The following is a 72,089-nucleotide window of genomic DNA, read 5'->3' on the forward strand; positions in this document are numbered from 1 at the left end:
ATTATTGTTAATTAATTAATGTAGTTACGTTTTTATAAAGATTCTTATAATACGTGTTTTAGTTAGGTTAGGTGATATAATGTTTTAAACACGATTAATTACAATATAATTAAAATTAATATGTTTAAATCTACACCATATTTCAAGCTAGAGCATAAAATTAGTAATGTACAAGAATAAGTTAGTAATTGATATTTATTACCATTAATATAATTAATCATATCAATTAAACGAACTTTGGTAACTGGTATGAATTGTCAATTCCCATACATCTAAAATAAGACCCAGTTACCAATAACATAAATAATTAAGCCTAGAATATAACTTTGTTTAGCTTTATAAAAAAATAATGTATACTAATTAAGCTTATATATTAAAATAATTTTTTACTAGAGACAGGATATGAAATTGAAAATTTTAATTGAGTCAACTAATTAAAAATAAATGTATAAACTAACTTCAAAGAATGTTTATTATACGGGATATGATACAATTAATTAAGCCTATGTATATACTATATTTCTTTATTAAAATGATGTTTACTAAAGAAAGGATAATTTACTTTATGATAAATCATTTAATAATTTTTTAATAGTTTTCTTAATTTACTTTATGATAGTCATTTATCAAAATTAACTATTTTCTATAATAAAAATGGTGAGACTAACTTTTCTAATATCATTATATATCTCAAAATTAAAAATCATTTGAATAACCGGATTAAATCACATTCAATTACCAAAACCACATATCATTCAATTTACCATAATTATGCAAAATCATCAGTTTATGAATTAATTGTAATTAAAATCTTTAATTATTCTCTATATAAATGGGAAAATGTGTTGACTTTTTTTTAAGAAATTAAGAGATTTAGTTTCACAACATTTGGTACCAAGCTTAATAACATATTTTCATATTTAATTTATTTATTTGTTTACTTAAATTTATATGATTGACTTTTGTATGAATTATTAAAAACTTTTTTGAGGCAGTTTTATGGTGATGACGCCCCATGTGGAGGTATAATGATTACGATGAATAATACTATTATACAATAGCAAGCTTCATTTACTACTAAATATTTAAGAACCACTAAAAATATTTTATTCACCTTTTGTATGCATTAAAAAATGAATACATTATTAGTATCTTACTAATGGAAAATAAGATATCAAAAGGCTATATAAACTATCATCTCATACTCAATCTCTAATCGGGTGTTAGGTAAAAACCTCAATTTATTTGGTGTTTGTTGTATAAGGTTTTTTTAATTTATTTATCAAAAGCTTTATAAACTATTTTTTTTATTATAATTACATATCAGGAGCTTGATAGTGGAATTTGAATACAAGGTAATTTCTTACTTTATATTCATCAATTGCGTAGTTAATTTAATCTTGACCTTTAAATTGATTAATTACTAATTAGTTATTGATGACCGTCGTTTTAGTCATTCAAAAACCCAATTAAACTAAATAATTAGAGTAAGTAGGGTATCGTATCAACGAGGAGCATGTGGTCAGTACTACAAAATTTGTTTGATTTTTATAATATAAATTTAACTAACTAAAGTGGATAAACGATGTCAAGCAAAATTTGAAAGGTTGATTTTAAAAACAATTTAAGGAAAACGCAACCTTCTCCGGGTTCAGGTTCTAGGTTTCACACAAAACTCGTTTGATTAATTGGACATCGCGTAGACATGATGTTGGAAATTAGTTAAAGTCGATATTGAGACGGGTTTTTGTCATCAAACCTATACAATTCAATTAATCAGTTTACTAGTATCAAGTCAACCCCCTTAAGTTACCCAACCCGCTTCTAGGTTTTGTCATCAACCGAACGCGGTTGTAAAGAAAGAACTCAAAACACCAAGAAACTGTTTAATTAACTAATACTTCAATTTGTTATAAATGTTTGTCATCACATAAACAAATCCAATACATAAATAAAACAAAGTTTAATGTTTAACTTAAACGAATTATTCACCCGGAGAAAGTTACAATGAGATTAGCTTCGCCTCATCATGATTTGTAATTTCTTGATCTGTGTGTCAAACTGCCAAAAAGGCAGTTGCTTTCTGTTTCCGTGCTCCAAAGATCAGCCGTCTCTCTCCCGTCCAAGTGTAAGACCTATTCGTGAAACTGCTTTTTAAACTCTCTCATGGCCCCCCAAAACACCTCTTTTGTTGAGTTCCTTATCATCTTAAAGTTAGATCAGTGGGCGTCCAATTGGTTGTATTTTTGAGCCCATGTCCTATATATTTTCTCCTGTGCATATGTAAAGAAAACAATACATGTTTTAAATCTAGATAATAAATATTTAAATATCCTTTGATTGTAATGCACATTTAAAAGACACGATATGTAACCTTATTTCTTTCTTTCTTTGGTTCATTTATTTATTTTGATGTCACAATTTATACGAGCTCATTAATATATCTTTTGCACATTTATATTTATTAGACCATTTTAGCTCGTTTACTCAACATTCTATAGAATATAAAAATCACTTAATGTAATTGCATTGTAACAAATATTTACACTAACAATGTAATATTATTAACAATTTATCACAGTCAAATACCCACTCATCAGTTATTTAATATTTCTTCCATGATGGTTTAGATACAACACTGCCCATTTTTTGGAATTCCAAAACAACATTAAGGTGCTTACAAATTGCATATATATTTATACTGAGGGCCAAATATCTTATTTACCTTATCATTACTATACAATTTAATATTTTCATTGTTAAATTTGAAACCTTTTTTACATTATAATAATTAGTAAGTCCTCCTAAGATAATACTGTTGTGGTTGATTTCATTTCGCAAAAATAAGATGGACAATATGTTAATGGCCAAGTGCATGGCTTTTCGGGAGGAAAATAAATAGATTGGTTGCATATGAACAAGATTTAGGTAAAGTCTATTAAACTCATTTCTAAAGAGTACTATAAAAAGAGAAAGTTCTGTTTCTCTAATATATTAAACTACTTCCCAACCAAGATCATTGTGCAATTTGATTTTTTATTATCAATATATCATATGTTGTAGATACTTGTCTTCATGGATATAAAGATAATTAATACAGATTAATAAATAAAACCAATATTTTAAGATTTATACATACTGTTGGGCTCAACGAGAACTATTAAATATTTAATAACCACTAAAAATTATTTTATTCATCTTTTATATGTATTAAAAAATGAATACGTTATTAGTATCTTACTAATGGAAAATAAAATACGTCACTATATCGAATGGTTGCCACATCCGGACTATTATTAGCAGCCATATGGATATGTAGTTAGGCATGTCAAATTGTGCAGGCTCGTGACATGATTTAGAACATGTTTGAGCTAATATGGGTTATTAACATCTTGAGTTCAAGTCACAACAAGTTCAAGTCAATATTAGAGTGTATACAATTTATGGCTCTATGAATCGCTAAACAAGTTATATAAGCTAATTGATATTTGTAACTGTTTAGTTATTAACTATTATAAAACCAATTTGTTCATTTTTATATTTATCAACAGCGAAATGCTACAAATTAAAGTATAAACCTTATATAAGGAAGTATTTAGGGAGCTGTAGATACTAAATTTATGATACTTTTGTTAAATAAATAGTTAAATTGTATAGAATTTTCTTCATATTTATTTAAAATTAGACTTCAAGTAGTTCTTCCTACACCTTGTAAAAGCACAAGGTACTTAAACTATCAAAAAAACACGAGGCTCACAGTTAGATGTCAATCCTTACATGTTGAAGAGATAAAATAATTTGTGAATTGACTATTGGATATAGGTGAAGGGAATGTTGGGGGGGGGGGGGGGGTTTCAAATGACGACATATGAATGTACAAATTCCGATGATCTTCTAATTAACAATTTATTATATCAAATATCTGATTTAATATACTCTGTCTATCCTTCGAATTTAGACAAGTTCTATTAACTTACTTTCGAGGGCGAGAAATATTGTCGTTTGAAATTAAATGTGTTTATTAGACGATTTCTATATTTCTACCCATGACGCCCACTAAATGGAGCTTATTTTATAAAGCTAAAAAAGCTAAGCTAGGCCAAACACCCCCTTAGACTAAGGGGTGTGGGGGGCTTTAGTGGGGGCTCTAGTGGGGGCTTTAAGAGCCAAGAACCAATAATATTATGACGTGTGGCAGAGAGAGAAACTAGATAAGGGGGGTGTTGGAGCCCTTGGCCCCTGGTGTGGAGGGGCTCCAGCAGGGGCTCCAGCGAATTTTTTTTTTATTTTTTTATAAATATATTCAAACAACGTATTAATAAAAAACTCATAAATTATTAAAAAAACACATTAATATCTAAAAAATAAAATAAAAATTAAAGTGCTAAAAAGAAACATTCTTCTTATTCTTCGGCTTGGTCTTCTTCGATCAACCTCTTTCGGATACGTTCCTTTTGCTTTTCCATTAGCATTTGATCGACCGGATTTAGGTTACTGAAGTCTCTAGAAAGAAAGTCCAAATCTCTCATTTGACTTTTTTCCTTTTTGTCATAAGAGACCACCTCCATGGTTTTGTTGAAAGCCGGATGATTCTTGCGGCTCCGAATAAAACATCGGTTGGTGCGGTGACGACCATAAATCGTCGTCGAGATAATCTGAATCAAGGTTTGGGAACCAATTTCCAGCCATTTTTTAAAAAAAAAAGTTGAGAAGATGAATTGATTTTGGGTGAAGGTTTGAAGTTTTGGTATAAAAATGGGTGAAATGGAGTATAATTATATAGGAAAAATATTTTTTTTTTGGTTTGTTTGGCTCCCCCAACGGTCCAAAAAACATAAAAAGATGTGCATCTCTCTCTTCTCCCGCTAACCGGCACACGCCTGCCTTGTTTTTCCCGCTAGCGCCCTGTTAGCGCCCCGCTAGCCCCCTGGTGGTGTGGTGTTAGCGCCTGGGGGCGCGAGGGGAGGGGCTCTAGCGCCCCGTTGAAGCCCCACACCCCTCAGTCTTACATACACATTTCAATTGACTGGCTGACTGACGGTGGCATGTGCTGGAAGCCATCGAAGTCCACCACGTTTTCTTCTTCATTACGACGTGAGTTCATTTCTTCTTACGTTCTTTGATTTTCGATTTCTATGATATATATTTTGCCCTAGTTTTAGAAAATTGATCGGTCAAATTATAATCCACGAGTTCTAGGGTTTTGATTTGTGAATTTTGATATCTTTGCTATTATAAAATGATATACTGGTGTATGTTGAATGCATATTAAATAAGTTAATGTAACATTTGATTTGTTTTGAAAGTGACAATGGTATCAAAACCAACAAGGAACTGGTTGGAGCTTCCACCAGACTTAATGGTGAATATACTCCACAGAATTGGTGTCGTTGACATACTCGAGAATGCCCAAAACGTGTGCACCGATTGGTTTGAAATCTGCAAGGACCCTGCCTTGTGGCGGGTCGTTTATATCGACATGTTATCATGTCAAAACGAATACGAGGAGGTATGTAAGAATGCTGTGGATAGAAGCCAAGGCCAACTGGTTGATTTAACCTTGATTGGCGGCTGTACACATGAGCTTCTTCAATATCATTGATAGGTACTGTTTTTATGCATATGTTTTACGTTTTTACATTCTTTTATGATAGTTAACGTTCATGTCGGGATTTATTTTTGTTAACAGATCAAGTCAGCTTAAACGTCTAGAAATCGCGTTTCATACATTTGAAAGGAAGGGAATCCGGAGTGAGGCTTTGATGAAAGTACCGTTGTTGGAGGAACTCGTTGTTGTCGGAACACGTGTTTCGAAAGAAGATATTGAAGTTGTTGGACGATATTGCCCTTTGCTGAAAACACTAAAACTGAGCCGAATATCTCCTACGTTTCGTGATGGGAACGGAGATAATGAGGTGGCCTTGGTGATTGGGAGGAACCTGCCTGAATTGGCTCACCTTAAGTTTGTTTCGAATTGCATGATTAACACGGGCTTGCAGGCCATTCTGGACGGTTGTTGTCAGCTTGAATCACTAGACTTGCGTGGGTGCATGCTACTTGATCTAAACGGGGACTTGGGGAAAAGATGTTCAAAACAGATTAAAGATCTAAAACTTCCTCATGATAAATTCATGTAGGCTTCTATATGGCGCAAGGTGATCAGTGTTCAGCTCCAGTTTTATGGTAAATTCTAAAGCAGTTTAATGATCTAAAGTTTTTAGTTTTTGGAGTAATTAATACTATAGTTGTTTGTTTTGGAGTTATATTGTTGTTTACTTTGGATATCCATTTTTGGTCAAGGCCAAACTGACTTGAATGGAGCATATTTGTATTATTGGTTTAATAGTAGACTTGAGTAGAAATGAGTATAATGAATATGTTTCAGTAAATGTGAATTTGGTTGTTTTTATTGGGTATTATTGTACAACAAACTGTATATATGCCTTACAATAAACCAATGTTGAAAAAGTAGGTCTACAAGGCCGAGTACTCTACGAGTACTCGCTACAAGGTATGGTGCCGAGGGGAGTTTCTTTAACTCCGCCTAGTTACTAAAAATTGGTCAAAGGTGGTCAACATTAGCCAGAATCACATCTGGTCGGTTAACTTTGGTCTATTTTGACTTAAAAAATACAACATAATTCGTATCTCTATAATATTAAAGAATGAATATCATTTTTTTTAATTAATAATTAACATTTTTTAGAATAATTTAGTGTTTAAAAATGTATTTCTCTTATTTATATTGATATTCATTTATTTTGTTATAAATATTAGTAAACTTATGATATTTGAAATATATATATTACCCAAAACTTAATTTTCTTTATATTTATCATGTCCGAGTACTCCTCGAGTACTCCGAGTACTCCCTCCAAGGGGGTCGGCCGCCTAGGGACCGCCTAGCGACTTTTGCAACATTGCAATAAACACACCATATCTGTAGGTATATCCATATCTAGAGGTATATAAGCTTGCAAGCTAATAGGGATGACAATTCTAGGTTATTATGACACTAAAATTCACACAACTTATTCGTTGCATAAGATTCAAATGTGACGGTCATTTTCATGTTAAACTTGTGAACATGTTTAGGGTTTGAGTGAAATGCACACGACCATTTTGTTAGGGATGGCAATGGGTCGGGTTTAGGTATTCCCAAACCCATACCCGGTTATGAAAGTCCATCCCAAACCCGTCGGGTTTTAATCGGGTAATACCCGTTAGGTTTCGGGTTTCCTATCGGGTTTTGATAAAAAACTCATCGAATATACCCGGCTCAAAACCCCTTAGGTTTCTACCGGGGTTTGACAAAATATAACTAATCGATTACAAAGATGGTTACCATAAAGATAAAATGTCACAAATAATTGACATAAATAAGTTTCAACATATAATATATTTGAGATATAGTATATAATAATATAATAAGCTATATCGGGGATATAATCGGGTAAATGGGTTTATGTTATCGGGTAATTGGGTCGGGTAATCGGGTATATTAGAAATCCCAAACCCGTGAAAATTTTCAGAAATAATCCCAAACCCGTCCAAACCTTAATGGATCGGGTATTACCCGTCCCATTAATGTCGGGTTTCGGGTTTTTCCATCGGGTTCGGGTTTCATTGCCATCCCTACATTTTGCTAGAGGCGAAAATATTGATTATATACGAAGAACTGAAGAAATAATTTGAGGAATATAACCTTACGCGACTGGATAATTAACCTAGTTAGTAAGGCAAATAGGATCGTTATCATTGTCGAATATATGACCAAACTAAATCATTCAAAGCTTACCAAGCATGTTTGAACTAACCAAAACTGAAATTTCTAAGCGTAAATGTCACACTGACTAACCCCTTAGTCGAGTTTATAAACAAGTTGAAGGATGAACCGAGACTCTAAAACTTAATAGGGTGAGTTTCTGAAATAACATAAACCTAAAATAAAATTTGCGGGTCTGAATTTGATATAAATGGGTTCATGTCAATTTTAGAGTGAACTTGCGAACATATTTAGCTAAATGGTCATCTTCATGTAAACATGATCAGTCTGCACTTTGCAGTTAGGGGGTGTTTGGGATTCCTTTTTTTTTCATTATAACTTTTCAATAAGTTAATAAGTTATAAAAATGTAACTTATTAACTTTTCCCTGACACATCAAAAGCGGTCCCAAACACCTTATTAATTTTCAAAAAGTTAATAAGTTATAAGTTGATGAAAATAAGGAATCCCAAACACCCCCCCTTAGCCCGCATAATCGTTCTATTATAAAGGTATTTTATGCCGATATATAAAGTTCATATGATAAAATGACAGATTATGTGATCAAAATGTAATAGTTTCTAACACATTTGTATACTAGTTACAAGGTTTATGTTCGTGTCAACCTACTAATATTTGTGTCATGTCGTGTTGGGTCGGGTTCATATGTCTGATAGGGTTTTTGTGTTTGTGTCATGTGTTGGGTTCATATGTCTACTCATGCGTAAGAGTTGTGAACCACAACCTAGCTCACACATACAAAGAAGATGGCATAAAAGAATGAAAATCTTTTGTAGCGTTGATAAAATAAAAACTTATGGGAAAGTACTATAACATAAAAAGAAAGGTCAAACTACTAAAACGAGACTTTGGCTATGGGGAGGTAATTTTATTGATCAATTATGATCTTGTCGAGTGGTTGTTTTCGTATTGTGTTTTTGAAAGAGAAGCATCCAAATTGAAGATTCTGAACTCCAAATGAAGAATACAGTGATCTACTGCTTACTGAGTGAATTCTACTTCAATTTCGGTTTGAGTCATACTTGCTTGTCATGTTCCACTCCAATTTGGTAAGTTTTTTAGGTTTCTTTTAGCTCATATGAGCTGAAACTCTAGATTCACTTAGATTTGATTAATCCTGGTTAATTTTTTATGATGTATATGCTATTTTTCATGATAATGATGTTGATGACTTAACATGTTTTTGAAACTTGTCAAGATGCTCAATTGAATTTGTACGTAGAATCTAGAGATTCAAAAATATATAACATCAATAAAAAAGAAGAGATGTGAATAACTTTAGGTTTTATTGCTTCTGATGAAATTGTTCGTATGGTGTATGCAATGAAATTCCTAAAAGCATTAACGAATACGAGTGATCATTACTAGGTATGCTATCCAACAAATACAACTAAACATACCATAAGATCAACATTTGTTAAGAGGTGCAAGGTTTGTCAACTACAAAGCCAACCTCTTACATGCTCCAGACTTGGAGCTCCCTACCCAGCATAACTAGTCTTCATGCATCACATCTTGATCTTGCCTCGTCCCTCACAACTTATTCATGAGTCACAACTTTAATCATACGTTACTACTTGCTAGTAAACAAAATATTTTGTGTATGCGTAATCCTTTAATTATAACCCAAAGCCTCATTGCCACATGTCTCACATTGTTACTAAACTTTGCTCCGTTATGTCTATATTTCATGAATTTCACTCTATCCTTTCTAGTACACCTACTAATGGTGTGACAACCTCGTTACCACATGTCTAAAACTTGGTTTGACACCCTTCATTCCCAGATTCTCGTTGTGTGCCATTCAACTTGCGGAAGCATATTAGTTGATTCACACACAAATCAATTTATATTTTTATAGTTTTTGTACTTAAGGTTGTATTATGTCTATCAAATTTGGTTTAATGATCTAAATTCTATGTACAAGAATCAGCTGAATGTGCTGCATGCCTTTAGTGATCTATCATTGATCTCTAAATCTCCTCAAACCTAGCCACATTAGCTACCAACCGCAGATCAACTTAAACCTCCTAGAGTAAGCATTCATTCATTCGGTTTAAGATCTTATCATGAACCCGGCGATTCATCATCTATACAATTTACCATAGAATGAAAGAAGAATAAGGCAAGAGAGTAACAAGCTATTATAATAAGTTAATAACAAAAGCTAACAACAGACTATGAGCATAACTCAAGCAAGAACAGTGTTCATAACCTTGGTAGCCATCCTTCAAAACTTGTGCACTTGTTTTTTCCCCTTTTCTTCCTGTCGCCCAAACCAATTGATCTCTTCGTTATCGTTCTTTGGTCTACTCAAACAAACCAGGCCATATGAACCATAGACCATGAACCGTGGTCTATCTAAGGACTCCATGCAGAGGCAGTAAGTAAACAAAGGTCTTTCCATCCAAGCTTGAGTGTGCCCTTATCCTCCACCAAGGTATAACCATTAGAAGGAAACATCCTTAACAAAAGTGTCGCTTGAGCCGCAGCATTTCCCGCCAAAGAAATACCCTTGAACCCGCATTGCTCCAACTTCTCCCTCCAATTATTAAACTTCACCTCCCCACTCCTCGACGGCCCCCCTATCGCCAGCACGTTCCTAATCTCCTTCGATAGCAACTGTTGTTCCACCACATGCCTTTCTTCACTCTCTTCTCCATAACTTGACCCCAACGAGTCAAACAACGCGGAGTAGTAGTGAATCGCCTCCACAAATCTTCCCAAAAACGACCCCGCATGGCTCAAGTCCTGCTCAACCACAGTCACCACTTTTGGAGCCAATCTGATAAACGATACATAAAATGAATGACTCGATTTACCGATCTTGAAATGACACATAATCACATATTCACATTATACACTAATATGTATAGAATATTTATGTGTATCAATTATATTGTAAATAAGTTATGATTCATAAAATAGGTCAAACTCAGTACCCCACATATATTGCAGGATAGTGAACAATAAACAAACATTTTGGCAATTATTTAATATGTGTTAGCGTATTAAGTTGTTAACCTAGATTAACATAGATAGTTTTTCTTATATGTTTTTGGCTTTCCTTTATTTATGCATTACTCTCTTCACCTTTCACAGATATTAAACTACAGATGTATTCTCATTATATAATTGTTAATATACAATGAAAAACTTAGTATATCATTGTTCATGAAATAATGCTTGCATTTCATGAAAAACTTAGTTGATGATATGATATATACCTTTGGAGGAACCATAAAGTATTAGTGTCGGATCCTGTGACATCATATAATGAATGTTGTAACCAATGAACCGCAACCGCTTCCCTCTTGCTAACCTTCAACTTCTCCGGGTTCAAGTTCCCAACCTTATCAGCTACAGCCGAGAACTCAAACGGGAGCCCAAGTTTATCTGCAAAATCCGACAAACGTTTCCCAGTCGCCTCGAGGGCATCTAACGAGTTGCCCAGCCCGGTGAGCCGCACAAACGGTGGCCCACCAGGTCGGGATGCCAATATGTGGAAAAAACCCGGCCATTGCAACCCTTGCATAATGTCTAAATCGATAATGTGGACGCGGTCTTCTCGCTCAAACGCTTCCTGTATCGCGTGGTTTGCTGTGAAATGTGAGAATTTGACGAACGGGCTTATCCCGTTGAAGATTTGGAAAGCGGATGTCATTTTTTTCAGGCCGTGGGTGATGGTTATGTTTGGAGGGAGTGTGGAGAATATTCCGAGGGAGGACGTCATTAGTCTGGCAGACATTGCTTCCGAGAAGTAGGCCGCAACGCGCTGGGCCGCAGTGCCGTAAGACGTTGAGAGCTCGGAGATTTCGAGTAACATCATGTTCGCTTCTTCAATATTGTTTGCGGAAACCGCTTTGGCGCATTGTAGGAGTAACGTGAGTAGGTGTAGACCTTCTTCGTCTCGCTTCTGTTGCCGAAGCTCTTCCCGTTGCTTCTCTCGTAACGCCATTGCAGCCGCTTGTGTCACCGTGTTTTGATCTGGTGGCGGAGGCGGTGGTTGTGATGGCGGAGAGTCGTGCTGTTGTAGAGGCCGAGATTGATTTTGTTGCTGAGAAGCTGAATCGGTTGAAGTAGACATAATTTCCGCAGCCGGAGGAGGTCCGGTGGCGGTGTAATTGTCACCGGGCCAATCCGGCGTAGGAAGCGGAAACATGCCTTCAACCACCTGTTTTCCTCTCACCGAAACCCTTGAAATGAAACCATCAGCAGTATCATGAACCGGTTCAAGATTCGGAGGGTTAGTTAACGAGCGAAGCCGGTATTCGAGTAGAGTTGCTAAATTAGGGTTACACGGATGAATAATATCCCTAACGTTTTGAATCAGGTGAGGTATCGAGACGTCAGTCGAGCTATGAATTAAGTCTTTTATGATGCTATCAATCCACGCCGTCGCCGTCATGGAGTCGTCGGCCGGCACGGCGGTTGTGGTGTTACTCCCACCGCCGGTTAAAAACGCCATTCCGGCGTTAGAACTCACGTTCGTGGTGCTGGTGTTAATATTAATATTACTGTCAGGAGGAAACAACGGAAGGCCGGAAAACACGCATAACGGTGGAGGATTGTTTTTGAGAGCTGAAGGAGTGTGAAAATCCATGTAGTTAGTTGAGCAGGTGGTGGTGGAAAATGTCATAGATGATGCTGACGGTAGCGTCATAGTGGAGTAGTTTGGTGGTTGTGGTGGGGGTGGTAATTCCACACCTATTTCCATACCACCACCACCACAACCACCACTTACATTGTGGGTTTCGGTGGGTGGGTGTGACACTCCACCGAAACCCACAATGTCCGGTGGCCGACGTACCATCCGGTGTTGCTGGTACTCTAGGCCACCGGTCTGTAGCTCCATATCGGAAGCCGTCCTCTTTCTCACCATTTTTATGAAACCGCTTTTAGGTGACTGAAGATAAGGCTATCTGGTTAACTGGTTATGTAATGTGGAGAGGAGAAAAGGGTACAAAAGATAACGGCCATGAGGAGTAGAACAGTGGGCATTGGGATTCTGCGAATAATAAGATAAAGTAGTGGTACGTACGGTGGTGTAAGGTGGTGGTTAGCCGGACAATGTGGTCGTTGTGTGTGTTTTTGGTGATATGTGTTTGTCGGGGTGGGTGTCTGGAAGTGTTTGACCTGTTCGTATTGGAGGATGTAGCGAGCTTTCCGATGACTCATCGATTCCTACACCGATCTCTTGTCCCAACTCATATCGAGCTTTTCATTATCTTTTCATTATTATCATCTTTACCTTTACAATCTACAAAGTAACTAGTTTTGTTAATTAAAAAAAAAAATAGTTTCCTACTTTCCTAGATGTACTAGATAGATTGTGAATCCACTTTTGAGATTGCAAAAACAGTGAATTCTCTTCATATTCTTAGTTTGTGTTCTAGTATACAGGTCCGTTTAAAAAGGACGGGTTCGGAGCTTGTTGGAATTTAGTTTGTAAAAAGCTCACTTGATAAGACTTGGATTGGAACTAAGCTGAGCTGGTCAAACCGGCTTGGCTTGGTTAGAAAACGAGCTTAGCTCAGGTCGGTTCCTAAAGACGCGGATAACTCGGTTCGGCTCGGATTATTCTACTTTTAAAACATTTTATTTTATATACATATAATATATTATCGAAATTTTAAAAATGGTTAGGCTAAATGCAGTTTACTCTTCTATAATTTCAGTTCATTTAACAATTTTATTTGACATGTTACCTCTCTCTAAATTATTTTATAGTCTCCTTTAAAATATTAAGTCATCAAAAATATAAAGTGTTTATTTTTATATAACGAAAATATTTTTAAATCTAAATACAAAAATTAATCATAAAAAACTTAAAAATATTTTCTTTAAAAATCATTTTTATTATATTTCTCTAACTAGTTTCTTCATTGTTGTATAAATATTTTTAAAGAATAATGGTATAATGCCTTTATAAAAACGATACAAAAGGTATGATATATTTTTACATATTTTTTCTAATAGATAAATTGTTAAAAATATTTTTCTTTAATTTATTTTGCTATGTATTTTGTATTAACTTGACCATGTTATAAAGTTATTTTGTAGTTGGTTGAAATTTATTTTAATTATTTATTAAAAAACAGAGCCAAGCCAAGCCATCTCCTTTTAAAATCGAGTAAAATCAATTCAAGCTCAGTTATCGGTTAATTCGTCAGTTAGAACCCGAAAAAATCTAAAATAACTATTGAGAGAGAGCACAATTAAAAAAAATTACTTGGTTTACATTTGGACCACGACATGGACCTTTGACCTCTTTAACTTTTTAATTCCCTCATATTTATCCTCTTATCTTTTGACTTTTAACTATACTTGAAAAATCAATATATATAGGGTTCTGTTAAATATACCAAAAAATATACCAAAGTCAAACACTTTTAAGAAAATTTACTTTAATTTAATATCACTGTCTTCACCTTTTTTTTAAATTGATGAATCCGAGGCAAAAAGATGAACATATAAGCACAGAAATGACACAAACCACACTCCAAATCATACAACAATTATTTAATTCAAATCTATATCAAAAACTGTCATCATATCAAATTTCAAAATAAAATAATAATAATAATAATAATAATAATAAAATTCGATTTAAATAATCCCATGATCCTAATTTTCACAATACCAATCCCACAGCCTAGCATAATCATCACAGATTTATACTTAATAACAAAATTAAAAACAAGCTTAATTTTAGTATAAATTAATAATAATTATACTACAGGACAAAAGTGAAAGTTAATATTATTATAGGGTAGTTTGGAATATTAAAAGGTAACTATGTTAGCAGTAAAAAGTGAAAGTTAAAATTATTATCGAACAGACTAATATAATTTATTATTGAAATATCGGTTCTAGTTTGAATTATTAAAATCCAATGACTTACGTCTCATCTCGGACGGCAAGGTTAAGTAGAGCGAGGAGAGCGGCGGCTTTGGCATCGAGAGAGGGGTACCGCAGCATGGAAACGAGGGATGGTATGGCTTCGGAAAACATACGACGGCATCGGTGGGATGTTTTGGTGAGGCGACGGATATCTTTAGCGGCTTGGATTTTGGAAAGAGGATCGTCGTGGGTGTCGGATTGGATGAGACGGAGGGTGGCGGTGATAGAGTTTGAGTATGAATATGAATCATCCATGTGGAGTGGAAGTAAATTAAGGATCACCGACGGAGAGAATGGAAGTGAAGTGATGGGTTTTAAAATAAAAGAGAAAGTGTGTGTGGAGGTAACGTGAGAAGAGGTGCCGTGGCGTTAAGCAACGTTTACTTTCAACGGCATTTTATTTTTTGGTTTTTTATGTTATGTAAAGCATTTATCTCTTCATTTTCATGTTATATGTTGTTATACATGATCAAAATGCATCCCAACTTTTTTTTATTAGCCGTCAACGGATGTTTTAAATGAGCTGTGAGGATAAATTTACCATGCTGGGATGTGCTTATCTCAGATAAGGCTAACGTCCGTGAATACTTGTTTGATGGCACGACAGTGCGATGAGATTAAATTCGTTCAATTCAATGATCTAACTAATAAACGTCACCTACTCGCATAGTCTCCTATTATAACCTGGTGCCGTCAAAACTAAATGATGGAACAGGAATCAAACTTTAGTTACAAAATTATAATAATACTGGATATGGTAAGTACTAAAAAAAATATATGTGATGTGTGTTTAAGTGTTTTAACAAACTCACTCTCTTCATCATAAGTACCTTGATCATCAAATCTATGAGATGGGTTAAATTCTTATATTCGTATACGCTTTTTAGACAAAATTCGCTTTGTAGCGGACTGCTTGTGAAAATAATCTTGTGAAAATAACGTTAAAAGTGGCGGAAGGTTAATCAGGCATCATGTGGTGGCGTTGATAGCCGAAAGACAAGGGCACATGCACCGATCAGCCGGTGTCCCGATGATTGAGTGTTATGTGCCTTATGTCCAAGGCTTGTTGCAAAACTACTATCGAGCCGGGGGTCTCACCGGAAGCAGCCTAAGGCTGTCTACATCTTACCCTCCTCAGACCCTACATTTTAGATATTGGTTGTTGTTTCTTGTCATAATTGTATCATACGTGTGAAGTAACAATTTGTCTTAATCATACGCGTCTAGAACTGTACAGCCAACTTTATCGTCCTGAAAGTGGGTTTGTGGATTTAAGTGATTAATTATTTTAGTGTTTTTACATTCATAATGAACTTGTATTTTCGTATTTATATATTTGAGTACTTTTTAGAAGACTAGTAATATTCATAATTGTATAATAAAATATTTAATATACTATTATTAATACTAGTATTGCAAAAAACTAATTACAATAGCCTTTAAAAAAACCTAATTAAAAGATAGATATTAGTAGTTTAAATAATTATTATATAATGATTAGTAGTTATATTTAAATAAAATAGAATAAAAATGATGATTGATATGATTAGTAGTTGATTGAATGATTAGTAGTAGATTAATAGGGTTGACTTGGTATACCAAATAAAAACTTTTGGTATATTTAAAGCCCCCCTATATATAATTAAAAACATACTCTAGAATGATAGATTTTAGAGAAAATTTCCAAAATAGCCCTTTATTAGAGAGAGAAAGTAAAAAATAGTCCTAAATTTTAATATATTTTCAAAATAATCCATCTAATTTAGACTGAGTAGACAAGATTTGAAAAAATCCTTCGGCCAATAAAATTTAGACAAGTGTCAAAATCCGACGAGATTTTTAAAAATATTGGGGGACCAATCCATATTTCCTATTAAAAGTTCTTAAAATTAAACAGTTTTGCCAGACGGTCTTTTAATGTTTCCTAACGGGTCCCCACAACTTCCAAAAACATGGGAAAATGTGTCTTTAAATTCAGTCTTTCAAGACGCATTTAGGGTGAATTTTTACCAATAAGATCATAAATTTATAAATATTGAGGGATCCCTCCATATTTTTTAACTAAAATTTATATTCCAAAGCGATCTTGCCGGACGGGTTATATAATTTTCTTATCTCGACCCTATATATTTTAAACTAATGGAAAAATGTGTCATTCAACTTTGTCTTTCAAGACACTTGAAAATTTTGAACTAAGGGGATCATATTTTTGAAAATATTGTGGTACCCGTCCATATTCTTCACAAAATCTTTATATTGAAAAGTTGTCTTGCCATACGAGATTTTTAAGTTTCTTATCTCGACCATATATATTTTGAAACATGAAAATATGTGCATAAAAAATTTGTCTTTTAAGACACGAATCTTTAAAATTTGTACGAAGGAGACGAGTATTTAGTATATTCTTACTTGTCCGTCCATATTTACATTATATTTATCTTCATCAATCCTCATTCATTCACATATTTTCATCAAATTCTAACTCTTCAAATCATGAAGTCTAAGAGGGGTGATCAAGTGGAGGTTATGGATGTGGGCCCCGGGTTCGTTGGATCCTATTATGACGGCAACATAATCTCGACGTTCGGAAACGAGTACATTGTTCAGTTCCGCACGTTGCTGGAAAAGACGGAATCTCATACTATATTGTCGGTATAGACGGAATATAAATAAATTTTGAAGGTCTAGACAAAATTTAAACACATAAGAAATAAACTACAAACTCGTCTTCTTGGTACAAATTCACCATAAATGCGTCTTGAAAGACTGAATTTGAAGGCACATTTTCCCATGTTTTTGGAAGTTGTGGGGACCCGTTAGGAAACATTAAAAGACCGTATAGCAAGACTGTTTAATTTCAAGAACTTTTAATAGGAAATATGGATTGGTCCCCCAATATTTTTAAAAATCTCGTCGGATTTTGACACTTGTCTAAATTTTATTGGCCGGAGGATTTTTTCAGATCTCGTCTACTTAGTCCAAATTAGATGGGCTATTTTGAAAATATGTTAAAATTTAGGGCTATTTTTTACTTTCTCTCTCTAATAAAGCGCTATTTTGAGAATTTTCCCTATATTTTATCCAACACCAACTATACTCACTAAATATCTTACTATAATTAGGTATAAACAAGTCTATGAGAGATTATTTTCGGTAAAACTTACAACTTTTAAACTATATCCGTACGTGTAAGTATAATTAAAGTACATAGTGTTAGTGGGGTAATATAAAAAGCAAAAAATAAATAAAAAATAGAAAAAAGAATGCTAAAATTTAAAAATAAAATTAGTGAGCTACTATTAACACAAAAATGGGGACAATGGTGAAACAATATAATAGAAGTAGAAGGTAGATTTAAAGGTCCCGTAACAATATAATAGAGTTTAACTTAAAGGAAGAAAGGAAATGAAATGGATGGAAAAAAGAAAAGTGGTGCGTTCCTGAGTATTTTTTGTTGGAAAGAAATGGAAGGAAATAATAATAAAATTGGTGTTTAAGAGATTCATTAAAGGAAAGAAATGAAAGAAAAAGGAAACATTTAAAGAGTAAAATGGATGGAAAGTGTTGCTTTCCAAATTGGAAGGAAAGTGAAGAGGAAAGAAAAACAAAAGAGTTGAATGGAATGGGGAAACTTTTCTCTCCTTTCATTTTCATTCTTCCGTTAAACGAACTCGGTTTACCCACTTAATTCTTTGACTAATTCTTTTGACTCTCTAAACTCCTATAAGTTCTCAAGTTTACCCACTGTGTCATTCCTAAGTGAGTTTGGATCTATCTCTACTATTCATTTTCCCTAGAAAATGATGGTTTATTCCTTTTCACATGTCCATATCAGCTTAATTTTTCGTCCCTTATGTTATCCAATATATGTTGCAAGCCAAATAGAAGAACTCAACTTAAAAGACTAGTCTGATGAGTGAGGGAACCCATTTGGCTTATAAAACCTACATCAATTGTCCATACAAACGATGTGAGACAAGTCCCATACCTTGCAATGGTTTCAGTCCATAACAATATACTAGCCACCGTCAATCTTTCCCACAAACCCCATTTATTGTCTAGTCCAACATTGTGTACCTACATATCCTCCTTAACAATTTCACCTGTGTTATAGCATACCCCCATGTGTCTTCTTGATGGGCTAGCACTTTCTCTTGATGACATAGTTGGCAGAATTATAACCCTATAAATTTCCCTTCTAATTTAGTTACGGACCTCATGTCGCACAATACCCATGTAGATGCTATCCACCTATTGTAGCCTAATTTAATTACGGGCCTCAAGTCGCTCAATACCCATGTAGCTAATCTCAAATACTTAAACTTGGTTGATTACGGAACCACTTGGCCTTATGTATATGGTAATCTAGATAGTACTCCGAAGAGAGGTGAAAGTGGATCTTTATACATCCTTGTTCTATACGTTCAAAGAGAAAAGTAGTGTAGAACAAACACTGTGATTGAAAAGCAAAACAGTTGTAGTAAAGTTTATTTATTAACATCCATCTTAACGGTAAATATGCTTGCTTATGCATGTGGTGACTATACTTATTTTTCTTTTATTTTTGACCGGCAATCTATCATTCTATCCTACTTCTGCTCCAAAACCACATGCACCCCATAAATATTGACTTTTGCACATGATGGAACCCAGAACCTTGCTATGGGGACTATAACACTAAAAAATGGCTTTAATGACATGCGCACAATGACACGCTCAATTTATGACGCATTATACCAGTCCTTAAAAAATGTCATAAATTTTATAAAATTGAAGATTTATGACACTCGTTTGTGTGTCGTTAAAAATGTCATAAATTGCAAAAAAAAAATAATCTGCTTGTCATCGTTCGGTCAAAATTAAAAACTTAAACCTCGCGCCAATATATGCGTGTCAAAAAACATTTGACTAGTTTGACCTATATAATAATAATAATAATAATAATAATAATAATAAAATTAATAGTACTGCAGAGCACAAACCATTAACATACACAGACACATCACCGGCCACCACCACCACGAACCAACGCGAGCCACCACCACGAAAGCCAGCCAGGAACGCCGGCCATCACCCCGAACGCCGGTTACCACCACGACGCCACCAGTCACGAACGCCGGCCACCACCACGATCTTCTGGCTGATTTTTTTTGAAGAATTGAAGCAAAAGTTTGAGTTTATTGAAGGAATTATTGAAGGATTTCATCTTCTTTGAGGTAGATTTCTTCAATTTTACCTTATTTTATAATTAATTGGCTAGGGTTTAATAACATAGTGTTAAGTTATTTCTGAAACACAATTTTTTTTTTGTTTTATAAATGTTGAATTCTGAAGCGTAATTGACAGTTCATATGAATTTTTCGTCTTAGGGGTACAATCGACAGTGAAATATCCTAATTCTGAAACATAATTGAACCATTATATAATAAACTGTTACTCTAAATGTTGAATTTTGAAACGTATATTATATTGTACTGAAGAAATATAGTATAAGGTTAGAGCTTAGAGATACAAAGCTTATTTACTTATCGAGCCCGAGCTAAATGAGATGCTCGTCGAGCCTTAACGAGCAATGTGTTTTAAAATTAATAAAAAATGTATATAAATTAATTACTAAATAATAAATGACACGAGCCCGAGCTTGAAAAAATAACCCATGAGTCGAGCTTGAGCTTTAGCAAAATAGCTCGAGCCTAGTCGAGCTAGCGCTTTATTAACAATTCTTGTACCAACAGCATGATGATAATAATAATAATAATACAACGACTTAACTAAATAAAATAATAATACAACTACTTAGATATAAATTTTGATTTTGTTTTCTGTTATGGTGTCAATATAGAAACAAATGGGCATCGATAAATAAGGCTCGGATCATTTTAAGCTATATATAGACCCGATATCGGGTAGCTAGCTAGCGGCTTGGCTCGTCTTGTTAGCACCCCTGCTTTTTAGCAGTTTGATTTCATTCGATTTCGATTTGAGCATGTTATGAGATCTAGTATTTGGTAATTTGATGGTAATTTTGATTATTCAGTTGTATTCACTTGGTGACTTATTTTGGTACACAAAAGTTTTGTTGTTTAATAGAAAATGTGCTTGAAATCCGATATGAAAATGGTAGGTGAATTACTCAATTTTACTAAAATTTTGTTATTAAGTCTGATAATTTTATGATCAAGAACTCAGAAACTGGAGGTTTAGGAGACGTGTGTGGCTCTTTTCCAATTGCACTTGCAGCACGTGGGCATCGTGTGACGGTTGTTACACCCAGATATTTGTGTGGCGGGCCTGCAGATAGGAAGTTTGATAGTGCGGTTGATCTTGGTTGTCGGATTAAGGTTTCTTGTTCTGGCAGGGTCCAGGAGGTTGTGTTCTTTCATCAAAACTTGGTCAATTTTGGTTTCTGTTAATCTTATTATGGTGTTTTCAGGTATTTGTGGACCATCCTTCTTTCCACCGTCCTGGAAACCCATACGGTGATGCTTATGGTGCATTTGGAGATAACCATGTACTAATTTAGAAATTTGTACTTTACTAATCATATGTTTTTCAATAAAAAAAATTAACATTATTACGTTTTTGGAGCAGTTTCGGTTCACCTTACTTTGTCACGCAGCATGTGAAGCTCCTCTAGTCTTCCTTTATGAGGGTATACTTATGGTCAAAAATGTTTGTTTCTTGCCAATGATTGGCGTGCTGGTCTTGTCCCAGTGTATGTCCTTAATTTTTTCAAAAATGTGTGTTTTTTGCTATAATAACCCAAATCAACCCTTTCATAAACATATTGTGTCATGCAGATTGAATGCAAGATAGCTCTTCAAAGAGAATTAGGTCTACCAGTTCGGCCCGACTGCCCATTGGTAACATACTGCACAACTAATTGTCACTTTTCTTCTTTTGTCGTAAAATGCTATAATTGACCAAGTCACTTAACAGATAGGATTTATTGGGAGGTTGGACTACGAGAAAGGTATTGACATAATTCTCTCGGGTGCTCCTGATTTGCTGCAAGATGATGTTCAATTTGTAAGTAAATTAACTCAAATTGTAGCACTTGTTTAGGAATTGGATCAAACACTCGACCGTCATATGAATAAAGATTAAAATATATTTCAGATAATGCTCGGATCTGGAGAAAAACAATATGAAAACTGGATGAGAGCCACTGAAGCAACGCTTAAAGATAAGTTTCGTGGATGGGTCGGGTTCAATGTTCCCATATCTCAACTACAAGGTGAGAACTTAATATGTTTGGTATTTTTGACAGCATGTTATAAGCCTAAATTCTGAACTTTGATTAAGTCTCATATTTTTTGTTTAATTTTTAACTTAGGTTGGGGGAGGCAAACACAAATACACGGAGACAGATTTCGATGCGGTTCAAGAAGATTGGTCGGCGTATACAACACAGTTTATATTTCGTTAGTGATATGTATTATACTAAATATTAACCGATACTTTTGTTAACTTAGGGATTATATGTAATCTTTTGATGTAGGATGCTTATTTTGGAAATGTAATGCATGCTTTGTTACTATATTTTAAATTATTAATTATGCAAAAATAATAATAATAATAATAATTAAAAGTTATAAGATGACATGCATGCATGAGTGTCGTTAATTGCTGTCGTAAACACCAGTATTGAAAGCGTGTCATAAATGCATGTAAAAAACGTGTGTCATAAATGCGTGTCATTAAATATGACACACAAAAAGCGTGTCATACCCATTTATGACAGGGGCTTCAATGACACACATTTGCGTGTCATAAGGGTCCTTTAATGACACGAAATGCATGTCATTGAAGGCATTTTTTCTAGTAGTGTAACATATAAAATTACCACATTTACAAGATTTATAAAATCAAACTTCTTACCAATCCTTGATGCGTCTTCTCCATCTTCATCCTACACAAACTTATGACTTTCCTTAGGACTAGTTGTGTCAAAACTTTTAAATAAAACAATCATACAATATTATTCTTCATATTATATTATATTATTATATAAATACAAAACTGTATCTAAGAAAACAAAATTTCATTACATTATATGTCATTATATATGGAGTAAAAAATATAAATGGTTAACCAGTGGAGGTGTGAAAGTATGAAACTGAAGAGGGATGGCGGTAGAATGAAGAACGGAGATGGTGCCACCGTGGGAAGTAGACACAAGAGTGGAGATCGGTGAGAGAGATGAGTAAAAGAATGTATGAGAGATAGCATAAATGTTTGTATAATTTGTATATTTATATTATAGAAGCAAGATCAAATAAATTTTATTCTTAACATTAAAACGGTGAGAACCAATTTGTTGTTATGATTAGGTTTATTTTTATAGGTGTTTGCTGCTATTTTTTGTTCGTATTTGCTAATTTTCGATTATGAGACGTTATAAGTATTTGCTTATTTATATTTTGTTGTTATTATTATATGTTTTCTTTTGCTGTAATATGCATTTGTTGGTATATGTTGTTATTATTTTGTTCTTGATTTTGATTATTTTGTTGTAGTTTTTAGGTTCCTTTCTTTGTTATTATAATTCATTGTTTATGTAGATTGGTATTGTAGTTGGTATAGTTTATTACGTTCGCATTTTTAAATAAATTAGCATTATTTCCTACGTAACTTTGTTCCCTTTTTTCTAGACGATGCTTTAGAGATCGGTAGTTGTGAAGAAGCTTTAAGCCTAAACTTAAAAGGCTATTACAACAACATATAGAAAGTGAGATTTTAACAAACACGCTTTTTTAATACTGTATTATGATTTAAAGACCTATTACCGAGCATGTCTTCACTTCCTCCAGAGCAAACAAAAGTGGGAAACCGAGTGAGAAATGATCCGTTCCCTACCCCTATAAATCTAGCCTGAATAAGGTGTTACCCGCATTCCAAACAATGCCCAAACAATGCACTGATCACATCAGGAGAAATGCTAACGACCTGCTTCCAAGGCTTAGAGTTGATAATTTCGTGAAAATAGACTGGCAAGACCTTGAAGAATGATGTAAAGACCAAATAATATTCCACCATAACCCGTCTTTTTTGCCATTAAACCGCCACCACCATATGGCCTACATGGCGAGGATTGTATCTTCCAACGAACCAAAACCCATTCTTCCACATTTACTAGGTAACCTTCCTTCAAGCCACCTAATTGATCTTAGCTTTCTCCTCCAATCCACCCTAGAAGAAGGCTCGTCTAAGCATATCCAGTTTTCTAAAACCCCAACTGACAAATAAAAATAATAAGTCGATAAGGCGTTTAAAACAAATTTTACAAATAAAAATAATAAGTCGATAAGGCGTTTAAAACAAATTCAATTATTGTTATCTGGCTTCTCAATGGTAACGTTTTAGCTTCCCAAACAGACAACCACTATCTAAAAGGTCAATAACTGGATCCCACGATATGATTAAGTTCATATTGCCCAAACGGTTAGTCCCAAATAAGTAAAAGGAAGATCACCTTCTAAATATTGTAGTATCGCCACAATCAGCCTCCTTTTTCGAATTAACCACACACGTACTAAATAAACAGATTTTCGATATGTTTATATTTGGCCCCAAAACAAAATAAAATTATCACAAAATCCGTAGTCAATCTAATGTTTTGAGGCGTAGTGTCCTAGAAATACCACGTCATTCGCGTACAAAAAGTGAGATGCCGTTGGCCCGTCCGATCAGCATTGTAACCCTCGGCTAATATTGTTGCCAAAGGCATCTCGTTATACATGAGAGAGCTTCCATTGCTATGATGAACAATAACGGGGAGAACGCATCACCCTGACCAAGACCCCGACAACAATTAAACTCCCGAGTCGGTAATAGGCCAGACCTGACACCAAAATTCTCAATAATCAATTCCGTCAAAGTGGCGGGAAATTCATTCGCTCCAAAATCAAGCCCAATAAATTCTAATTTAAAGAGTCAAAGGCTTTATCTATGTCATCATCATCATCGTACTCAGTATATCCCACCAATAGCCAAGCTATGGTAGGGTCTGAGGAGGGTAAGATGTAGACAGCCTTACCCCTACCCCATAGGGATAGAGAGGCTGCTTTCGATGAGACCCCCGGCTCGATAGTAGTTTTGTGTCAAGCCTTGGATATAAGGCACATAGCACTCAATCATCGGGACACCGGCTGATTGGTGCATGTACCATTGTCTTTCGGCTATCAACGCCACCACATGATGCCTGATTAACCTTCTGCCACTTTTAACGTTATTTTCACGAGTTTAGTAAAATAACGTTAAAATTAGTGCAATTTTACTTTTACCCACCCGAGGGTTTGAAAATTAAACTATGTCAACTTTGAAAATTAAACTCTTCTTTGAAAATTAGTGCAAAGGCTTTATCTATGTCAACTTTGAAAATTAAACTCTTCTTCATTGATCTCCTTAACCAAAACACGATTTCATTTAGGGTCATAGGCTCCCTAAGAATGATACGTTTTGCTAGAAGTGTGCATTATTCATCGGAGATTAAATCGCAAATAACTCTTTTAAGCCTATTAATCAATACCTTTGACACCACCTTATATATGCATCCAATGAAAGTCATGGGGGCGAAAGGACGACACGACACGCAGCCACAACTACACAAACGTATATTTTCATATATCAATCAAATATCGTGTAAACAATAACTAAACTTATGAATATGAATAAAAGTATAAAACTTAATTAAATGGGAGGTTAAAAATTTAACTAAAAACAAAAAATGAGGTGAAGATTAAAGAGGAGTTTTTCCTCAAAAGAGCGTTGATGGAAAAACTATTTACTAAAATGGTGTTCATTGAGAAATATTTACCAAAATGGTGTTGTTGGCTAGTTTTTTATTTCTCACCCCTACTCTTATTGGATAGCTAAGATGGACCTATGTCATGTCTTTATTTTCTTTTTATTTAAAAAATATAGTGTTAATATCAATCTAAAATATATAACATTTTTACAAATTATAAGTATGCGTTGCTCCTTTTTTTCTTTTTAAATTTATACTGCATCTTTATATATAAAATAAAACCTAATATAGTTTACTACAAAGGGTGTTTTATCATTTCATTATATAAACTTCACTCTTTTCTAAAATGTTATAGTTTAATCGAATTATGAAACATCATTATTTTAACATACGTATAACTTTTTCTTAAATCAAAAGTACATATTTTGGTAATAAACTTTTTTAAATAAATTATTTATTTTATTTGTTCTTTTTTCCAAAATAGTTTTTATTTTCTTAAATCATAAAAAATATTAAAGGCTGATTTTTTTAAATATTTGTTTTATTAAAAATAAAAGTTTTTTAAATATTTCAATGCTCAATGGGGATGAGTTCTTAATAAAATCGATGAATTGGAAAAAAATGTTATACATATATAAAAATTTGAAACTCATGATTTGGTTTATGAATCTTTAAATACATGTTTATTTGTTTGTTTTTTTCCAAAATAACTTATATTTCTTATAAATCTTAAAAAATATTAAAACTAGTTTTTTTAAATATAGGCCTTATTAAATTATTAAACAATTCAGTGCTCAAACAGGAAATTTTTTAAATACATATTTGTCTTCTTTTCTGCAAAATAGTTTTTCTTTTAGCTCTTAAAGTAATAAAAATAGTCGCTTCTTAATTTTTTTTAAATATAGATTTCATTAGTAATATATGTTTATTAAAAATTTCAGTGCTTGACCGGATAATTTTTTCAACTAGCTTGTAAAATGGAGTATTAATTTTAGATTAATATTTACACATTATTTTTTAAATAAAAAAAAAATAAGGACATGACATTGGTCCATCTTAGTTATCCAATAATAGTAGGAGTGAGAAACAAAAAGCTAGCCAACAACACCATTTTAGTAAATATTTATCAATGGACACTATTTTGATAAATACGAAAAAAATCTATTAAAGAGGAGCAGGTGGGGTTCAAACTTTGAAGAATAGTGGGGTTTGGTAGGAACAGGATAGCTTAGGTCCATGTTCCAATAACAAATGCTAGTGTTTGACATTTTGTTTTCAACGTGCATCAATCAACTCACCTTTTTTCACTTCTTTAGTGTTTGTACTTTCTCAGTAACACCTTTTGACTATTTGCTTTCCACACTTCAATAACATTATAATAAGATTTTTAACTTTAAATTAACCAATTTCATTATACACTTATCAGCTTTTAATAATTCATAACTTTGATAAATTAATTGAAATTAATCCTCAATTAAAAAATATTTGCATATAATCCTAACTATGAATGAACTTTTTTTTTCAGCAACCTCACAATAATTGAAAATTAAGTCCGCTAGTTTTCTAATGACGTAACCCTCCCGAGGCCCTCTTAAATCCGAACCTAATCTTGGTCATAAACCCATGTTCTAGCTTCCATCATCACTTAATTTGCTTTTATGATTTTTTTGTTGAGGTAATAAAAAATGTAACTCTCATTCCCTACTTGCATGTGAAAAAAAATACTAGGAACTCGAGTCGTTCACCTCTCTTCGAAGTACTATATCACATAAAAGTGCAACATTGGTCAACAACACCACTAGCCCAAATTCTACATCCGGTAGTCAAGACTACACATGCTTAATCGGTCATGTTAAGTTAAACCAAGGCATTACCCACCAGTTTTAACATTAATAAATACAATTACAAAAACAAAAACGAGAATAGGCTCGCGAATTTTTGTCCTAATTTGGAGTAGCATATGTAATGGCAAATAATTGATTTTATCAAACTCAATTTGTGCTCGATTTGCTTCGACTTGTGCTCGTCGGAAACGGTTCAAACGTCGCCGGAGCCAAATCGATTTACATTGTTGGAGGATTTTTTTTTGAAGAAGATGATGGAGGGAAATGGAGAAGAGAGAGGCCAGAAGAGAGAAAAATTATGTTAAAGAAAATAACAAAAAAAATCTTTAAAAATAATTAGAAAGGATTTCTTAAAATTTGGCTGGGCAAGACGGGATTACCAAAAATTTAGACGAAACCGATGAGATTCAAATTGTTTTGAATCTGGTCGGATTAGGGCTGTTCACGAGCCGAACCGAATCGAGCGAAGGTTTACTCGTTGCTTGGCTCGTTTACAAACCGAACCGAACGGCTGAAATTCGAACAGAGCGAAAACCGAAACGAGCCAAAATCGAATCGAGCATTTTTCGATCGAACATCAAGCGATTTCAAGCATTATTTATTTATTTTTCATTTTAAAATTTTCAATAAGAAACAAATTTGAAGGTTGTAAATAATATATTTTATAAATAAATTAGTAGTTTTTAGATAAACGTGTAATAAATTGTAATTTTTTATAAAAAATAAGTTTGAAATGCGATATGATGATCATTTAAATAGACTTATAGTATTCTAAAAACTTGAAGCGAACAAATAAAACTATAAAATTGACGGAATATGAAAAATTTAAAGGAGTAAAAATAATTGTAAGCTTATATTTATGTGTTTTGTCTATATATTTATATATTTATTCATATATAATTATATATAAGATAAATAAAAAATATTCGAGCTGAACCGAACCGAGCAGACCTTTGCTTGTTGCTTGGCTCGTTTACAAACCGAACCGAGCAGAGCGGTTCGTTTTCAATTGAGCGAAAAAACGAGCGAGCATTTTCTGAACGAACAACGAGCGGTTTGGACGGCCCTAGTTCGGATCAAATCACAATCTAAGATCCCATACGAGATTTGAAAGTTTTTTTTTTCAGATTTAAATAAAATATTGAGTTATTTTGAGTTTTTCTCACTATTTTAGGAATGAGAGGAAGAAAGGGCTAAACTTTAAAGTTGTGGAAGAAAGCGTACAGAAATTTTAGAGTTTAGTGTGCACAGCAGTACGTGATTGGGAGGGGGGCCGGGTGCTGGCGTGTAAAAGTTAAATATCTTTTTGTTTTCTTTTGCCAGTCTTGCTACTCATGTCACAATCTCACTTCTTTTCCCATTTCCAATAGCATGTATAAAATAATTGATTAAACCAATAAAACCGGATTCTTTTATTAATTTTAAAATGTTAATTTTATACGTTTGAACCGGTTTTGAGGATGATGCGGCATTTTCAGGCACCGATTTGATTTGTTAGTGTCGATATAGAATCAATATCTTATTGAGTTTTTTATATCGGTATGAATTATAATACTGGTAATTTCAAAATTTTGCTTTCAATACTGGTGCCGATCCGAACATTTCAATACCAGTATTGAACATTTTGGTGTCGGTACTGAGAATTTGTGAAAAACGATATGGGTATTTTCGATATCAGTATCCGCTCGTCCCTATTTGAGACTGTTTTGCCTTACTCGGTTTTTCGGAGAGTCCAGTTTAAGAATTATACTTTTGTTTTTATTAAACAGTTAAAATCCCCAATGATTTACATTGTTTGACCGAGTTAAAGTTTTAGAACCATCCACTAATGCTTTGTTCCTGAGTTTCATTTAAGCAAGAAATGGAGGAAAGGGATGCACAAGAATTAGACAATAACGAATTTGCATAACGAATTTATGGAAGAATGAATATGATCGATCTGTATTGAAACGATTATTTACAATAGTCAACGCCTATGTTTATAGGCCCCCAAAATCTTGTTCCAACCGCCCCGAATTATTGCTATTACAACGCAACACGTCGTTTTATTATTTACTAATTACAACATTAGCCCAAACTATCAACTAATTACAGTGTAAGAACTGACTATGCTAACAAAGATTCTAACGGAGTTTAACAATTCCTTAACAAACTAGTGAGATTGGAATTAATTACAACATAAATGTCGTTTTGTTATGTTTGAACTCCGTACAATAAATCTAATTATAACCTAACAAAGTAAAAATAGTATTGTAAAAAATGTAGTTATTTTGTTATGACATCTTTTTTTGTTTTTCACCTAGCAAGAGCTGATGTTATGATGTTGAGCCTAGTTATGGGGAAATGAGTAACCAAATCCCACATTTTCAGTTTGTCATCTCCAAAAATCATTCACCCCAATTTGGATCGTGAAGCTTGGAGCGTGTGGGTTTCTTTTTAGATGGATGGACTGGATCATCAAGTTATATTCTTCGAGCAAACAGATGATCCATTTGCCAAAGTGATATTTGAGTATTCAAGCCATTGTTGTTAAAAAACATTTTTTTAGAACAACAGTTTTCAGTTTTCGTCATTATCGTTTATTCAAAATTGTTGTGTTAGTCTAAAAGTTTTAAAATTTATTATTTTCGTCTCTATAGTTTCATTTTCATTGCACTTTTCGTTCATCTTGTTAATATATTTTGGGCTGAAATCGCAGAATTTAACAAACCCATGGACGAAAACTGCAACGAAAATGAATCTCTAGGGACAGAAATATCAAATTTTAAGTTTTATGGACTGAAATAACAAATATGAACAAACCACATAAAAAAATTATAATTCTCTCCTAAGGTTTTATTACTACTTATTAAAGTTAAAGATTGTGTTGAATAAAACGTATGCTTACACATGTAATGAGAGTTCAACTCCCATTACACTATTCAGAACGCCTCTAAGATGAGAGAGCCCGGGTTCACAAGACGATACGGATACGAGATCAATGCCGCAAAGTTATGGGTTGGAATGGGTTCAAGTTGTGAGCACCCTATTTCCCCTTCTAATAATAACATGTAGATTTTGAAGAGTAGAGTTAGATACTATACAAGTTTTTCGTTAACAATAAAAACAAATTTATCAAATCTCTACTGTATATAAATGAGGAGTCAAGGACCTCTTAATTTTTAAGAGGTCCAATAAATAATGCATAAGGTACAACACTCAATGCATTAAAATTTAAGATTCTAAGGATAATTTTGTCTTTACACAATTAACTAACCCGTAACTTCTAATTTGTGATTTTATAATTACAATATATACCCCTAAAACTTACAATATATATCCCTTGAAACTTACAATATATATTTTTATACTTTAGTTTACTTTTGTAATATTTAGAAATATTTACACATTTTACCCATCATCTTTATCAACAAATTTGACAAAATTACTTTTTTTTTTACTTTCGCCTATATTTTTAAATATATAATGTTCTTAAAAAGAACCGAACCAACCATTACGGCGTGCTAAATTTTGTCGACGTTTCGATATAAAAAAAATTAAAACAGATTTGTAGATTAAAATGTACAAGTCAATGAAGCATTAAAATACAAGTTAGATATGCAAATAAAAACATACAAAATGTTTATAAACACCCCTTGTTCTATTTTACATTATGAATTATAAAATTAAAAAATCCGCCCAACCAAAATACACATAATACTAATTCAGTTGTGGTATATGTTAAAATTAAAAAAACCTTTTGTATAAAATCAACTCAATGATCACATAAACTTATACAACTATAAATTTATGATTCAGGAGAAACATTTTTGTTTTCTTTTATTTACTTTTTTTTATTTTTATTTAAATTTTGAGTTATCAGTTTTTTTAATTTTTTGAGGGGTATGTTTTATGGCCATAAATTTTTTACATTTTTCTCATTTTTATCTCTATTTACAGAATAACTTGATCATGTATGGATAAGTATTATACACTATATCACGAGAGGATTAATAAACTAACATAAACAAGTATCGCATTACAAATTGTTGCCGCCGCAGCATCACGCGGGTTTCATGCTAGTTTATTAATAACTACAAGCATAATAAACATTCTAAAATCTTAATAATTGACTTAGAAAGTTAAAAAAAAAACAAACTAAAAACCATAGCAAAAGTTGTTTATTAATTTACGAGATTTATTTACACCCCAACCAACCACTCGTTTACCGTTATCCTCCGAGTATACTGATCATGTCCTGAGCAAAGTCTTTCTTTCCTTACTTCCGTAACTGTGACTGCAATCGGAATCGGAATTGGAATGTCTAACGCCGTTCTGAACGGGCTGGCGGGAGCTGGCGGAGGTATCATTGCTCAAATAATTACATATCCTCTCCAATCGGTACCAATTTCTTCAACTCTATAATATAATATTATATTATATTATATTATAGTATATTCCTCAAACTAACAAACAATTTGTATGATATATATGAAGGTCAACACGCGCCAACAGACGGAGAGAATCGCCAAGAAATCTCACTCCAAGAGTTCATCCCACGGCGGTACACTTGTTCAATTACTCCAGGTTCCTTTATCTTAACATTATTATTATTATTATTATTATTATTATTATTATTATTATTATGTGATTGGATAACAACAGGTTATACGAAGCGAAGGAATTGGAGGATTATACAGCGGCCTTAAGCCATCTCTGCTTGGAACTGCTGCATCACAGGTTTCATCCTTAGGCTATTTGTAGTGAAACCTTAACGAGCTTTGTGTATTTTTAAGTTTTAACTATTTATTTGAGCTTCTATGTATTACTTTCACACTGCATACCCGAGCTTTGACTAAGAAAATATATAATTAAGAATGCATATAGATCAATTACTAAATAATAACTGAGCCGGGCCCAAGTGGAACTCAAGCTTGAAAATGTCTCACGAGCTCTAGCAGTGGCGGATTCAGGATTTTTCGTCAGTGGGGGTAAAGAATGGGTTGCCCAGAACATGCCAATTATGTAAAAATAGGTCGGTAAAAACAAGTCAAAAAATGATAATGTATTTTAGCTAAATTCTAAAGACGACATAAAATCTTTCCATTTGGCATTGGCCAGTTACTAATACCTTTACTCCGAATAGTTTAAAATAGATTTCGTCTGACTGAATGAAACTATTACAGTTATGCACTATCATAAGACTTAAGGAATTCCACTAATTATATCAAGCAACCATACTAAAATAATAAAACACCGAGATAGCAATTAAGGTCCAAGAATAGAAGAAAAAATTTGAGATTGATTATTTAGAAACGACAACAAAATATAAATGTTAAGAACTAAATAAACTAAGAAGAAAACAACAATACATATTAATGCTAAGATATTAGCGAATTGATAATGTAATTTTATATTGAAGGGAACATGAATTAAAATGAGATATGTGCCTTAGCCATTTTTTTAGGAAAAAACATCTAGTTTTGCATTACATGGGATGGTGTGAGTGGGGGTCTATACCCCCTGGCTTTCACTTCTATCTGCCACTGAGCTCTAGCTCGGCTTGTTTACACCCCTAGTTATTGCAAATCCAATCTAAGAAGAATAAGAGAAGAATATATTTAATGTGAAAGTTGTGATGATAATTTCCAAGTTGTTACAAATCTACCTAGGTATTTATAGTTCATACATCTAACTAATGAACTAGCTATTCAACCACTTGGCTAACTACTGTAACTACCTAATAACAATAAGCTAATAACATGTTGTACTGTTAAGATGAGTTTTTATTGTGATTCAATTGGTATTAGTACATAATGATCTTCTTTTGCTTCTGGCAGGGAATTTATTATTATTTTTACCAGGTTTTCAAAAATAAAGCTGAATCAATTGCAGCTTCTAATAAAAGAAAGGGTCATGGAGATGGTACAGTTGGTATGTTATCTTGGCTTGTTGTGGCTGCTTTAGCCGGGTACGTGATACCACACTTTTTAGGAGAATTTTGATCCGTTATTGAATTAGTAAAGCAATACATCATTATGTGCAATTGATTTTGTTTGTATTGTATCTTGATTACTGCTAACTCTTTGCTTTCAGGTCACTGAATGTACTGTTTACAAATCCAATATGGGTGCTTGTGACACGTATGCAGGTACTCTAAGAACAACTTACTCAAATTTTGTGATTCAGTATTTAGAAGCATTTGTTCATTTCCTTGTATACTTCTGTTATTTAGACACACACTCAAGCAGAACAAAAGATTCTAGAAGCAAAGAAAGAAGCTTTGTTAAGAGAGTGTTCTGAAAGCAATCTGGTTGGCTCTTCTTTACACGATAAGTTGTGTGAACTCGACTCAGTGAAACCTAATCCGTATGGAACACTGCACGCGGTAAACACTACTATTATACTCATGTTCTTTTGTATCGTGTAATGGTGGTGTTTATTAATGAATGTTTATTGTATTTACAGGCTCACGAGGTTTATAACGAAGCTGGAATACGTGGATTTTGGAAGGGCCTTGTTCCTACTTTAATCATGGTTATTAATAATTATTCCTTGAAAGCACATGAATACTGTTACAAAACTTATATTAAAATCGATGAAAATGACGTCACAGGTGTGCAATCCATCGATTCAGTTCATGATATACGAGACATCTTTGAAGTACTTGATATCTAAACGTGCGGAAAAGAAGCAAAGTTCAAATAAAATTTCTGCTTTGGAGGTAACACAAGAATCTTGTGTAACTTACATTTCTCAGCATTTGGTCAATTTGGGCCAACTCAACCTGTTTCGACACGAAATGGTTGTAACCATCGTGTTTGATGTTAATTTTGTTAATACTGTTTCAAGGTATTTGTAGTTGGTGCCATTGCTAAACTTGGAGCAACTGTGACAACATACCCTTTGTTAGTTGTAAAGGTAAATATCATAATTCAAACTATAATTTAAAATTTCATTTTTTAAAATTATTTTTTGAATACTTACAGTCAAGACTTCAAGCTAAGCAAGAAATCAGTACAAACAATTCGTTAAGATATTCAGGTATATAAAGTTACTTATATTTCATCTAGAAGACTAGAAGGGTGACAATTATTAATATTCATTTACATTTGCATTGAAGGTACATTGGATGCAATTGTGAAGATGATTCATTATGAAGGAATATCAAGCTTCTACAAAGGAATGAGCACTAAGATAGTGCAGAGTGTATTTGCAGCCTCTGTACTTTTCATGATCAAGGAGGAGTTGGTTAAGTTTTTTGGAATGTTAGCAAAGAAGAGCCAAAAGATGTTATTAAAAATGTCAAATTAGCATACCACATATTGTACATTTTATAGAAAAGGCCCATCTTTTGATATCCTTAAACTGTGTCTGAGTGTTTGGTATCCTTAACATGTATATATATAATTTTTCAAACAAATCTGTAATAAATTTACTAACTTTACTCATATTAAAATCAAAAGAAAAGATTCATATAGATGAATAGCATACTATATATGGAAATTAATTTAAAATGTATTTGTTAAATCTATAGTTTCGAAACGTATGTTAGGATAAAAGCTAAAAGAAAGACCTAAGAAACAATTGGGCTATGTGTTTTCAATAAAAACCCGATCTAGCAAGAAAGAGGTTGGCGTTTCATCATTCTTTTAATCCGTTAATACGCTAACCGGTTTTTTTGCCGGGAATTAACCGGTCATACCGGTTTTTTTGGTCGGGTAGTAACCAGTTTTGACTAGTTAGAGAAACGGTTTTGACCGATTAGACCGGACTGGTTAATAACCGGAAAAAACCCGAACTTTAATAAAATAATAATAAAAAAAATCGGCTAACCGGTTTTGGAATCAATAATATAAACCGGTTACTAACCGGCGGTTAGGATCAGCTAGTAACTGGTTAGGATTGGACCGGTTAGTAACCGGATACAAACCGGTTCTTTTGTGCACCTCTTTTTCCATCCCTATCTATAAATAGAGGTGCACAAATCAGGTTTTTCAAATACCCGGGTTCGGATATGGAACCGAATTCGGGTATGACCGGGTATTGGAAAATCGGGTATTGACAATAACCGATTCGGGTCCGGGTATTCTCTAAAAACCATACCCTATGTATCGGGTTCGGGTCGGGTATTCTAAAACTGGGTGTTTGAATACCCTATTTCCGGGTATTGATAAAACCCTATTTTCGGGGTTTTTCTAACTTTTTTTTTTGGGTATTTTTCGGATATATATTGGATTTTTTAATGGGTTGCACATGTTAGGATTATTTTTCCGGTTATTTTTCGGGTAATATCAGGTATTTGAAAAACCCGGTTCTGGGTTTTTGTAAACCCCCGTTTGGGTATGGAACTGGTTCGGGTATTACCGGGTACAAATCGGATCCGTTTCCGGGTACGAGTTTTGATACTGAAATGCATACCCTATCCGTACCCTATGGGTAGGGTCGGGTACGGGTTCCGGTATTAAAATCCGAGCATAAAAAAACCGGTTCTGGATACTTTTATCGGTCCGTTCCGAGTTCGGGTTTTTGTGCACCTCAGTCTATAAATAATCGAATTGCTCAAATGGGCCAAGCCCACACACTCCCACTGAGCGACTGTGAATCAAATAATAATAATAAAATATAATCTGCAGCATCCAACACTTAACAACACTCATAAGATCTATCACCAATTTACCACTACTGGTAGGTGTGCGCTAGCTAACAATGGCGCTTAAACACCATCATCATAACTTGTTCTTCTTGATTTTCATCCTGTTGACGATAATTGACACGGCTACACTCCTCGTCTCCGCTGATGCGATCCAAGGCTGCGGTGGTTTCGTCGAGGTGAGTCTTTATTTAGGGATCTGGATATTATTATTATTATTATTGATTGATAACAAAGAGGGATCTGGGTATTGTTGTTGTTGTTATTGATTCTTTCATTCATTTTTACTTTGGTAGGCGACTTCGTCTTTGATCAAGTCAAGGAAGCCCACCGATTCCAAATTGGACTATTCCCATATCACGGTACTATTATTATTCACTATCACTACACTACTGTCTAATTTTATTATATTTTTTCACCTGCTTGATTCATTAGTAGCTCAACTTGTATAATAATCTGCTTTACATATGTGAATAATGAATTGTATTATTCATTTATTTATTGAAACTTTAAATTCATCTATCAAATCAATCATGAGGTGGTATTTTAGTGGTTAGCCTTATGTAATTCACTTTACTTATTATGTTTATTTGTTATATCAAATCAAAATGATAGGAATAGTTTAATCTTCCCATAAAGGATTTTCTAACATGCTGATTAACTTTTACATGTCATATGTTATTATGTACTCATGTCATACAATCAACTTTATGTCTTCAGTAGTTAGTCAGACCTCCTGTAAACCAACAATGAAGTCAACCGTTCGGCGGGAAGCTTGTTTATTTAATAAACGAACCAACATGAACACATGTTTCTTTGTTCATTTACATATTAGTTAAATATTAATTGGATGAGTCATCTACTTAATGATTTTATATTTGTTCGTTTGTGTTCATTTATGTTTAATTTGCTTGTGTTCATCTACTTTTTTTCATATATGTCTGTTTATCTTTGTTCAGTTATGTTCGTGAACTGTTTGTTTAGATTTTAAACGAACGAACATGAACACAAATATTTGTTCTATTAAGTGTTTGTGTTCGTTTATAATTAAATAAGAACACGATTTTGCCCTTGTTCGTGTTCGTTTACAGGCCTATCAGTAGTAAAGAACCAAACAACCTAGGGTACTGATATGTTATTTAACCTGATGTAGGTTGAGCTGCAGACTTTGGATGGCTTGGTGAAGGATCGGACACAATGTGCTCCTAATGGTTACTACTTCATCCCTGTTTATGATAAGGTACGATAACATACGTTTGTAACAATTTATTTAAGTTACATATGAAGTATCCCTTACAATAAATACAATCAAAAGTCTAAGAAACTAAAGTAATCTAGCTAATAAATACATGTTTTTATTTAGTTGTGCTTGTATAAGCACTGGCCAGATTGTTTACAAACACCCTTAAATATATCATACCAAAGTGCTTTTAGCTTTCTGTCCCATTAAGAATTACCATTTTCCATAAATGTGCTTAAATGGATCTGTTTGAGGTACACACTGCCTCCATCCGAAATTTGAGATCACCTATTGTAGTTAATTTTGAAATTTCTTGTTATTAATATGTTTTTGACATATTGCAGCACGAAGTGTTTGGGTGATGCAAACATTTCTTCTACTTCAATTACATAATCACTTTTAGAGGCTCAAATTCAATATGTGTGTATATATAATCTAGTATTTATTCGGAAATGGAGGAAAGAGTAAAAGCAGTTTTCCTCTTACATAGCTAGATGATTTAGTGGGCTAGTTGATATGATCTTCATTTGCATGGTTTCAACGGACTGTTATTGCTAAAATATCATTAGAATAACTTGAAGTTGCAGACTTTATTGCAATTATGCTTTTTTGATCAACACGGCAATAGTTGTATTAGTCTCCAGTTCTTTCACTTCTGAGATTATAATATTAAAAGATGGGGATAAATGTTGTTGTAGGGTTCTTTTGTTATCAAAGTCAAAGGACCAGAAGGGTGGTCATGGAATCCAGATCAGGTATATACATCAGATTTTTTGAAATATTTTAAATCATTCTCTGACATGTGTTTTACACGATGGACTATTTTAAATGCTCAATATGAACTTCTGATGTTATACCTTTTTAGGTTCCTGTGCTTGTTGATCATACTGGCTGTAATCGCAACGAGGATATAAACTTTCGGTTTACAGGGTTAGTCTAGCTTTATTTTTTTTATGCATCTCTATAAGTCAACTTTAAAAAAAAGTATTTTACTTATTTCAGCTTCATTTGTTTTTGCAGATTCACTATTAATGGAAAAGTTGTGGGAGCAGTTGGTGGTCCGAGTTGTTCATCTAAAAATGGCGGTCCATCAAATGTAAAAGTTGACCTTTTAGATTCAAACGGGAATATAGTATCTTCTGCGAAAACATCAGTGTCTGGAAGTTACTCTTTCACCAATATTATTCCAGGTTAAAACCTTCTTGATCATGAATATAAGAAAAACCACTAGCAAAAATAATAACTTTACAACATTGGTGGTGTAGGACGATATACCCTACGCGCATCCCATGAAGACTTGAATATTGAAGTCAAGGGTTCAACAGAGGTTGCATGCATGCACATGCACCTGTCTTTTCTATAATCTTTTATCATATATCTTCCATCAATTGCTTAAGTATTATGTAAAATGATGCCAGGTTGAATTGGGGTTTGGAAATATTCAAGTTGATGATGTCTTTTTTGTCTCTGGTTATGATATTCGTGGATTGGTAGTTGCACAGGTAAGTCATCCATGGTGGTTTGACCGTTTACCGGTTTTGACTTTAGCAAAATTAACTCACAATATCTGTCACAGGGAAATCCTATTTTGGGGGTTCACTTTTATCTGTACTCTGATGATGTTAAAGAAGTCAATTGCCCACACGGTTCTGGTAACCCGTCTGGTGATAGAACTGCACTTTGTCATGCAATATCTGATGTTGATGGAAAGTTTATTTTCAAGTCAATTCCTTGCGGTAGTTTGATTTTCATACTTTTATTAATTGGTTTAAATGTTTTCTATGTTGGTTAATTATATGTTTGCACTTTGTTTTTGTGATGCACTTGCAGGTGTTTATGAGCTTATACCTTATTATAAGGGTGAAAATACAGTTTTTGATGTTTCACCTCCCTCTGCCACTGTAACTGTTCAACATGATCATGCAAGCGTTTCTGAAAAGTTTCAGGTACATCAGTTATGGTTTATTGCTAGGTTTAATTCTTTAATTCAGATAAACTAATGTGTGCATTGCTGAAATTGGCAGGTTACTGGTTTTTCTGTTGGAGGTCGTGTTGTTGATTCTGAAGGCAAAGGAGTCGATGGTGTAAAAATTGTGGTGGATGGTGTTGAGAGGTCTGTCACTGATAAACAAGGATATTATAAGCTTGATCAGGTGAGTTCAGAAATTGCAAATGGTATACATATGCATATTGCATACACCATATATAATTATATATGTTTGTATATTATGCTGACAAGGTTACATATGCATATTGCATACACACACATACATTATGTATGCATATATATATAATATGTCTGTATATTATGCTGACAAGGTTAAGCCCTATATGTACACTGTACAAGAATTCATATATATGGATGGCCTGGCCTTACTTCATGTTAAATTGTTGGTTGATATTGTCAAGTTGGTGTTAAAGGATTTTCTCTTTGTTATATTATATTTTTAAATAGTTATTATATATACTTTATATTTGTGACTGGTATTTTTATTCTATAAAGAATGATTATTTTGCTTGAAGAGTTGAAGCTCTATTTTGCATCTTCTTTTTCTGATGTTTACTCTTTGTGCTCTCTAACAGGTTACATCTAAACAGTATCTGATTGAAGCGAAAAAGGAGCACTACAAGTTTGACAAATTGACCAACTTCATGGCAAGTGGACCACAAAACTGAAGCACATGTGACAAATTTTTTGTGTGTTAGCTCACCTTTAATGCTACCTTTTTTTTTCAGGTTTTACCAAATATGGCATCGGTTGCTGATATCAAAGCAGTGTCTTATGATGTTTGTGGCTCAGTGCATACAGTTGATTCTGGTTACAAAGCAAAAGTGTTTCCAACATTCTTTTTCATTACTTACATATACCTATATATTTTTTGTGTACTAACACATTATACGTTTTTCAAGGTGGCTCTGACTCATGGACCAGATAACGTTAAGCCACAAATGAAACAAACTGATGATAATGGCTATTTCTGCTTTGAGGTACTTCACATAATCTTCAGTTAAAAAGTATTATAATGTTACAGTGACATGATTTGGAATCACTTAAGTGGACTCGATTTGCTACAGGTTCCACCTGGCGACTACCGGTTATCGGCTATTGCAGCCGCACCTGAAACTGCCCCGCATCTTCTATTCTCGCCACAACATATTGATGTCAATGTCAATGTCAATGGTCCATTGCTGTCACTGAAATTTTATCAGGTAATTATATCTCCAAAGTATCAATAATCCAACTCAGCAAATTAGAATCCTTATCATCCAGTTCTAAAATTTCAGGCACAAGTTAATGTAGGCGGCTCGGTTACTTGCAAAGAAAAATGTGACTCATCTGTTTTTGTTGATCTTGTAAAATTGGATGCTAAAAGCAATGAAGAAAGACAGACAGTTGGCTTGACTGGTCAAAGTAGTGAATTTTTATTTCAAAATGTCGTACCGGGAAAATATAAGCTTCAGGTATTGCATTCAGTTTTTGTAGCTTTTTTTTCTCTAGAATTAGTTTTATTATACACAAATTATGATGTTTTATATAGATCAAGCACGTTTCTAAAGAAGCTAAATCCGGAGAAGATAACTGGTGTTGGGAACAAAGCTCGGTTCTTCTTAATGTTGGAATAGAAGATGTTAACGGGATTAGCTTTGTTCAGAAAGGTTATTGGGTTAACTTAGTTTCCACTCACAAGGTAGATGCGTATCTGCATCAATCAGATGGGTCCCGTGTGGATCTGAAAATTAAGGTATTTTAGAGCACACATTAAAGTCAACACTGTTCTTTGACCTTGCTTTCATTGTATTTATTCTGTTGTTTAATGTTAATTACAGAAAGGTTCGCAGCGCATATGCATTGAATCACCCGGAGTGCACGAACTTCACTTCATAAACTCGTGTATACTTTTTGGAACCTCACCTGTGAAAATCGACACTGCTAATACTTCGGTACGTCGTTTATTATTATTTTTTTAAATTTTTTTTGCATAATTTCTCATATTTTCCTTTATTTGTTTAATCTTTTTAGCCTATTTATCTGAAAGGAGAGAAGTATCTCCTCCAAGGAGAAATTAAAGCTGAGTTGACCTCACAAAATGGTGTTGACCAGCTACCTAAAAATCTAGTAGTTGACATTTTGAATGATGAAGGAACCGCTATCGATGGCACTACTGCAAAATATGTTAATGAAAACGAACACTCAAATACAGCTCTTTATAAGTATGAAGTATGGGCAAATCCTGGAGAAAAACTTACATTTGCGCCTTGGGATATTCGGTAAATCTTCAAAATTACATGTTATTTTTTTTAATTTGATATTAATATTCTTTAATACTAAACTGTTGCAGGAGTGAAAACGAGAAAAAGATTTTGTTTTATCCTAGACAACATCAGGTAAACGATTCTTGATGTATTATAATTATCATTAATAATCTTTCGGTCAACATTTCCAGTTATTACTGTTTTAATTAGGTCAAAATGGCACAAGATGGCTGTCAAGCTTCGGTTCCTCTGTTTTCTGGACGACTCGGATTGTACATTGAAGGATCGGTTTCACCTCCACTTCCCGATGTTACTATCAGAATCATAGCTTCTGGAGATAGTCAAAATGGTCAAATCAAGAAAAATGAATTGGCCTTTGAAACAACTACAAACGCAGATGGGTCATTCATTGGTGGGCCCCTTTATGATGACATCACTTACCATACCCAAGCTTCAAAGGTTTGAAGTTTTAACCTGCTACTTTAAAAATACAACAATTTAATGGCTTTTGTAATTTTTTATTTATTTTGTTTTGTGCAATAATAGCCCAGTTATCATGTAAAGAAAATCGGATCGAATTCCTTTTCGTGTCAAAAGCTCGGTCAAATCTCGGTGCATATACATTCTAAAGAAGATTCCAGTGATTTATTCCCCTCGGTATTATTATCGTTAAGCGGGGAAGACGGTTATAGAAATAACTCGATATCTGCTGCTGGTGGAACTTTCGTGTTTGATAACTTATTTCCCGGAAGTTTTTATCTCCGTCCTCTTTTAAAGGTACTTCATCTTTATATTTCGTGTAAATCTCACTTTTATTTTATGATTTTAATTACTAATTATTTTTGTAAAACTAATAGGAGTACGCTTTCTCACCATCCGCACAAGCAGTTGAACTCGGGTCCGGGGAGTCAACAAAAGTCATATTCCACGCCACACGTGTTGCTTACAGGTATCCCTTTATTGTTTATTTCCATTCATTTTGTATTTTTTTTACTTTGCTATTTAATTAAACGGTGTATATTTTTAGCGCAATGGGTGTGGTTACTCTGTTATCGGGTCTACCAAAGGAAGGTGTTTCAGTCGAGGCCCGTTCTGACTCAAAAGGTTATTACGAGGAAACCGTCACAGATTCGTTAGGAAATTACCGCCTACGTGGACTTCACCCCGATACAACTTACACGATTAAAATAGCAAAATTAAACGGGTTTGGTACGTCTAACATCGAACGTGCTTCCCCAGAATCTGTTGAAGTCAACGTGAGTTACACAACTTATACCTAGTTACATACCTTAATTATAATTATTAAATAATAATAAATTGAATTTGACAAAATTTGTGATTTGTGAAGGTTGGATATGAAGACATCAAGGGATTAGACTTTTTGGTATTTGAGCAACCGGAAATAACGTTATTAACTGGAACGGTTCAAGGAAGTGGAAATAAGGAGGTTTATGAACACCTAAAGTTGGAAATTAGATCGGCTAGTGATCTGTCCAGTATCGAGTCGTTGTTACCTTTGTCAATTTCAAACTTCTTCCAGGTGAAGGGTTTGCCAAGGGGCAAGCATCTGCTGCAGCTGCGGTCAACACTAACACCGCGTACCCTCAGATTTGAATCGGAAGTGATCGAGGTTGATTTGGAGAAGAATACCCAAGTTCATGTGGGTCCCTTGACATTCAAATTTGAAGATGATCACCATAAACAGGTTTGTTGTTCTTTGACCATGTGGGTGTAACTTTGACCATGTTGACTTTGACTTTTTGTTTAACCATCGAATCACTTTTAGGAATTGACTCCGGCACCTGTGTATCCGCTTATTATTGGAGTATCGGTTATTGCATTATTCATCAGCATGCCAAGGTAACTGGAAATCCTTTTATTTGTTTATTTTTGAAACTTGCATTTGTTGCATAAAATATTAAAGGCATGACTATTTATAAAGAATCATGATAATTTGATGGTGTGCAGATTGAAAGACATGTACCAAAGCAATGCAGGAGCTCAGGGACCCAGTGCATCGACGTGGGTCCCAGTAACGAAGAAAACCGTGCGAAAAAAGACTTACTAGTTCTTTCAGATGCCAAGTTGAAGCAGGATTTAATTTTAGCCATTTTTGTTAAACTAGTCATGTAACCAAGGATAGAAAATGAAGATTTTGCAATTTTCTTAAGCTCCATATTTGATGATAAAGGACTAAAGGGATGACCTTTAAAAGTCAAAGCGATAAAATGAATGGATAAGGCGGGTTGGGATGTCACGAAACATCAAATGTGTATGTTAAATACTTTCGAAGTTTGTATGATGGTTTTTGTAACGTTTCATACGATGAAAAACGTTATAATGGTACCGTTACTGATACTAGTTAGTTTGTCTTGCTTAATATATGATTCTGGATGCTGTTTATCACTTGACGATTAAACTTGAATCAAACTGAGATTACAAATGCGAATACTAGTGGGTTTTTGTAGCGACCTAGTATAAAATTTGTTCCTTGTAAAATTTCCAATTTATGAATAAAAGTTTCAATCATGTGTGAGAAGTCTCATAGTGATCATTTACATGCATAAAAGTTTAAAGAATCTTGAAAGTTGGTTTTCTTTCATTTATCACTTTTGTATACATCCTAGGCTAATGGAAGGCTAAATATTATGCGTTGGATCTCGCCATGGTAATTAAGTTACAGTATATGTCTATGACAATACATATTATGTTATATGCATGTATATCTGTGTGTGTGCACGTGCGTGCATATGCATAGTTAAAATATTTATATTCAAACTCGAGCTTAAAATCATAAAAGCTATGTTCAAAATTGTGCTTAAACGGGCTTAGTGTGACATGCCAATTGTTCAAATATCATATATTCTCAAATTATGTTGAACAGCACCTGCTACTGCATACCTAGACAGGACAAAACCAGTAACTCATATCATTATCAATAACCGGGGTAGAATACTGCTCTCAAACAACTAAAAGCACCACACGAGTCGAAGCAGAAAATTTTGTCATTCCGGGCTAAACTCTATTAAATCCCTAATCTCTTCTTTGCTAGAATGGTATTATATGGTACAACAGGGTTAAAAATAGAATACAACTCTAGATTTTAGGGTTCTTTTACTAATCTTGATTTGTTCTATTTTGTACTATAAAAAGAATTTTACATAATTATAAATAAATAAATTGAATTTTCACTTTCATAGTCCACCCAAGATCTTGATTTCTTTACAACCTCCATCCAACTTAATTTTAATTATATATAGTTATCATTTATAACTTTCATCTTCTACATCTTGCATTAATAATCTCAATGTTGAGTACACATCTTCCCCACCATGATGAACAACTTCATTTTCCTTAAAAACAACCATACCATAACCACCATCTAAACCAATCCAACTACATCCTACCACTTTCCTAATATTCCTATCTTTCATAACTTTCTTCACCCGAGCCACGCTCTCCCATCTTCCCCTCGCTTCATACGCTTTAACCAACACCATATACGGGAACAAAGACATCGGTTCCAGTTTGGCCAACCTCTCAGCCGCCCGTTCGGTCAACTCCAAGTCTCCTTCTACCCCATAATAACCGAGAACCAACTTACATAAAACACCGTTCATCCTGTTAGGACTCAATGTCGTTATCATCTTCATTGCTTCATTAACTTCTCCTGCACACATCATCATCTCCACAATGAAGGTCAAATGCGTATCGGTTGGTTTGACCCCGTATTTACTCTCCATTGACCGAAATAAAGTCAACCCTTTATCGATCAAACGACCATAAACACAAGCTAATAAAACCCCATTTAGGGTTACTTCATCCGGTGATAACCCTGTTTTGACTAATTCCCGAAAAAGATCAATGCACTCCTCCGTTTTACCATTAAAAGTCAAACCTAAAATCATTGAATTCCAAGAAACTAAATCTTTAATATCCATTCGATCAAAGATAATCTTTGCAGCATCACACAATCCACATTTACTATACATATCAATAAGCGAGCTTGAAACAACGGGATCCCATTCAAACCCTAACTTCACAACCAAACAATGCAACTGTGTCCCCTGCACAGCTGGCAGAAAGACCGATGCAGAGCTAAGCAAACAGCTGAGTGTGAACTCGGTTGGTTTTATGTTTTTGGAAACCGAAATAACAAAAACCCGCATCGCATTCTCCTCGAGTTGATGGTTAGTGAAGCTTGAAATCATTGAATTGCAAACAGCTGAATCCCATAAACCAAGATTATCGAAAAGGGTTACCGAATCTTTTATACTTTCACATTTCGAGAACATGTTGATTGCAGCACTGGAAACAATTGTGTTTGAAAGAAAGCCTGATTTTACTGAAAGACATAAAATTTGTCTACCCTTTATTAAATCTTGAACACCAGAACACGCGGTTAATACTGAAGATACTGTATATGCATCGGGTGAATAATATGTTCTTCTCATTGTACAAAACTGGCTATAAGCAAGTTCTTTATGACCCGTTTTACTAAAGCCCGCGATTAGCGAATTCCATGAAACGACATCTATATCTTCCATATCAAGAAACACACCGAAAGCATAATCTATACACCCATGCTTACAATACATATCAATCAATGAGTTCCCAATAATAACTGAAGAAAATTTCACACCTTTAGTTATCAAACTAGAATGAATTTGCATACCGTGACAAACAGACGGGACGAACGACAAAACGATCGAATACGTGTGTCCACTGGGTGTCACTCCAGAGGCAACCATTTCAGTAAACAAACTGAATGCATGATACACAAACCCAGTGGAACAATACCCAGAAATGATCTCGTTCCAGCTCACAACATCTCGTTCAGGCATTTCATCGAACACTTGGCGTGCACTCTTGATATCGCCAAAATCGACAAATACCCGCATGTAAATGTTCCAAGAAAACACGTTTTTGTGACGTATGTCGTGGAATGCTTGAAGGGTGTCTTTGATTGTTCCGAATTTTGAGTAAAGATCGAGACAACGGTTGCCTAAAAAGGTGTTGGTGTTGCAGAGACTGAGCTTGATGAGTTGGGCGTGAATGAGTTTCAGAGAGTTTAACGAGAGACAATGGTTTAAGAGGGTTGAGAAGAAGACCATACTCTTTCGTCTTTCATGGCGTCACGTCGTTGCATTTGCATTTGCCGGTTTTAAGGAACATATATATGGCTTTTGAAGGTAGGCATAGAAAATTGATTCAGACTCGTTACATTAACCCTGGATTTAACCCTGAATTGATGACTAAGACATTATCATAATAATCATATTTAGTGTTTTAAAAACTGGTTCAAACCGTCTGGTTAAACCGGATTTCACGTAGTAAGCCGGTATTTTGAGTACGGTATTTTTGACCGGTTTGCTAGAACATCGTATCGGCGGTTTTTGTCTAAAATACTGGTTTTAAGCCCGATAATTTTTTATATATGTGGCCCATGTTTTTTTAAAATTACTTTAAACCCAACAATAACATTTAAACGTGTAAACTTTAGGACTATTTTTTTTTTAAAATTGACTGCTTATGCATTATATTTTTAATATATAATATGGATTAACTTTTGAATATTTTGTTATAGGATTCATTTAGTTTTGGGTTATTATGGATTGAAGTTACATTTATAAGAAATTATAAGGTAAACTATTCAACCGGTTGAACCTTTCAGTATAACCCAGTTCAACCAGTTGTACCATTTTTTAGCATAATCCGATACAAGTAAAATACCGGTTTTTAAAACGTTGATCATATTATAATTAGAAAAGTAAACCATAATAATCATCATGTAGTAAATCAGCTAGATGGATTAATTTTGAACTAACTCATAAACGGTCGACATGTTGATAGTCTTCATACTAACAAACTAATTTAAGCTTTTAGACCATACATAATGATTCGTGACCCATCAAGGCTCAGGTCTGATGATAATGGGAGGGATGGTTTAGGATTTGAATTTTGAAGTGTCATACTAGTAATGGACAACTGGAATTCTGTCACTTAACTCGAACTCGGGTATTAGTGATTGATAGGACTAATGACATACCCGAGGTCAAAATGTTGTTAAGAAAAGAAACTATTATTATATTAAGTTCATTTAGCTATTAATTACGTGACCTGAACCAACCAAAATTTCTTTATATTTAGTGCTAGACAACTAACTCTGTAAAATTTCTCACCTTATAAAAATGATTTTTGGGTCAATCACTGATCACGCTCATGAGAGGAGGATATGTTGTGTGGATCATGAAAAATGGTCATTAGACAAATTAATACTATCAATATCTAAAAGGAATATTTAAAAATAAATATAAAACCTCACAAAACATATTTACTATTTACCACACTTCTCGTTCTCAAAATTTTTCTCATATTATCTCTAATAATTATCCAATTTTTCTTCTAAAAGTTGGATGTAGCATCGTCATCGAGGCCGATGACATTTTCATGGATGCATTCATATTGGCTAGTTGTTGGAGTTGATCTGCCCAAGACACATATTAGAGTTGATGTGGCTAGTACGTTATGATCCAAGTTGGGTCATACCCAATAACAAGCTAAACAAACACCGATAATATTCGTTTACATATGATGTGATCATAACAAATGAATATTAACACTTGAGTTATTTAGAAAGAGGTTTCTAAATAAAATGTACTTGTGTAATAAACAAATCATATGGATGATTTATGTTTTGTGAGAGAACATTACATAGTATTATTTAAGTTGGTTGAATAGCAATATGTAAACAATAATAACCAAGCATGTCTCTTAACATATAATAGATTTTATAAGTTATAAGTTATAAACTTATAAAAGTATATATGTATGGATATATATATATATATATATATATATATATATATATATATATATATATGTTTAAAAGAAAAGATAATAATAATAATACCATGGGGTAGGGGCCCACCACCACCATCTCTTTCAAATATATTATTATTTTATAAGTGAGTGGAGACATGCAAAGGTTTTTATTGGTGGAGAGAAAGAAGCATTTGAATAAAAACAATATCTTTCTCTTTCATTCAAACACACATTTCACAAGTAACATTAAGCTTTCTCTCTATCTTTCTCTCTTGATAATTTCGGCCAAGGAAGAAAGCCAAGGAAGAAGGTGTTTTTCAAGTGCCAAAATCCTAGTTAGAGGTGTGTTGTTGGATGCTTGGGGTATGCTAGCTTGAGGAACTTCCATATTCAAGTTCTTTCCTTTCAATCATCATCTCTTTCACCCGGTTTTTGTTCATATTGAAAGGTAGTTTAACATGCATGAACTTATAGTGACATGCATGTGTTTGATAGTGTGTAATTCGTATTTGGATCCGGGTTTGGGTTTTTGCATGTATTGAATTGGTTCTTTACACTAAAACTAACAAGATTTAAAACTTATATCCGCTGCGTTTTTGGTAAAATAAGGATTTTATCACTTTGATAATCTTGTTAAAACCCAACAATGGCATTAAGAGCCGCTTATACGAATGCATGCTTCATTAGACCCAAAATTTTTCGGTTTTATGGTGGGTTTCACCATTTGGCCGAAAATTTTAGGGGTTTTGGTTACCCCATGGTTTTTCAAGGTTATACTTTACATGCATGTGGTAATCTTGAAAAAACCAAGTCATTTGGATGATTGTTTAGTTTGTTTGGACAAAACCTGAAACTTTCGGTTTGCAAGCTTGGCCGAAAGTTTTGAGGCAAAAAGGGAAACCATTTTGGTCTTGTATTATTGCATATTTGGATGTGTAATAGATGTTCATAACCTAGCCATGGCCTTGTGTTTGGTTGAATGATTGTGTTGGTTGTTTGTTCATTCGATTTGGTTGTAATATTTATTTGGGTTTGTAATCTATTTATTCATTCATATGGCTTGTAATAATAAGTAGATTAGATGTATTTCTTTTACTAGAAAAATGTATTAGGATATATTTTGTAAAAGAAGATGCATGGAAGGAAGCCCAAATAAAATGATGAAGACCACAACACCGGGAGTAAACACTTGGAGCATATGGATGCGGAATCAAGTGGGAGTTCACCGACACAAGTGCATGTTCTTTTGGGTCCCTTAGGAGAGACTTTTTGACACACTTGTCTTCGGTCAACAAGTGTGGTCAACATTAGGAGGCTATGGTTATGAACTTGTGGTTGTGTATATTTTATGCTTGCATGGTTGATTTACTTATTATTTGCAATATGGTTTGCTTAACAACTTAAAATCAACTAGCATAAAATTGGTTCCTTAGAAATCGTTAGGTAATAAAATTGGTTTTATTAATAGCTAATGATTTCATAATAAAATGGGTTTTATTAAAAGGAATTTTGAAAATGGGTTTTTCAACTAAGTACCATACATTTGAATGCATGCAAATGAAAGGTACAATAAATAGTTTTCCAATCTAGAATTTAGAAAACTAAAATCCCTTTTAAAAACAAGTTAAACACCATCATTTTATACGACACTTAGTCACTTGTAGACTTGATAGTGGGTTAGGATCACCTAAGCACTTTTAAGAAAACTTGTGATCTTAAGGTGATTTTACAAGTACTTTTGGCATTAGGATCACCTAACCACTTGTATGAGTAAACTCACACGTGTGTATAAGTAGGACGACTTGATTTGAAACCATGATTATAGGATCACCTTAACATGGCGTTCAAAGGTGTTGATGGGATTTAACATACCAACTAAACATATGAGGTTTAACCGATCCCATAAAACTAGAAGTTGCAAAGGGTTGCAATTGTCAAACGTTGACTACCTTGTTAATTTGAATAGTAGGATAAAGGTCACCTAACTACTATTTGAATGAAACGTTGGGTTCTAGATTTTAATCAATAATTGTCTTGGAGACATTAAAGGGTATTAAAGATTAAAATTTTATTAATATCGAAAATACTAATTTGAACTTTGTTAAAATTCTTTTAGATGGCCGTAAACAACGCACCGAACGCAATTATCCCACACGTGCATAATCTATCACTAAGATCCATTCTGGATAAGGATCGTCTAAACTTTAACAACTTCATGGATTGGTATCGAAACTTGAGAATTGTTCTCAAGCAAGAAAAGAAGTCTTATATTTTAGACGATCCTATTCCAGATGAACCCGATGTCAACAACTTGGATGCCTATGCGGATTGGTTAAAATACACCGAGGATTCGGTACAAGTTTCTTGCCTCATGTTGGGAACAATGATTCCCGAGATCCAAAAGGATTTCGAGAATCATGGGGCGTATGACATGATAACCCAACTTAAGGAAATGTTCCTTACTCAAGCTCCGGTTGAGCGATTCGAAACGGTCGAGCGCTTCATGCATGTCATATGGAAGAAACCCAATCTGTTTCATCTTATGTACTTAAGATGAAGAGCCACATTGATCGGCTTAACTGTCTCGTCTCAAAAGAGTTAGCCACGGATTTGATCCTAAATGGCTTAACTAAAAGGTTTGAGACATTCGTCATGAACTACAACATGAACGGATGGGACAAAAGCATTGGTGAGCTTCACGCAATGCTTAAGACAGCCGAAGCCGGCATGGGTAAAAAGGTTTTACCCGTTCTTGCGATCAATGAGGGTGGCTCAAAGAAAAGGCATCACCCGAAACCAAAGGCAAAGGTTGCCGTTGGTAAGGGGCAAGTCAAGAAGGGGTTCAAAGGAAAGGCAAAGGCGGAGCCAAAACCAAAGAAGCTAAAGGTTAGCGCTGAGGATCCGTGCTTTGGTTGTGGTGAGATAGGTCATTGGATGAGAAACTGTCCGACCTATCTCAAGGAGTTGAAAGCTAAGAGGGATGCGGGGCAAACCTCAGGTACAACTTTCATGATTCACATTGATCTTAATATTATTTCTTCTAACACATGGGTATTGGATATCGGATGTGGAACTCATATATGCAATTCATTGCAGGGGTTCAAAAGAAGAAATGAAGTGAAGAAAGGAGAAATAAGTCTTTTCATGGGCAATGGAGCAAAGGTTGACGTCCAAGCCCGAGGAGATTATGTTTTAAAACTTCCAAATTGTTTGGAAATTATTTTGAAAAACATTTTATATTCCCCTAGTTTGACTAGGAATATTATCTCTGTTTCTGTATTAAGACAATCTGGTTATGACTTTAAGTTTGTTGATAATGGTATTTATGTTTTCATGGATAATGTCTTTTATTTTAAAGCGATGCCGTTTAATGGCATTTATGAATTAATTCATGATGACTCATACATTGATAATTCGTTGTACCAAGCTAACACCAAAAGACTCAAAATGGATTTGAGTAATACTTTTCTTTGGCATTGTCGTCTTGGTCACATAAACAAGAATCGTATTCATACACTTCGAAAGAATGGTCTTTTGAAATCAAATGTTGATTCATTTGATGAATGTGAATCTTGTTTATTAGGAAAGATGACCAAAGATCCCTTTAATGGAACAAATGAGAGGGCGAAAAACTTATTAGGTATCATACATTCGGATGTATGTGGACCTTTTAGGACAATGACAAGAAATGATGAAAGATACTTCATTACCTTTACCGATGATTATAGTCGCTATGGGTATGTGTTCTTGTTAAGACACAAAAATGAGGCCTTTGAAATGTTCAAAGTCTTCCAAAATGAAGTACAAAATCAACTCAACAAAACAATCAAAGTACTACGTTCTGATAGAAGAGGTGAATACCTCAATGATGCGTTTCTAGAACATCTTAGGAGTTGTGGGATTGTCTCACAACTCACTCCATCTGGAACACCACAACATAATGGTGTGTCCGAGAGGAGGAATCGAACTTTATTGGATATGGTTCGATCCATGATGGCTAGAAGCTCATTACCTCTATCGTTTTGGGGTTTCGCTGTGATCTCCGCTGCCCGTATTTTAAATATGGCACCAACCAAGAAAGTGGATAGGACACCTTTTGAAATATGGCATGGAAAGGCTCCAAAATTTTCATATTTAAAGGTATGGGGTTGTGAGGCTTATGTTAAGATCTACACCCCTGACAAACTTGAATGTCGATCCACTAAGTGTATATTTGTAGGATATCCCACGGATTCGATGGGATATTATTTCTACAATCCAAACGAGCATAAAGTGTTTATAGCTCGAAAGACAAAGTTCTTGGAAAGAAGGTTCCTTATGGAAGGAACTGACAGAACTGTGGAACTCGAAGAGGATCGAGAACTACAAGCCGATACACGTTTGGTTGACACTAGCAATCAACAAGAGGTTGTTGAGGATGATCCAATGGTTGATCAAAACACACAAAACATTCGCAAATCTGGTAGAGTTAGCACACCACCTGAGAGATATGGATTTTTCATGGATGGATGCTACGTGGTAGATTCGGATGAACCCACCACATACCGAGATGCAATGTCGCAATCTGATTGTGACAAATGGCTAGAAGCCATGAATGTTGAGATGCAATCCATGCATGACAATCAAGTATGGGACTTGGTTGCACCACCTCTAAATTCCAAACTGGTTGGAAGTAAGTGGGTTTTCAAGAAGAAAACTGATATGCATGGAAACTTGGATACTTATAAAGCTAGACTTGTAGCAAAGGGTTTCACTCAAACTCAAGGGGTTGATTATGATGAAACTTTCTCGCCCGTGGCGATGCTAAAGTCTATAAGGATATTGTTTGCCATAGCCGCATATTATGACTATGAGATATGGCAAATGGATGTCAAAACTGCTTTTCTAAATGGGCATCCTAATGAAGATGTCTATATGGTTCAGCCTGAAGGTTTTGTCGATCCACAACATCCTAACAAAGTATGCAAGTTGAAGAAATCAATCTATGGATTGAAACAAGCATCTAGAAGTTGGAATCACCGTTTTGATGATGAAGTTAAGAAATTTGGATTCATCAAAAACGCTGATGAAGCTTGTGTGTATAAGAAAGCTAGTGGGAGCATCATAACCTTTTGGGTATTATATGTCGATGACATATTACTGTTTGGAAATGATATTCCAACCTTGGAAGGTGTAAAAGCCTGGCTTGGAAGCTGTTTTTCCATTAAGGATCTTGGTGAAGCCGCCTATATTCTGGGAATAAGGATCTATAGGGATAGATCAAGGCGGTTGATAGGTTTGAATCAAAGTGCATACATAGACAAGATCTTGAAAAGGTTCAAGATGGAAAACTATAAGAAAGGTTTGGTACCTATTCAAAGAGGAACGATGTTGAGTGCTTCTTAATGTCCAAGCTCAAAGGATGAGCAAGACAAAATGAGTGGTATCCCATATGCATCTGCTATAGGATCCATCATGTATGCCATGATTTGCACTAGACCGGATGTGTCATGCGCCTTGAGCATGACAAGTCGATACCAACAAATCCGGGAACTAGCCATTGGATGGCTGTTAAGAGCATATTGAAATACCTTAGAAGGACTAAGGATATGTTTCTAATATATGGCTCTGGTGAGGAGGAACTCGTTGTAAAGGGTTACACTGATGCGAGTTTCCAAACTGATCGAGATGATTCTCGATCACAATCGGGATATGTTTTCGTTCTCAATGGTGGTGCTGTCTCATGGAAGAGTGCAAAACAAGATGTGGTAGCCTTATCCACCATTGAATCAGAATACATCGCCGCCTCATTGGCAGCTCAAGAAGCTGCATGGATTAGAAAGTTCATTACCGATCTAGGGGTAGTCCGTACCATTCAGGACCCTCTAGAAATCTTTTGTGACAACGAGGGTGCGATTGCTCAAATCAAGGAACCCCGCGCATATCAAAAGACTAGGCACATTGAGCGGAGATTCAACTACATAAGGGATGAAGTTGAAAAGGGAAAGATATGTATTCGCAAAGTTCACACTGATCAAAACATTGCGGGCCCGCTCACGAAACTTCTTGAAAGGCCGAAGCATGAGGGTCATACTTGCGCCTTAGGACTTCGATATTCTAGTGATTGGATTTGATCAAAATTTGTATTTGGATATTGGAACAATTTTATTTTAACTCAATCATATGGTTTTGGTTATGGTCATGTTCTTGAGTTATGTTCCATTTTAGTATGTTTAAATCCGTGAATAATTTGAATTATTCTAAACGTCCGTAGTCGTTCATATTTGTGGGAACAAATGTGAAAGTAAGACTATTATAAACTTGGATTGGTAGATATTCATGAGGTATGAATATAGCAAAGGGTTGCTGCCAAGGTTCATAGATATTTATGGGATAAATATTGGACTGACCCGCTCTCAATTTTACTGCATGGAATCCTTGGGATTTGTGATCATAAGTAAATTTGAGTAAAGGCGAACTTCATAGTATCCTCCGACCTAAGATACATATTGGGTTTTGATATTCATCGACTATTATGCTTTGAATTAGTTCTTCGCTGCTCTGAAATATGTCAGTACATAAGGCTAAGCTCAAGTATAGTACAAGGTGATAGTGACAAACGTATGTAGTCAATAGGGGATTTGTCCCTCTTATTCGTTGAGAGTTAAATGTCTAAGGCCTGACAAGTTAAATCAACAGAGAATGATCACTCTGTGTCTCTGGATTTAACATGACATTTGTGGCAAAAGGATAAATGATAGTTTCACCTAAATCATTTTCAAGTATGGGACTTGAAAGGGATGATGTTATTGAATGGCACTTCATCATGCGTATTAGGGGTAGTAAACCTTAGTTAGGCGGTATTTGCTACTTGCATCAATCTTCTATGTATCTTGTGCAAGTGGGAGATTGTTGGAATTGATCTGCCCAAGACACATATTAGAGTTGATGTGGCTAGTACGTTATAATCCAAGTCGGGTCATACCCAATAACAAGCTAAACAAACACCGATAATATTCGTTTACATATGATGTGATCATAACAAATGAATATTAACACTTGAGTTATTTAGAAAGGGGTTTCTAAATAAAATGTACTTGTGTAATAAACAAATCATATGGATGATTTATGTTTTGTGAGAGAACATTACATAGTGTTATTTAAGTTGGTTGAATAGCAATATGTAAACAATAATAACCAAGCATGTCTCTTAACATATAATAGATTTTATAAGTTATAAGTTATAAACTTATAAAAGTATATATGTATGGATATATATATATATATATATATATATATATATGTTTAAAAGAAAAGATAATAATAATAATACCATGGGGTAGGGGCCCACCACCACCATCTCTTTCAAATATATTATTATTTTATAAGTGAGTGGAGACATGCAAAGGTTTTTATTGGTGGAGAGAAAGAAGCATTTGAATAAAAACAATATCTTTCTCTTTCATTCAAACACACATTTCACAAGTAACATTAAGCTTTCTCTCTATCTTTCTCTCTTGATAATTTCGGCCAAGGAAGAAAGCCAAGGAAGAAGGTGTTTTTCAAGTGCCAAAATCCTAGCTAGAGGTGTGTTGTTGGATGCTTGGGGTATGCTAGCTTGAGGAACTTCCATATTCAAGTTCTTTCCTTTCAATCATCATCTCTTTCACCCGGTTTTTGTTCATATTGAAAGGTAGTTTAACATGCATGAACTTATAGTGACATGCATGTGTTTGATAGTGTGTAATTCGTATTTGGATCCGGGTTTGGGTTTTTGCATGTATTGAATTGGTTCTTTACACTAAAACTAACAAGATTTAAAACTTATATCAGCTGCGTTTTTTGTAAAATAAGGATTTTATCACTTTGATAATCTTGTTAAAACCCAACACTAGTCGCGGTCTAACTTATAGTTCACCATACCAAAGCTTCACATCCACTAACAAGAAAAGCTTGGCTTAACTAGGATCATGAAGCTGCTAACGATCGTCTCATACATATATAGTGAAGATTTGTTTAGGTGTCGTTTTCGTATGAGTAGAAAGTTTGTAATAGTGTGATTAATCTCTACAATGCGAGATATTTAAGGAAACCGACTTCAAGTGACACTTAAAAATAAACCATGTGCAAGAAGTTAAACATGGATTTCTAAGGATGCTTGGTAGTATTGATTGCACACAATAAAATGGACAAACTCTCCTAATGCGTGGCAAGCTAAACACAAGCGAGATGATCATTCATCCCCGACCATAATGCTTGAAACCTTGACATCATATGATCTTTGAATTTGTTATGCATTCTTTATTTCTTTATTGTTGTTGGTTCAACAATGACATCAGCGTTTTGGTTTTTATTTGGAGGATTGATGTACAACATGACAACTAGCTCTTTTTTTATATGCATTCTCATTTTGAAGTGTGTTTCTAAATTATATTGATTTAATATACAAACCATCTTCACCTATATTTAGAATATGTATCATTTAACCACATTTAATTAATCCTTACGGTGTTTCAAGCTATAATCCTTACAACGTATTGCTGTATTTGAAATGCTAGAAATGAGATTTTTTTTATAATAAGAGAGTCTCGGTTAATATAATCAAAGAAGACATCAAACGGCTTAGCTTTCTTTAGGTAAAAAATATGGGAAAATTTGTAGACGTGAGTTGGGATAGTTGGTTCGCTTTTTCGTTTTGATTTTCTTGTTTTGGTGTTTTGTATTGGGTTTTTGTTGTGCCTAGTCTAGCCTCTTGCTAGTCTAGGTTTTTTTTCTTTCAATGTTTAAAAAAAATAATTAAATAAAAAATAAAAAACTAACCACATTTAATAATGTATTATTGAATGATACATAACAATATATATTCCTTCCTTTGCAAAGAAAAGAAAGGTGGAAATGCAAGACATGTTTTGACCACATTTTTACCATTTTATTTTGACCATGCAAATATATTCCTTGTTTCATGTTAAACCAATGAATCAACCCTAACTATTTACATGCCCCTTTCTTTCTTCATGATTCTCTATCCACTTTGAGATTCTCCCATTAGGTTTAGAATAATAACTTAAAAAATATATAAAAAATATGAAGATTGATAGTCACATTCTTGTTACAATCTCCATTGTTTCTCTCTTTTTTGTTATCTTAGCAGAAGGTACAGATTCCTCACCACCCGCGGCAGATGATGATGAAATATACGGTCAAGTTAAAAAGACGATTGGCCCGGCTTTTGACGGAGCGAAAGAGAAGTTTGGTCCAATATCATCATTGGATTTAGATGACTTTGAAGAGGCTAAAAATGCATTTGGTCCAATTCCATCATTTGATGAGGCCAAAGAGAATTCAGGCCCGGCTTCATCCGCGCTTCTAGACAAAGCAAAAGATGCCATGGGCCCGATCTCACCTTCCTCTTTGGAAGATGCAAAAGAGGCCTTGGCCCCTGCAGCTGAGGCCCTAAGCCCAATTTCACCTGCGGCTTTAGATAAAGCAAAAGAGGCTCTCGGCCCGTCTTCATCTGGAATCATAGATAAGGCTAAAGATAAAATTAACTCGCTTAAATCTTGGATTACTCAAAGCAAGGAAGAAACGTCTTTAGATGCCCAAGACGACAACGAGTCCGAGTCCGCAGATGATGCCGAGGCACCAAGCTCTATCGCCTCACCTTTGGACCCGTACGGGGTCTTAGACGGTGCTAAACAAAAATTTGACTCCCTTATGGACTCCATTTCCGAAGAAAAAGAACAGATATCACCATCGGTGGTCGAGGAAGCAGAAAACGAGTCAAGCCCGGCCCCTTCCAAAGGCCCATCAAATAAATCCAAAAATAAAAAGGGGCCAAGCCCAAGCCCAACTCCTAATCTTTCCAAAATTCTAGATGAGGCTAGAGATTCTACACCTTTAACTACCCAAAACAAAGAGGAAACATCTGCTGATTCACCCTCCATTTCAGTCAAAGCCCAAAATGAAAAAGGCGCGAATGATGGCCTGATATCCGCCCCCGCACCTGCCCCTGTCCTGCCTTCAACTCTTAAGGAAGCACAAGACGCGATTGGTTCATATTCTTCTAAAGCTATGGACGCGGCAAAAGGAAAATTCAACTCGCTCCAATCATTTTTGTCCGAAAATAAACTGCAAGCGTCACCCGAATCAGATATTAAACTCCATGCAGGTCCTGTATACTTCGACCACGATGCTGCATTGGCTGTCGAGTCAACGATCAAGCAGGCACAGGCAAACTCACAGTTAGCTATGGACCAGGCTAAAACAATATTAAGTGACCCGACTCTCGATAAGGCTAGTACTGGGAAATGTGTGGAAAAATGCATGACTAACTATGAAACTTGTGTTCTGAAACTTAATAAGGCTATGGAAGATCTTAAGGCCCGCAATGTGGAAATGCTAACGGATGATATTAGTGCGGTTGAAAGTGAAATACGCGTGTGTCAAAAGTGTTTTCTTGAGAATACTAAAATGCAGTCACCGTTTAATGACTTGGAGGCGGCTACAATCAAGGCGACTCGTGAATGCTTAAACGTTTTAGATCATTCTGGCTGAATTTGAAGTTTGTATATGTTTGTTCGAATCGCCGTTTAGTTGTATACTATTTACACATTTAATTATGACAGACATGTTAAATCTGTGTTTAACCATACACAAACATCTAGCAGCCATCAAAATGTTAAATTTTACAATGATTTAGAGTGTGCATGAAACTGGAAAAAACGACCCAAAACTCAAAAAAAAAAAAAAAAAGCCGAACCAAACAATAATCATTGGCTATATTTCTTGGTAAAAACCGAACTTGTAATAAAAAAAAAACTGAACCAAATTTATAGAATTTCGTTTTTTATTTTGAGCAACTTATAAGAATTTAATAAATACGTAGCTCAAATAGTTTAGCCCAAATGTATAAAAATCAATTGGTTATTTAACCAAATGATTTAGGCCCAAATTCATTAGTGTGGGATAATCTTTTTTTTTTGCCCAAAATTTTCAAACTCAAATGGCAAAACGAAAAAAAACAATACCCAAACCGAAAACCGAAAACAGAAAAACCGAAACGAAACGGTTTTCAAAAATTGGTTTGGCTTTAGCCCAAAACTTAAAAAGTACACATCAAGAACTTTCAAATCAGTGAATCACATATTCACATGTTCAAACAACTAAAAATACATATATAATATTACGTTGCGGTGGGAACTTGGTCAGTATCGATGCGATTTGGTACGGTAAAAGTTTTGTGGCCAAAGGCTGGAGGAGAGTATGGATGTGTGACTAATTCCTCTCAAACACAAGGTGGTGTCGGGTTGAGTCACGTGGGCCAGTTTCGAGTGATGAAGTTATAAATTAAATGAGTTGTATTTATTTTATGATAGCTAATTAGATTAGTAGATAAACACGTGGCTTTTAGGAGTCCAAGTCCATCTGTAATTGTAATTATGGTTATGATTTTGTATTCCGTTTTAAAGTAATATTTTTCTGTTTATAGATCGAGTTATTCAATCCAAACACGATATATTTGGTTTGATTAATGATTGGGACTTTGTTTGTTATTAACTTAGTTATAGTTTTATACAGTTGCAGAATTTGAACTAACATGGAACAACCCTTGTACAAGGTTTGTTTTATTGAGTTTTTACACTTTTACTGTACATGTATTTGGTGATATATTCATCCTAAATCAATCTATACTGCTGCCTCAGGCTGCCATTTTTAAGAAACCTAAAACACAAGATTAAAATTGGTTAGAATGTATGATTCAGGCTGCAACTTTTGCATTAAAAAATAGTTAGTAAGCGAACCTGATAACGACTTGTGATGGTCTTGTGTATGGTGTCAACCGTGTTCATGATTATGTACATAGGGACTAATATCCCACTTGCCCTCATAATCAATACCTGCAAATCAAAACAGGTGGAGTTGAGGAGATTTAGTGAACATTTTGTGAATCGTTTGGCGATAAGTTTGTTTATTTAATTGAATTAACTAACATGAACAAAAAAAGTTGTTCATTTAGTTATGTCCGTGAACGTTCGTTCATTTTAATTCGCTATGTTCTTTTATTTACATTTATTTAAGTTCATTCTTGTATGCTCGTTAATTTATTCATTTCATTTTTTTCTGTCTCATTACAACTTAGTCTAGTTTAATAACTTTTAGGCCCAAACAAATTGCTCTTCAAATTAGTATTAAGTGGTTTTACCTTTGTTATGTTCGTTTATTTACACTCGTGAACCATTCGTTTATATTGTTAACAAACAAACATAAACGAGCTGTTCATTTTATTAACAAACATGAACAAGAAAGCCGTGTTCATTTAATTGCTCGTGTTTGTTTACATGCCTAAATTCAATGTATGACATGTCTTGTTAGATATATTTTATCTAAAATTATTTTTGTGATTGTTAGTTTGTTATTATTATTTTTTAAAGTCTCTAAATTTCAATTTCAAATCAACTTCTTTTGAAATAAAACCAAAAGAATTTATTTGGGTGCTTACAGTTAAGATTGTAAATGGGTAATCCCCTGTGCCTTCAATCAACACTACAAACAAATGTTTCACCAATAAAAGTAGGGTCACCTGCATGTCGAAATATTAATGTTATCGCATTCGCTCATGTAGCGTGAATGTGCAAATAAATTATAAACAAAACTTACAGTGAGACCCAAAAATCTACAAACAGAAGCCGTTGAATCAGTGGATGATGAACATTGCGAGTATTCTTCTTCGCCAATCATTTCTTGTTGATCAACAATAGAAGAAATAACCTCAGTTTCATGCACCTCTATACTTACTTCTCTGTTATTAATTCAAATAATAATTAGTTGTTAAAAAAGGGTAACTTAGCATAATATTAACCAAGTTTTATAAGTGTTACAATATGGTCACTCAAGTTTAAAATTGTTTGAATTAAGTCACACTGCTTTCATGTTTTATTTAAATTGCAGTTTGTAACATTTTTAAGCATTTTTCATTTTTGATTCAATTAGAATTTTTTTCTTTTTTATTTTGATGTTGACATGGAGTATAATTAACACGTTTTTGTATTTTTTTTTAATATATTTACGTGTATTGAAACCCCATCATCTTCTTCTCCATTTCATTCTCGACACAAAAAAATTCCGATGATGGCTCGATTTGAAGGTTTAGTGACTCATTTGGACAAAAAAAATACACGAGTAACATAACTGAAACAGTTTTAAAACTTGGTCCTGCTAAATGTGTCTATGTTGGTTGATTTGAATATTTGATGGAAGGTGTCTAATTACCTATGGTTTTGGATGAGTTGTGGAGGGGATGTGTATCCTGGTTCAAATTTCTGCAACATGACAAAATAGATGTTATCAATCATCAATTAACATATTAAATTAATAAATAAATTAAAAGCATAGAAGATAAGAAGAGAGTTGAGTTGAGTAGCTTTAAATTGATGATGACAAGGACATGGAATATGAATATTAGAAGATAAGATTATATAGATACATTGGCAATTGGCATAACCCTCCTCCCCTTTTTCCTGGTATGTTGGTCCCATTTTTCCATTACCTAATGTCAATTCTATATAATTGACTTATAGTAGTGCACAAATATCATATAAACACTTATATAAATGGCTTATTGGGAAAAAGAAAGGTGAAAGCAAGTTAAAAAACCATTTTATACTTTATTTATTATATTTAAAGCAACAAACATACGTGTTTATGTCATATTTTTCTAAAACTCGCTTTTACATAATATTTTTAGCCTTTTTAGTGTAGTATATCTTCATATTCTTTTCTTACTAGACTACGTCTAACTATACGCTTTTTAGAGTTTTTCATTAGTTTATAAAAATAAATTCTTTTAAGTAGTGCAAAAATCAGATAAAATGTTTAATGAGAGCTAGTGCTATGTATTTTATATTTAAAGCAACAAATATAAGTGTTAATATCGTACTAGCCTACAAAAACGGTTTTACCTGATATTTTTGTTTATTTTTTGTATTTATCATTTCTTACTAAACTACGTTTTTAGAGTTTTGTCTTTAATTTATGAAAAATAAATTCTGGTAGGAAAAATATACGTTTTTTTGGGCTTTTATAATCTTCTCGAAACTTCAAAGAAAAGCTAGTAAAACATTTTTATTTTCGTGTAATTGTACATAGAAGTTTCTCGAATTCCAAATTAATTGTTTATTTTGAAAAGAAAATAAGGTAACAATGATTTTACATAGTTTTTTTTACCCCGAATAACATATGTTAACATAATATTTAGCATGACCTCACATCAGGCTATTTTAAAATAAGTTTTTATATAAGTTCATGTATGATTGGAAAGAATAGTAATTTAATATTGCTTAGAATTCGGCTGAAATTGAAAAACAAAGATATTATATTAGTAGTCCATACGATGAATGTTGAGGATATGTTTTCAAAAGACAAAACAGATGCGCACAAACACACGGTGGATGTCACACGAAACTCAACACATAAATTAAAACTAAATTTAAATAACAACCCTTTATCATAATTTGTTATCCATTTGAAGTTCACTGAATATAACCAATAGTAATATTTAATAGGAGTATGTATAATGTATGTTTCGGTTATCAGCCTCAACCGAGTCATTAATTGGTTTCGGTTAAATCTGTTTTCGATTAGTTTTTTCGGTTTTCGGTTCGATTCAGTTAGCTTTGATTAATAACCCAAATCAAACTGGAGCTAAAATCTTTTACTTAAAATTAAATCAAATTAAGTTATAAATAAATGAAATTGAAATATAAATACATAAAATGGAGATATAAATATATGAAATAATGGTATAATACATGAAATAGTGCTATAAAAGCTAGATATATATAAAAATATAAATAGTACGGTTTGGTTAGTTTTGGTTAACCGAGAGTACAAAAAATCACCGATAACCGTTTTCGGTCAATTCGGTTAATTTCAATTCGGTGTCATCGGCTTTTGATTTGTTTCGATAAACAATTTGGTTATTACTCACCTGAATGTTTAATAGCAAATAACTAGAAGTAAACATTTTTAAAAAGCTAACTTACAAAATAATAAATTACCACGTAATACTAGGACTCTTAACTACTCGAAAATATAATTACAAGTAAATTATATAACAACTAGGGGAAAGTTAACGTATAAATGAAATTAACATGTTAATTGTGTGAACTTGATTTTCACAATTAGCACGTTAATTTTATTTATGTTTGATCCAAACCCATAACAACTAAATAAGTATTCGTAAATAATACGTTAAATGTGATACATATGAATGTTATTTAATAGTAATGCTATTATAGTAATCTACTTAAAATTGATTTTTAATAAATAGTTTCATTAAACATTTACAGAAGAAAATCAAACCTGAAGACAAATTTCACAAGTGGTGTTGCCCTTTTCATCACACCATCTCTGTATGCAATCTCTGTGAGCAAACTGATGATCAAACAAATTATCATCACATGATCATATAATTATTTTAAAAATAAGAAGGTCTTAGAAGTAAGAGAAGAAGATTAAATTATATATTAAATTAAATACCTTTAGAGTTCCAGAACAAGAACATGGAGACTCCATGGGTTTAGAGCTTTCAAACTCTGCTTCATGGCAAATTCTGCAAAATATTATTTCTGCTGATGAAATTGATGGATACAACAAATATTGATCATCAAAATCCAAAAATAATTTCACTTCTCCCATTTTTTTTTTTTTGTTTGCTTGAATTTTGATTTTGGTGGTCGGCTCAAGTGGTGGCTATGAGACTTTAAAAGAAAGGAGATGGTGATGATGATTAGTATTCAAACCATGACCACACCTGAAATTACCATAATGCCCTTATTGAATGTGAGGTTTGACTACAAATATCAAATTTGTTTTGACCCCAACACTAGTGGAGGTGCACAGAGCGGTTCAATTTGATCAATAAAAGTTAAAACCAATTTTTTTACTGGTTTTTGACTCGTTTTGTCCAGTTTTTGGTTTGTTTAACTGGTTTCGGTACAGAGTAAAACTGGTTCTGAACCTACGATTTCAATCGGTTTCAAACCGGTTTTTACATAACCAATTAAATTTTCAGGTTGAGTCGGTTAACTATTTTTTTTTTCAGCTCTACATGTAACTCCAATTTTCCTATTCTCGTGTCCTTTGCAATAACTTTGAAAAAGTCAAAGTTCAAATTTTAAATGCTCATTCGTATATGATATTTAGATAAGATTGTGTACTACCAACATTTATAAATCTGACAGATATGTTACATTTCTATGTAAAACGACCAAAGTTGATTTGTAGAAAAAGCTATTTTACATATTTAAGGTGAGCTTGGTTTGAAGGTTTTTTTAAAGATGCCAACCATTTGTAAGTCAAAAAGCCTTTCTTATGAGTATTTTACGTCATCTGCACCTAGTCAGCTTTTCAAGTTTTTACAAAAATATGATGTAGTCAAAATGCTCATACAATGATTACTCAATTATATTAATTATTTTAGATTTCTATTTTTTTTTAAATTAAACTTAAACAAGTTTGGGCATATCAAGTTAAGAAAAGGAAAAAAGAAAAAGAAAGCAAAATCATCAAAATGTGTGTCACGCCAACTTTGTGTACACAACGCTACCTTGAAAAATGCCACTCAAAATGCTGGTTGGGGGGGGGGGTGTTCCCATCAAAATGCTCTCCCACAACGCCGACTACGGACGGTCTTATAATTGAAATTTGTCGAGAAGATTTAAATAAAAACAAATTGAAATATGACAAAGGAATTTGATTCATTCAGATTATAAAACATCATAAAGAAAATACAATCTAACACTATGACCATAGCATTGCCCCCCCCCCCCCCCCCCCCCCGGCGCTGCCACCGCACACTATTGCCATCGTCACCCTAACACGTAGCGTACCAGTTGCCTTTATTGTTGTTTGGCCCAAGAAAAAGGTTCAACCCTTGAGTTAGGGGTGGGAAAGCTCATGTAGCTACAACATGTTGATTGTGGTCTTAAGGGGTGTTATTGATGGTAATGCGTTTCTTAATGGCCAAGTTAGAGTTATTAAGATTTCTTGTTAGCTAAGTTTGTGTTAACATTAAAAATAGATACTTCTTCTGTCCCATTATAAGTGTCTATGTTTGTAAAACACAAAGTTTAAGGTGCATTGAATGATTGTTTTTTTTTTCTTACAAAATGACAATAATGCTCTTGAAAAGTGGGTTCATTAATATTATTTATTAATGTTAGTTGTGTGTGTTTAAGGGTAAACTTGAAAATTGGCTAATAAATTTTAAAAGTTGACACTTGTAATGGGATAAATAAAAAAGGAAATGTGGACAATTATAATGGGAAGGAGGGAGTAATATCATATTATGGTTTCATCAAGAGCATGAGTTGCGTACTTACGTGTAAGAGAGGCTTTTGAGTTATATTTTCTCTACGAAATAATATTGGGAGTTATCCAATCTTAGGTTTCTTGTGTTTTTGTTTCTTGTTTATCAATTTGTTCTAGATAAAAATGCATTAGTTTTATGATTCGCGTTAGGCACCGGAAAAAGTTAGGTGAAAGCTAGGACGACAATTTCTAACATGACCCAAAACACGAAAAAAAAGAAAGAAAGAAAATGTTTTGGGTTGACTGACACAACCTGTTTTCTTATACAGGTCAACCAAACACGACATGTGTAAAAAATGCGTCAATCAAACACGACTCGTTAATAATTAGGTTGATCTATTAAGCTGTTTAATAATTTTTTTTTAATAAATTCATATATTTCAAAAATGGAAAGTGTTAAAATTTGAAGGTATATATTTTGATCTTTTACTTTTCAAATAACTATTAATTTTTAGAAGTGCAATTAATTTCTCTTTCAAACCTTCTTATTTACTTTTCACACCCACTAACAATTTTTATGTAATTAGTTCAAGGGTCCATTTCCCGATTTTTTCAAAAAAAAATTTGAAATTCAACTCGAACCTTGGTCAATCCGCAAGTTTTAAAAGATCGCTCACCACCAAACCAAGCTTGATATAAGAGAGAAATACATAAAAAAAAAATAAATTAAAATAATAAAAATTACCAAAATGCCTTATATGAATCGGTGTTATAATAATTATCTAACATGTTAGTAAGTCATTAGGTATTAACTCATATTCGTAAATTAACATAAAACGAGCCAACCTGAAAGGTTGAAATACAACTCAACCCATCAAACACCACACAGTTTTAAATGAATTCAACACGACATGACATGACACAAATAAGTATATGGATCAGGTTAGAACTTAAAGGTGCAAAATTCAACTTGTCAACCCTTTATCATTTAGTAATTTACAATAATTTTCCTTGGGTAAATAATACATTGTGAACTTTTTTCGTATGTAGTTATAAATTAAGGAAAACTTGTTCAGAGAAATCGATATTCAAATGTTAAAATAAGTATGAGCAAATCATTGAACCCAACAATTTCTAGAAAACTCCATGCACAATCGAGAGGCTAGTGAACCGCCGAATATGACATTTTAAAACTTGTAGTTTTGGATCCATATGTAGACATCCCTATAATTCCTGTGTATGTATGTGATAAATCCAGAGACATGCATTAAACACTTGTACACGTGATCTTAACTATATCCACTTGCATATGTTTATTTAGGTCGCAAATAAAATGAAAAATACAAACAAACATAACATAAGAATATTTATATCCAGAAAACAAACATAGAGAATTTGTTGAAAATATGATGTATAATTTTGAATTCTTTCGATTTGTATCCAAATATGTTATTCTTATATGTTTACGTGTGCCTTTCGTATATGGGCCTACTTGCTAGTAAATGTGAGTTTATTGGGCACGAGTGCAAGAAGAGTTCATAGGCTTAAGGATCGTTCATTATGTTTTTTTTATTAGGCGAAAGAAATTTATTGCATTCTAACAATCAAGTATCATATAACAAACTATAACAAGTATTAATTAATTTCAAATCAAATCAAATGTCTAACAAGTAACAATTTAAGTTTCAACTTTCAACTTTCAACTTTCAACTTTCAACTTTCAACTTTCAAATGTCAAGTAGTAAGTATATTAGGTATACTGATGATACAAACATTGTTTAAAATTGACCCACCGTTACATGCTTATTTTTATTTACGTTTCAAAATCACATGAAACTCGAACAGTTTCTGATGGTTAAAATTGGAAGCAAGGGACAATCGTAGTGTAGTAGTTATCCAACAAATCCACTACTTTCTTTTAAAATTTATTTCAGAATGGCCACTACTTATTTTTAATACATTAAGCAAATGGAGTTGTTTTAACTCCCTTATATCACTTTTAAGACATTCTCAAGTTCATATGCACTTATTCTGAAGTCATGCAAGAACACCCCCAACAAGCAGTTGTCCGATACAGGAAGACCTCTCCGTTGTCGGCATACACTGGAGTTGTTCCTCTGATTGTTCAGATGCGCCCCAACGGAAACAAAAAAGAAAAAGTGAGCTTAGAAGAGAAGTCACAGGAGATGTGGAAAAGAGTCTTTTTCAATAAGAAAAAATGTTTGAATTCGAAGATCCGCCATTGGTTTTTCAAATAAATGCATGTTTGTGTAAGTGTGTTTGTAAATGCATAATTATAAAGATTGAAGAGGAACTATATTAAGTGGCTATTATGTTGATGTTGATTGATCTCATATGTCCAAGTTGTTTCAAGGCCATAATATATATGTGTTCTCCATGTGGTGGTGCACAAACACAACAAAATGGATACACTTGATCATCAATCTACATGCATAATATACTATGTCTTAAGAATTCCAAATTGTCATCCCGTCGACTTTCACCTCCCATCAACAATCGACTATTTACAGATACCCCGAATCATGATGGACCGAGTATGTATGTGTGTTGTTAGTTATTCTTCCAACTTAGATAACAAACACTACTAGAAAAAATACCTTCAATGACACGCATTGCATGTCATTAAAGGGTATAGATGACACGCAAATGCGTGTCATTGAAGCCCCTGTCATAAATTGATTATGACATGCAATCCGTGTGTCATGTTTAATGACACGCATTTATGACACGTATATATGACGCGCATTTATGCGTGTCATCACATATTTTTTTATAAATTAAATAATATATATATATATATATATATATATATATATATATATATATATTGCATAATTACTAATATTTACATTAGTGATACAAATATAGCTTCAAAATTATACATTTCATTTCTTAATAAACATCATAAGTCTATATATTACAAATCTTCCGAAAGTTAACAAAATTATTGGTTAATATTCAATACCATATACATATTACTACCAGAAAATAAATGTGTCGCATAACTCGACCACCTTCTCAAACTGCATCAAAATCTTCTACCTCCTTGTATTTGTTTTTGCCTTCGCCAATCTAAGGCGAAAAAATAAACATAGAAAACGTTGCAAAATTTAGCCGGATCAAAACGAACCAATATAAATATAATCAAACAAGTCTAGTACACTTACATTGTTATTTACCCTAGACCATTCAGTCTCTTGACCCACAACCTGCCGACCCGTTACACCTGCTGACCCGTAACCTGTGAAAAACTCGATTAACCCAATAAAAACTACGTACGCGCTGACCCGCAACTGATCTGCCCAAAATCTGATGCACTGACTAAAAATTCTGAATTGTGTGCACTGACTAACAATTCTGACTTGCACGCGCACTGACCTGCAACTGATCAGCTGGCCCGTTTGACGTAACTCTTGAACAAGTCAATTAACCAAACAAAACCTGAGTTTGTCAAAAGAAGGTTTATATTTCATTTATTATTATTATTCATTTTTTTTGTAAAAAGGTTCATCATATGGTTTTATGGTTAATAGGAATGGAATGTTGATAAATTGGTTATACTGAGAAAGACAAACATTGCAGCAAAAACCTTTTTACATTAATTAAACACTTGAGTTGCAGCAAAAATTTTTTAACAAACTCAACGTCCATTTGCGAGGCTAAAATACACATTTTACATTAATAGAACACTTGAGTTGCTGACCCGTTTGACTTGCTGACTAACAATACTTACATGCACAAAATTATAGCTCCTGAGACAATAGAAAAACTTACAACTCTATCAACAATCTCTTGGAAAATTGAGTCAAAAGTAACACGTTTTTTGCTCCTTCTCCAATTGGGACCCCTCTTTTATTGTAATTAACAAGAATTTTCCCTTCATTAGGTTTAGATTTTATAGTCGGGCCTCTTTGTGACTTGGAACCTTCATCATGATCGGAACCCGAATTCGATGACATGTCGCCACAAACAACCTGTTTCAACCAGATTCAAACAAAAAAATTTTTGCAGCCATTGATTTAAATAAAAACATATCCAAGTCAGTTCAGAAACTTTAACATAATCTTCATCACAACCAAAATTTGAAATAAAATTAAACACATCCAAGTAATACAAATAAATATTAGTCACAGAATAATTAAACACAACCAAGAACTGAAATTAAAACACAAATCTAAAGTTTTTATTATACACAGTAACTAAACTCATGGATTTTAGCATTTCACAAGTTTGCAGTAGAAACATAATCAAATCTTAAACCTAAAATAACAAATACATTGACTGTTGAATCAGCTACAACCCTAAATGATAACACTTTAGCATTTAGAAAACAAAAAAAATTGTTTTTGCAAGCATTAAATTAACAGCCTGATTATAAAGCAGACACTTTAGCATCCATTTGCAATGGATTTTTTTAACAGCCAATTAACAGTTCGATAGACTGAACCCTAACCTATTGAAATGAATTGTTGTGGCGGTGTAGTGTCATGGTGGTGATGGCAGCGTGGTGTAAACCCTAGCCAACTGAATTGGGACTGATAATGAAGGAGAAGATGGCGTTCAATTGGGAGATGGACTCATTGACTGATGATGTTAAAAAGTGAAAGATATTGGGCGGTATTTTCAATTTTTTACCTAGGATTTAAAGATGACACACATGTATGATACGCATCTTTATTTATTTAATTTACGACAATGGTTTAATGACACACAAAAATAAGTGTCATAAATATTTTAATTTTAAAAAAATATGACATTTTTTTCATGACACGCTCATATGTACGTCATAAATCACCGCGTGTCATTGTACGCATGTCATTGAAGGCCATTTTTCTAGTAGTGAAAACAATATGTATGTATTGTATAAGTTTAATGTTAAGCAGAATTGGTGTCTAAGCCTCCATATTTATATATTTTAAAAAAGCAATCAAAATATGGGTTAATTGCTTAACGTACAATAAGTACGTGAAAACTATGAGGGTTAAAAACTCAATTATGCTCAACTGAAATCCAAAATCTAAAAACACTCAAGGCGTAGAATGAAAAACACCCAATTGAATTCCAAACCCCAATACGCTCAACGCGTAAAATGAAAAATGTTCAAGGGTAATTTGATCCAAATCAGTTACGCTCATGTCAAAAATTGATTCAATTGAAGATCCAAAACTATTTGTTTCGGTGCATTGATGATTAATTTGATCAATTTCAAAGTTTAATTGATCAATTACTAAAACAAACATATGAACATAAGGGATCAGAACTGTAACACCCCGACCAAAGGCGGATTATACATCGGGGCGCCACATATTGTTTCATTACTCGTGACACTATTGGGTGTCAATATTTAATAAATAAATTCATTCACGCACGCGCAACGTAAACACGAGATAACATAAATCAATATATTATAAGGCAAAATATTCGAACAACAATAACTTGTCTTGATACATTTTAATCTAGGTCCAAAAGTAAAAACGTCCTACGTGTCCACAAGCTCCAAATGTAGCTACAGCAAACCTGAACATGTGTTAAAATAAAACGTCAAACACTTGCGTGTTGGTGAGAAATCAAGTTTAATACAATACATAGATAACAATAAATCTGCGCGCAACATGTGTATGTCTGGTTTTCAACAAGGGTGTAATCCGATCGGGACCAACTCTAAGATTCATACTCATAGACTGCCAGTGCTCACAATTGAGCTCACAAACAAGAAAGACTGTGCAAGTGTAAACAAAAGAGAAAATCATAAACGATAGTTCTCCCGTGTTCATCTAATGGTACCATGAGAACTGCGGAATAGACCGACAAGACGGTTAATGATCCACACATACAAATAAACAGCCAAGTCTACGTCCTCAACACATGGGATACTGCGCGACTAAAGTTCATAAATAAGTTTAAGACTCTAAGTTTGTATGAACACATGAACATCCCAAAACATTAAAAATAAAAAGGGATTAGGTACGAGATTACTCACTTGATAAACGATGCGGTGTAAGATAAAGCAAGAACCAACTTTAAACAAGCACAAGTTAACCTATAAATAAGATTATTGTTTTAATGATTTGATTTAAGTCTTGATTATAAGTTAGCATAATTAATAAGTAAATTATTATATATAATATATATATTACCGGAAAAGCAGGGCAGAACAGGATAGAAGACGAAGGCAAAGAGAGAGGAGACAGCAGAGGAAGAACAACGGCAAGGAGCAAAGAAAGATAATAAGTATTTGTGTGTGTAGTGTTAAGAAAATGGCATTATTATTTATAGGGAAACCCTAGGGAACACAATCCCTAGAAAAGGGGAAAAGATCTCCAAAAAGCAAAAGATTCCAAAAGCAAAAGATATCAAAAGATATGGCAGCTGCAGGGGGCAAAGGAAAAGCTGACAGGTAACAGTAAACAGGCATGGGAGGGTCAGATAAAGGTACAGGTCAAGCATGGAAAAAGCAGATCTCAAAAGATAATGTCAGTCACTTTTTCTGTCAACCAATGGGGTTGGTGCGCATGCTGCGCCAAAAGTGGCTTTTCAGACACAAG

General features: G+C 33.9%; 6 protein-coding genes across 6 annotated transcripts; 3 read left to right on the forward strand and 3 right to left on the reverse strand.

Annotated features, from left to right (window-relative positions):
* Positions 1 to 10,032: 10,032 nt before the first annotated feature.
* On the reverse strand, positions 10,033 to 13,103 carry LOC143546253 (protein SCARECROW-like). Its single transcript, XM_077037955.1, has 2 exons — positions 11,014 to 13,103; positions 10,033 to 10,571 (listed from the first exon to the last, which is right to left on the reverse strand). The coding sequence occupies exons 1-2, from the start codon at positions 12,666 to 12,668 to the stop codon at positions 10,148 to 10,150; spliced, it is 2,079 nt and encodes a 692-aa protein (XP_076894070.1). The 5' UTR covers positions 12,669 to 13,103; the 3' UTR covers positions 10,033 to 10,147.
* An 8,340-nt stretch (positions 13,104 to 21,443) lies between these two features.
* LOC143546232 (soluble starch synthase 1, chloroplastic/amyloplastic-like) lies at positions 21,444 to 22,189 on the forward strand. The gene is made up of 4 exons (XM_077037937.1): positions 21,444 to 21,552; positions 21,629 to 21,718; positions 21,809 to 21,926; positions 22,026 to 22,189. The coding sequence occupies exons 1-4, from the start codon at positions 21,484 to 21,486 to the stop codon at positions 22,157 to 22,159; spliced, it is 411 nt and encodes a 136-aa protein (XP_076894052.1). The 5' UTR covers positions 21,444 to 21,483; the 3' UTR covers positions 22,160 to 22,189.
* A 9,239-nt stretch (positions 22,190 to 31,428) lies between these two features.
* On the forward strand, positions 31,429 to 34,630 carry LOC143546233 (peroxisomal nicotinamide adenine dinucleotide carrier-like). The gene is made up of 11 exons (XM_077037938.1): positions 31,429 to 31,663; positions 31,760 to 31,849; positions 31,928 to 32,002; positions 33,103 to 33,233; positions 33,359 to 33,413; positions 33,498 to 33,650; positions 33,731 to 33,799; positions 33,879 to 33,986; positions 34,115 to 34,183; positions 34,252 to 34,306; positions 34,386 to 34,630. The coding sequence occupies exons 1-11, from the start codon at positions 31,583 to 31,585 to the stop codon at positions 34,574 to 34,576; spliced, it is 1,077 nt and encodes a 358-aa protein (XP_076894053.1). The 5' UTR covers positions 31,429 to 31,582; the 3' UTR covers positions 34,577 to 34,630.
* A 1,245-nt stretch (positions 34,631 to 35,875) lies between these two features.
* Positions 35,876 to 43,694, forward strand: LOC143546254 (uncharacterized). Its single transcript, XM_077037956.1, has 27 exons — positions 35,876 to 36,094; positions 36,212 to 36,277; positions 37,069 to 37,155; positions 37,854 to 37,910; positions 38,021 to 38,085; positions 38,176 to 38,345; positions 38,421 to 38,482; positions 38,574 to 38,657; positions 38,732 to 38,891; positions 38,986 to 39,101; positions 39,180 to 39,308; positions 39,739 to 39,810; positions 39,892 to 39,987; positions 40,066 to 40,143; positions 40,231 to 40,365; positions 40,441 to 40,617; positions 40,695 to 40,898; positions 40,984 to 41,097; positions 41,177 to 41,424; positions 41,496 to 41,541; positions 41,620 to 41,868; positions 41,956 to 42,186; positions 42,267 to 42,358; positions 42,437 to 42,665; positions 42,758 to 43,114; positions 43,196 to 43,269; positions 43,378 to 43,694. The coding sequence occupies exons 1-27, from the start codon at positions 35,972 to 35,974 to the stop codon at positions 43,475 to 43,477; spliced, it is 3,621 nt and encodes a 1,206-aa protein (XP_076894071.1). The 5' UTR covers positions 35,876 to 35,971; the 3' UTR covers positions 43,478 to 43,694.
* Positions 43,695 to 44,505: 811 nt separating this feature from the next.
* On the reverse strand, positions 44,506 to 46,606 carry LOC143546234 (pentatricopeptide repeat-containing protein At1g43980, mitochondrial-like). The gene has a single exon (XM_077037939.1). It carries the CDS (start codon positions 46,521 to 46,523, stop codon positions 44,673 to 44,675), a length of 1,851 nt encoding a protein of 616 aa, XP_076894054.1. The 5' UTR covers positions 46,524 to 46,606; the 3' UTR covers positions 44,506 to 44,672.
* A 13,153-nt stretch (positions 46,607 to 59,759) lies between these two features.
* On the reverse strand, positions 59,760 to 63,987 carry LOC143546235 (uncharacterized). The gene is made up of 7 exons (XM_077037940.1): positions 63,751 to 63,987; positions 63,574 to 63,645; positions 61,483 to 61,532; positions 60,871 to 61,012; positions 60,713 to 60,793; positions 60,015 to 60,110; positions 59,760 to 59,934 (listed from the first exon to the last, which is right to left on the reverse strand). Exons 1-7 carry the CDS (start codon positions 63,907 to 63,909, stop codon positions 59,926 to 59,928), a joined length of 609 nt encoding a protein of 202 aa, XP_076894055.1. The 5' UTR covers positions 63,910 to 63,987; the 3' UTR covers positions 59,760 to 59,925.
* Between the last annotated feature and the right edge of the window lie 8,102 nt (positions 63,988 to 72,089).

This window comes from Bidens hawaiensis, unplaced genomic scaffold (assembly GCF_021521415.1).
Source record: "Bidens hawaiensis isolate Kalapana, Puna unplaced genomic scaffold, B.hawaiensis_p1.1 tig00014295_1, whole genome shotgun sequence".
NCBI classification, from domain to species: Eukaryota; Viridiplantae; Streptophyta; class Magnoliopsida; order Asterales; family Asteraceae; genus Bidens; species Bidens hawaiensis.

Coding starts and splice junctions, on each gene's coding strand:
- LOC143546253 (XM_077037955.1), bottom strand. CDS start 12,668: ATGGTGAGAAAGAGGACGGCTTCCGATATGGAGCTACAGACCGGTGGC. Junction 10,572..11,013: donor ACTTTATGGTTCCTCCAAAG/GTATATATCATA, acceptor ATCGTTTATCAG/ATTGGCTCCAAAAGTGGTGA.
- LOC143546232 (XM_077037937.1), top strand. CDS start 21,484: ATGCAGATTGAATGCAAGATAGCTCTTCAAAGAGAATTAGGTCTACCA. Junction 21,553..21,628: donor TTCGGCCCGACTGCCCATTG/GTAACATACTGC, acceptor GTCACTTAACAG/ATAGGATTTATTGGGAGGTT. Junction 21,927..22,025: donor TCCCATATCTCAACTACAAG/GTGAGAACTTAA, acceptor TTTTTAACTTAG/GTTGGGGGAGGCAAACACAA.
- LOC143546233 (XM_077037938.1), top strand. CDS start 31,583: ATGTCTAACGCCGTTCTGAACGGGCTGGCGGGAGCTGGCGGAGGTATC. Junction 33,234..33,358: donor GTTGTGGCTGCTTTAGCCGG/GTACGTGATACC, acceptor CTTTGCTTTCAG/GTCACTGAATGTACTGTTTA. Junction 34,184..34,251: donor ACCCTTTGTTAGTTGTAAAG/GTAAATATCATA, acceptor GAATACTTACAG/TCAAGACTTCAAGCTAAGCA.
- LOC143546254 (XM_077037956.1), top strand. CDS start 35,972: ATGGCGCTTAAACACCATCATCATAACTTGTTCTTCTTGATTTTCATC. Junction 37,156..37,853: donor TCATCCCTGTTTATGATAAG/GTACGATAACAT, acceptor ATGTTGTTGTAG/GGTTCTTTTGTTATCAAAGT. Junction 38,086..38,175: donor ATAAACTTTCGGTTTACAGG/GTTAGTCTAGCT, acceptor TTGTTTTTGCAG/ATTCACTATTAATGGAAAAG.
- LOC143546234 (XM_077037939.1), bottom strand. CDS start 46,523: ATGGTCTTCTTCTCAACCCTCTTAAACCATTGTCTCTCGTTAAACTCT.
- LOC143546235 (XM_077037940.1), bottom strand. CDS start 63,909: ATGGGAGAAGTGAAATTATTTTTGGATTTTGATGATCAATATTTGTTG. Junction 63,646..63,750: donor CTTGTTCTGGAACTCTAAAG/GTATTTAATTTA, acceptor TTTGATCATCAG/TTTGCTCACAGAGATTGCAT. Junction 60,111..60,712: donor ACCCATTTACAATCTTAACT/GTAAGCACCCAA, acceptor TTTGATTTGCAG/GTATTGATTATGAGGGCAAG.